Source organism: Triturus cristatus, chromosome 1_1 (assembly GCF_964204655.1).
Source record: "Triturus cristatus chromosome 1_1, aTriCri1.1, whole genome shotgun sequence".
Lineage (NCBI taxonomy): Eukaryota > Metazoa > Chordata > Amphibia > Caudata > Salamandridae > Triturus > Triturus cristatus.
Genome location: NC_140579.1, coordinates 1,008,254,263 through 1,008,326,351, shown reverse-complemented (window position 1 = coordinate 1,008,326,351; position 72,089 = coordinate 1,008,254,263).

The window sequence follows — 72,089 nt, the reverse complement described above, 5'->3', positions numbered from 1 at the left end:
CCAACTTCATTTCGAATTATATGAAGTCTCTGTGGAAGGAGTGTGGGGTAACCTACAAGTTTACCACTCCTTACCACCCTTAAGGTAATGGGCTGGTTGAGAGATTCAACCGGACCCTAAAAGGCATGATCATGGGTCTTGAAGAACCAATGAGGCGTAAATGGGACGTCCTCTTGCCATGCCTGCTGTTTGCTTACCGTGAGGTGCCACAGAAGTCTCTAGGGTTCAGACCCTTTGAGCTTTTGTATGGTCACCCGGTAAGAGGACCTTTGAGTCTGGTCAAAGAAGGCTGGGAGCAATCTCCCAGGAAACCTCCCCAGGATGTATATAGTTACATGCTGGCCTTTAGGAACCAGACTCGGCGCTTCAGAGATCTTGCTCAGGCAAATCTGGAGGCCAGCCAGGAAGAGATGAAGCGGTGGTACGATCAGAATGCCACTCTGGTTGAGCTTCAACCTGGTCAGAAAGTTTGGGTCATGGCCCCTGTGGAACCTTGTGCGCTCAAGGACAGGTGGACCGGACCATTTGAGGTTGTGGAGAAAAAGAGCGATGTCACCTACTTGGTGGACTTGAAGTCTCCCAGGAACCCCTTAAGAGTCCTGCATGTCAACCGGTTAAAGCCCCACTTAGAAAGGTCCGAAGTGGGCATGCTCCTTGCCACAGATGCTGGGATGGAGGAGGAGAGTGAGCCTCTTCCTGACCTCCTGTGTGCAAAAGAAAAAGATGGGTCAGTGGATGGTGTTGTCCTCTCTGACACACTGACCCCTGAGCAGCAGCAAGATTGTCGCCATCTGTTGGTACAATTCCCTGATCTGTTCTCCTTAATCCCTGGTGTCACTCAGTGGTGTGTCCATGATGTGGACACTGGGGACAGCACTCCTGTGAGGCACAATGCCTACAGGGTGACTGAAAAGGTCAGAGCATATATCAAGGAGGAGGTCTCCAAGATGTTTGCCTTAGGGGTGGTTGAGTCCTCTAGCAGTCCTTGGGCCAGCCCAGTGGTCTTGGTCCCAAAGGCTGCAGCGCCTGGTGCTTCACCAGAACTTCGGTTCTGTGTGGATTACCGAGGACTCAATTCGGTCACCAAGACTGACGCGCACCCCATCCCCAGAGCTGATGAGCTCATCGATCGGTTGGGGGCTGCCCGGTACCTTAGTACGTTTGATCTAACGTCTGGGTACTCGCAGATCGCCTTGTCTGATGGGGCAAAAGAGAGGTCTGCATTCTCCACACCAGATGGGCACTACCAGTTCCGTGTGATGCCCTTTGGGATGAAGAATGCCCCTGCCACATTCCAGAGGTTGGTTAACCAGGTACTGGCCGGGCTGGAAGATTTCAGCGCCGCCTACCTGGACGATATAGCAGTGTTCAGCGCCAGCTGGGAGGAACACTTGCGCCACCTCCAGGAAGTGTTGTTGGCCCTGCGCAGAGCAGGCCTCACAATCAAGGCTAGTAAGTGCCAGATTGGGCAGGGTTCAGTGGTGTACTTGGGGCACCAAGTAGGGAGCGGCAAGGTGGCCCCCCTGCAACCCAAGATAGATACCATCCTGGCTTGGGAACCGCCCAAAACCCAGACTCAGGTGAGAGCCTTCTTGGGTCTCACGGGTTACTACAGGAGGTTTGTCAAGGGGTGGCAACATTGTGCACCCCTTGACCTCGCTGACTTCCAGGAAGCAGCCGAGACTTGTGATCTGGACTGACGCCTGTCAGAACGCCTTTGACACCCTGAAAACTGCAATGTGTACAGCACCGGTCCTCCAGGCACCCGACTTTTCAAAAGAATTCATTGTCCAGACAGACGCTTCAGAGCATGGTGTGGGGGCTGTTCTAGCACAGATGAATGAGGAGGGCCGAGACTTACCTGTAGCCTTCATCAGCCGGAGGTTACTTCCCAGGGAACAAAGGTGGAGTGCGATAGAGCGTGAGGCATTTGCTGTGGTCTGGGCGCTGAAGAAGCTAAGACCCTACCTGTTTGGGACTCACTTCCGGGTTCAGACAGACCACAGGCCCCTCAGATGGTTAATGCAGATGAGGGGTGAGAACCCAAAGCTGTTGAGGTGGTCCATTTCCCTACAGGGGATGGACTTTACGGTGGAACACCGCCCTGGTACAGATCACGCCAATGCTGATGGTCTGTCCAGATTTTTCCGCCTTAGTGATGAGGACTCCCTGGGTGAAGGGTAGTTCTCCCCACATTTCAGCTGGAGGGGACACGTGTTAGACCTGGCATCATTGGCATGAGTCTCTCCTCCATTTTTTTCTATTTGCCTCCTCTGTTTACGATGTTTTTGCTGGATTATTGCTTTGGGCACTGTGCCACTGCTGATCAGTGCCACAGTGCAAGTGCTCCCTATGTTAAATTGTTACATTGATTGGTGTTACCATGATTGGCTTGGTTGACTTACTGTTCAGACCCTAGTCTAGTGCACTGCGTGTGCCAAGGGCGTGTAAGTTAACCGCTGCTGGTGGGCTTGCAGCACTGGTTGTGCCACCCACAGAAGCAGTGTGTAAAATGTGTATCAGGCCTGCCACCGCAGTGCCTGCGTGCAGTCCCTGACTGCCATGTCGACTTGGTAAGGAAACCTACTTACCAGTCTCTAAACCTTCCCTTTGCCACATTTCAGACACCTCTATGGTAGGCCCTAGGGCAGGGTGCATTGTTGGTAAAAGGTAGGTCATGCCCGGATGTGTGTGGCATGACCTAATAGTGAATTACAGCCATTTTCGTTTTTCACTATTGAAGGGCTACCTGCCTCCAATAGGCCAGACTGGGCAGACTGATTATTAACTCCATTATAATCTATCTGACTCAGGGAGCATGGTAGCAAGTCGAGTTTAGTATCCCTGAACTCAGAATTTAATAACACACCCTTTAGGATGGATGGTTTTTAAATTCTATGTTTGAAAATAGCACTTTTAGAAAGTGGCTATTTTCTTGTCCAACTATCTACCGGTCTCTGCTGGTTTGGTGTGTGTGTCAGGGGCTGGGTGGCTCCAGAGGTCTGAATGAGTCAGTGTGGGGTGAATGGGGTGTTTACACATAGAGTGAGGGAAGAGTAGCCTGCCCTGCCTGACACAATACTGGCTCCGCCTCCTGCTGGGCGACTGATAGCCCTGCTCCTGCCAGTGACAATACTGGCTCCGCCTCCTGCTGGGCGGCTGAGGACCCTGCCCTGCTCAGTGAATAGGCCAGGTGCCTCTGCCTGGCAACACCCACAACAAACCTGAGATGGTGGGAATCTCCCTGCTTGGACAAAGGGAACAAAGGGAAAAAGGGGTATAAGAGAAGGACCCCTGAACCAAGAACTCAGATCACTTCTGACAAGGAAACCTGTACCAAGGACAAGAAGCCTGCTGATCTAAGGACTTGCCTCCCCTTTCTGCCAGAGTGCTGTTTTGCTGTGGAGGAACCTGAAAGCTGCTTCTTTATTTTTGCCAAGGAACAAGGAGAGAGGAACTTGGTGTGTACTCTCTGAACACTTGCTAGGAAATCTCCAAGGACTGGAAGAGTGCCAGTCTCCTGTTGAAGTCACAGGGCCAAAGGACTTCACCATCTACTGAATTGCTGAATTGCTGGAAAGTGTTGTTTCCAGTACACAAGGGAAAATCTGCAGTCTCGACGCCAGCAGCAACGCCAGTGAGCAGTGGGTATCGGCCCCGGCTCCAAGTGACCCCGTCTCGACGCCGGTATCGACGCCAGTGAGGAGTGAGTATCGGCTCCACCTCCAAGCGACCCCGTCCCGACGCCGCTGCTGATCGCATCGACTCGACGCCCTTCTCGACGCCGTGAGCGCTGCTCCGGCCCGACATCCCTCGACGCCGCTGCGGATTGACCCGACTCCGAGGCACGATCGACGCCGACCTCGACGCCGACATCTCGACGTCGTGGATCATCGTTTTCTTCGTTCCTCAAGGTACTGTACTTGTGGGGTCTGTTGCAACTCCAGGCTCGACGTAGCGCTCCTCGGGGTCGACGCCGAACCTTGGGAATCTTGTAGACTCGACGTCGTGTGACTCCTGTGGGGGTTACATTGTTGCCAAAGAACTGTGCTCAGAAGAATACTTTGCTAAAGAACTATTTGCCGAGAAGAAACCTTACTTGAACTATTATTTTTCCTTCCAAAGAGTATTTATTAAGACTGTGGTATATTTTTGTCGTTATTTGGTCTTGTGCTAAGCCTTATATAAAAATACTATTTTTATAATAACTTCTGTGTCGTGTCCATCTGTAGTGTATTCACTTTATTACTGTATGTGGTCATAAATGCTTAACACACTGCCTCTGAGATAAGCCTGTCTGCTCTGCCAAGCTACCAAGGGGGTAGCAGGGGTTATCTGAGTGTGTAATCCCCTTTCCCTGACTAGAGTTGGTTGCTCCCTATTTGTCGGAAGTGTATACCTCTGCCAACTAGAGACCGCCGGTTCTAACTTTGGTGGTCAGCGGTGAGGATTTGAACTTTGCATTTATGACTCATGTGCAGTGATTAGTGTACGCTACATAGTGAAAGCAGACCATAACGCAGCCACAATCTGTTTTTGGTAGGATATTCTATTTTTGTTCTCCGCTTTCCTGGAGCTTATTTTCTTAAACACTGCCAGTTTTGACCATGGAGAATGCCAGAGCTGCTACACCTGTGGAGATTGTTGTGGGGGAATTTGATAAGGAGAAGATAGATTCCTACAAGCTAAAGGATCTAAGAGGATTTTGCAAGCAGTTTAAAGTTTCTACCACAGGTCTCAAAGTGAGAGGCGACTTCATCAATGCGCTGAAGGCCTGGTTAGAGGCCAGAAATCCCTCTGATCAGGTGGTGGTACCGGAAGAGGAAGAGGAGGAGGAAGAGGAGGTGGAAGAGCCCGTGAATGGGCATGTGGCATCTCCCGGCAGCAGTGTTTCCTCTAAGAGCCATTCTCCTGAAGAGTTGGAAGACAGGGAGAAGGAGAGGGAATACAAGTTAGAGATGGCAAAACTTAAATTAGGAGGGCAGTTGGAATTAGAAAAAGCCAAGAGCCTGAGAGAAGCTGAAATGGAGAGCAAAAGATTAGATTTTGGGAGAGAGAAGTTAGCATTTGAACGTGAGAAGATGTTGAGGGAGATGGAACTTAAAGAAAAGAGTTTAGAGTTGAATCCCTCTGGTGGCAGCGCTCCATCTATGCCTGCAGAAAGTAGGTTTTATTTTCCTAAAGATGTGATCAAAGATTACAGTAAGAATGAAGATATTAGCCAATGGTTTAAAGTGTATGAGTTAGCATTGTTGGCCCACCGGGTCCCTGAGAAAGATTGGGGAACGGGGTTGTGGAGCCGCTTTACAAATGAAGGGAGAGATACCTTGTTGAGCATGCCTGAAGAGGAAAGGGCGTCTTATACTCATATGAAAAATGCTTTAATGCTGAGATATGGCTTAACTCCAGAAAAGTACAGACAAACCTTTAGAGAATGTAAGAAGTTGCCTGGTACTACGTGGGTTGAATATGTGTCTTTTTTTTGCAGAGCCATGGATGGTTGGATAAAGGGTAGCAAGGTTGATAGTTATGATGCTCTTTATGATTTGTTTGCTTGGGAGCACTTGTCTAATAACTGTTTTCCAGAGCTACGCCAGCCCCTTGTTGATAGCAAGATATCTAACCCTAGAAAACTTGCTGAGGAGGCGGACCGCTGGGTCAGTACCAGGGTCCACAAGGGTCCAGTGGGAGACTCAGCCAAAGGTGGGCAGGGTCCCCAGCAGAAGAGTGGGGGGGACAGGGGTAAACAGAGGGAGTTTCAGAAAGGGCCCCAAATTAATCCCCAAGGGAACCAAGGGAAGGTTTCCCAGCCTCCCCCTGTAAAGAAGCCAGAGGCCCCGACAGGTAAACCTGTTCCAAGGGGCCCCATGACCTGCTATGCTTGTAAGCAGGTGGGACACCGTTATTATGATCCCCAGTGTCCCATGAAGGATTCCAATGCACCACCACGTGCACCCCCTCGTCAGGTGACGAATGTAGCCCTGGGAGGGAATGAGATGGGTGCCCCCGGTGGGTGGGGTCCCGCAGAAATGTCCCTGGTCTCTTTAGGAGACGTGGAAATGGTCCCTCCAACCCCTCTGCCTAATAACACTAAAAAATATAGGCAGTGGGTGACCATTAATGGCCATAGGGTGGAAGCTCTCAGAGACACCGGAGCTAGTGTGACAGCTGTCAAGTGTCACTTGGTGTCCAGAGAGCAGGTGGTCCCTCATGCATTCTACCCCGTTGTAGCTGCTGACAACTCACAGAGTCAGTGTGAGGTAGCTCAAGTTCCTTTTGAGTGGGGGGGGGTCTCAGGGACTCTTCAGGTTGCTGTGAGGCCCGCCATGCCTGTTGATTGTCTCCTGGGCAATGATTTGGAGGACTCCCCTTGGGCTAAGGTGGAGAGAAAATCGCATCTGGAAATGTTGGGTCTGCCTGAGTGGGTGTGTGCGACCACCCGGTCCATGTCAGTTAGTAAGGGTGTTGATGGGGCCCTGGAGCCTGAAAGTATGGCCCAGGTCCCAACCGTGAAGAGAAGAGGCAGGGGGCGCGGGAAACCGTCCCCCATCGTTCCCGCGGTCCAGGAGGGAGCAGACCCTGAGGGGATGCCCTGGAACCAACAGGAGAACATGTGGCCGAACTGGGAGACCTGCCCGAGCTGACCCATTGGCAGCAGGATGGTGGTCCCTCCAGGGAGGAATTTTGTGCTGAACAGAAAGTGTGCCCTTCTCTTGTGGGTATGAGGCAGCAGGCCTCAGCCCAAACGACAGGTGATCAGTCAGGATCACATTGGATTTACTGGGAGAACGACCTCCTGTATAGCGAGCCTAAGGCTGCTGAGCCTGGGTCAGCCCGTGTGCTGGTGGTACCCCAGCGCTTCAGAGCCTTCCTACTGGGGTTGGCTCATGACGTTCCGTTAGCTGGACATCTGGGGCAGGACAAGACCTATGACAGGCTTGTCACCCATTTTTATTGGCCCCAGATGAGAAGGGATTCAGATATCCATTGTAGGACCTGTCAAACTTGCCAGGCAAGTGGGAAAAGTGGGCGGAAGCAGAAGGCTCCCCTCCAACCTTTTCCCGTCGTCAGTACCCCCTTTGAGCGAGTGGGAATTGACATTGTGGGGCCACTGGGCCCCAAGACAGCCATGGGCAACAGGTTTATCCTGGTCTTGGTGGACCATGCCACCCGGTACCCGGAAGCCATCCCTCTCCGCACAGTGACGGCCCCCGTGGTGGGACGGGCACTGATGGGTGTTTTCTCCCGCATGGGGTTCCCCAGAGAGGTGGTGTCAGACCGGGGCACCAACTTCATTTCGAATTATATGAAGTCTCTGTGGAAGGAGTGTGGGGTAACCTACAAGTTTACCACTCCTTACCACCCTCAAGGTAATGGGCTGGTTGAGAGATTCAACCGGAACCTAAAAGGCATGATCATGGGTCTTGAAGAACCAATGAGGCGTAAATTGGACGTCCTCTTGCCATGCCTGCTGTGTGCTTACCGTGAGGTGCCACAGAAGTCTCCAGGGTTCAGCCCATTTGAGCTTTTGTATGGTCACCCAGTAAGAGGACCTTTGAGTCTGGTTAAAGAAGGATGGGAGCAATCTCCCAGGAAACCTCCCCAGGATGTACATAGTTACATGCTGGCCTTTAGGAACCAGACTCGGCGCTTCAGAGATCTTGCTCAGGCAAATCTGGAGGCCAGCCAGGAAGAGATGAAGCGGTGGTACGATCAGAATGCCACTCTGGTTGAGCTTCAACCTGGTCAGAAAGTTTGGGTCATGGCCCCTGTGGAACCTTGTGCGCTCAAGGACAGGTGGACTGGACCATTTGAGGTTGTGGAGAAAAAGAGCGATGTCACCTACTTGGTGGACTTGAAGTCTCCCAGGAACCCCTTGCGGGTCCTGCATGTCAACCGGTTAAAGCCCCACATAGAAAGGTCCGAAGTGGGCATGCTCCTTGCCACAGATGCTGGGATGGAGGAGGAGAGTGAGCCTCTTCCTGACCTCCTGTGTGCAAAAGAGAAAGATGGGTCAGTGGATGGTGTTGTCCTCTCTGACACACTGACCCCTGAGCAGCAGCAAGATTGTCGCCATCTGTTGGTACAATTCCCTGATCTGTTTTCCTTAATCCCTGGTGTCACTCAGTGGTGTATCCATGATGTGGACACTGGGGACAGCACTCCTGTGAGGCACAAGGCCTACAGGGTGACTGAAAAAGTCAGAGCATATATCAAGGAGGAGGTCTCCAAGATGTTTGCCTTAGGGGTGGTTGAGTCCTCTAGCAGTCCTTGGGCCAGCCCAGTGGTCTTGGTCCCAAAGGCTGCAGCGCCTGGTGCTTCACCAGAACTTCGGTTCTGTGTGGATTACCGAGGACTCAATTCGGTCACCAAGACTGACGCGCACCCCATCCCCAGAGCTGATGAGCTCATCGATCGGTTGGGGGCTGCCCGGTACCTTAGTACGTTTGATCTAACGTCTGGGTACTGGCAGATCGCCTTGACTGATGGGGCAAAAGAGAGGTCTGCATTCTCCACACCAGATGGGCACTACCAGTTCCGTGTGATGCCCTTTGGGATGAAGAATGCCCCTGCCACATTCCAGAGGTTGGTTAACCAGGTATTGGCCGGGCTGGAAGATTTCAGCGCCGCCTACCTGGACGATATAGCAGTGTTCAGCGCCAGCTGGGAGGAACACTTGCGCCACCTCCAGGAAGTGTTGTTGGCCCTGCGCAGAGCAGGCCTCACAATCAAGGCCAGTAAGTGCCAGATTGGGCAGGGTTCAGTGGTGTACTTGGGGCACCAAGTAGGGAGCGGCAAGGTGGCCCCCCTGCAACCCAAGATAGATACCATCCTGGCTTGGGAACCGCCCAAAACCCAGACTCAGGTGAGAGCCTTCTTGGGTCTCACGGGTTACTACAGGAGGTTTGTCAAGGGGTATGGCAACATTGTGCACCCCTTGACCTCGCTGACTTCCAGGAAGCAGCCGAGACTTGTGATCTGGACTGACGCCTGTCAGAACGCCTTTGACACCCTGAAAACTGCAATGTGTACAGCACCGGTCCTCCAGGCACCCGACTTTTCAAAAGAATTCATTGTCCAGACAGACGCTTCAGAGCATGGTGTGGGGGCTGTTCTAGCACAGATGAATGAGGAGGACCGAGACTTACCTGTAGCCTTCATCAGCCGGAGGTTACTTCCCAGGGAACAAAGGTGGAGTGCGATAGAGCGTGAGGCATTTGCTGTGGTCTGGGCGCTGAAGAAGCTAAGTCCCTACCTGTTTGGGACTCACTTCCGGGTTCAGACAGACCACAGGCCCCTCAGATGGTTAATGCAGATGAGGGGTGAGAACCCAAAGCTGTTGAGGTGGTCCATTTCCCTACAGGGGATGGACTTTACGGTGGAACACCGCCCTGGTACAGATCACGCCAATGCTGATGGTCTGTCCAGATTTTTCCGCCTTAGTGATGAGGGCTCCCTGGGTGAAGGGTAGTTCTCCCCACATTTCAGCTGGAGGGGACACGTGTTAGACCTGGCATCATTGGCATGAGTCTCTCCTCCATTTTTTTCTGTTTGCCTCCTCTGTTTACGATGTTTTTACTGGATTATTGCTTTGGGCACTGTGCCACTGCTGATCAGTGCCACAGTGCAAGTGCTCCCTATATTAAATTGTTACATTGATTGGTGTTACCATGATTGGCTTGATTGACTTACTGTTCAGACCCTAGTCTAGTGCACTGCGTGTGCCAAGGGCATGTAAGTTGACTGCTGCTGGTGGGCTTGCAGCACTGGTTGTGCCACCCGCAGAAGCAGCTTGTAAAATGTGTCTCAGGCCTGCCACTGCAGCGCCTGCGTGCAGTCCCTGACTGCCATGTCGACTTGGCAAGGAACCCTACTTGCCAGTCTCTAAACCTTCACTTTGCCACATTTCAGACACCTCTATGGTAGGCCCTAGGGCTGGGTGCATTGTGGGTAAAAGGTAGGTCATGCCCTGATGTGTGTGGCATGACCTAATAGTGAATTACAGCCATTTTCGTTTTTCACTATTGAAGGGCTACCTGCCTCCAATAGGCCAGACTGGGCAGACTGATTATTCACTCCATTATAATCTATCTGACTCAGGGAGCATGGTAGCAGGTCGAGTTTAGTATCCCTGAACTCAGAATTTAATAACACACCCTTTAGGATGGATGGTTTTTAAATTCTATGTTTGAAAATAGCCCTTTTAGAAAGTGGCTATTTTCTTGTCCAACTATCCACCGGTCTCTGCTGGTTTGGTGTGTGTGTCAGGGGCTGGGTGGCTCCAGAGGTCTGAATGAGTCAGTGTGGGGTGAATGAGGCATTTACACATAGAGTGAGAGAAGAGTAGCCTGCCCTGCCTGACACAATGCTGGCTCCACCTCCTGCTGGGTGACTGATAGCCCTGCTCCTGCCAGTGACAATACTGGCTCCGCCTCCTGCTGGGCGGCTGAGGACTCTGCCCTGCTCCGTGAATAGGCCAGGTGCCTCTGCCTGGCAACACCCACAACAAACCTGAGATGGTGGGAATTTCCCTGCTTGGACAAAGGGAACAAAGGAGAAATGGGGTATAAGAGAAGGACCCCTGAACCAAGAACTCAGATCACTTCTGACAAGGAAACCTGTACCAAGGACAAGAAGCCTGCTGATCTAAGGACTTGCCTCCCCTTTCTGCCAGAGTGCTGTTCTGCTGTGGAGGAACCTGAAAGCTGCTTCTTTATTTTTGCCAAGGAACAAGGAGAGAGGAACTTGGTGTGTACTCTCTAAACGCTTGCTAGGAAATCTCCAAGGGCTGGAAGAGTGCCAGTCTCCTGTTGAAGTCACAGGGCCAAAGGACTTCACCATCTACTGAATTGCTGAATTGCTGGAAAGTGTTGTTTCCAGTACCCAAGGGAAAACCTGCAGTCTCGACGCCGCCGGCGCCGCCGAATCCAGCTCTTTAGAAGAAACAAGGTCCCATTCAAAAATAGATACAATTTTGAATATCACAATTTTCCAATCAAAAATTGGATTTAATGTTTTATTCAGAAGATGAATTAAGATATAATACAGTTGCTAAGAACAAGAATGCACGTGGTGAAATAAGTGAGCAGCCCGTGAGTAGTGAAGGAAATCAGCCGATTTCCTAACCGCAGGCAAGTGACTTAAAAAGTGACTTTTTGTGTATCTGAAATAAAGATTATTTAAAGTCACAATTGAGAAACATCTCATACTCTGAATAGAAAATTCCAGTGTAACATCAAGAGATTAGAGATGTAGGTCGACGACGTTTCGATCCCCAATTTGATGGTGGGATCTCTTCAGGACTAACAAGGTGATGGAATGCCTGGGAAAGTGAGCCTGGGTGGGTAAGGAAGAGGGGGGTGGGGAGAAAAAAGGGAAAGGAGTTAAATTGCGGGAAAGGAAAGGTAAAGGAGTTTTGGGTAATAGCATAGTGTGGTGCATTGAAGCATAAAGTTATGCGGAAGGGGGAGAGCGGTGTATATCTTAAGGATAATAGTAAGAGGGATTGAAGGTGAGGGAATTTACCGGAGTGGGGGTGTGAGTGAAGGAAATAAACGAAGGTAGGAATAACCAGAAGGGGCGTGGGATGAGGTAGTGCCATGAGAAGAAGGGAGGAGGAAAAGATAGAGGAACTTACTGTACAGGGGACGGCTGAAAAGGCAAATAAATGCAGGAGCAGTACTAGGCACGTTGTTCAATTGCAGCAGAGAATGCAAATCATCGCGCACGTTGCTCGATAGCAGTTCTGGAGAGGTGAGGGGTACTCCTGTGTTAGATAGGGAGAAGGGTGGGAGAATAAGGAGTGAGGGAGTGTCACTGTGTCGTTCTGGTGCCAGGGGAGGGGAGGGGAGGGTGATAATTACCTGGAGGGTTAATGCTTCAAGCGCTCCTGGATGAGCCTGTGCGGGGGGGCACAGTCGTAAGAGATCGAGCGGTGGTTGTTCTAATGGCGGGAAAAGGGGAGGGAAACGGTAAGACATTGCCGAGAATGGCGTATAGTAAAACCAGAGCGGTGGCCGGTAGTGAGGTAGGATCGTAATTACCTGGAATTTGAACAAGGTCAGTATGGAATCTTCCTGGTGCAGCAAAACCGGCAATAATTATCCGCGTGTAAGTAAAACTTCGTGCCGGAAGGAATTAGAGGCAGCCCATGATGGCGGATCTAGGGGTGGGAATAATTAGAATGGTTGCTGCTGAGGCGGACAGGAACGAAGGGTGACAGGGAACCAGTAACCGTGAGTGAGGCGATTGTGTTACCTGAATGGAGATCGGCTCAGTCTGCACAATCTTCGTTGCGAGGACGATACTCGAATGGAGGTTCCGGGTCTGCAGCGAGTGACGGACCGGAAGGGGCAGTCATAAGGAAGTCTCCTATGTAGGAGGTGGGGGCGTGTCCTGAATGTGGATAATGTGAAAAGGGAGAAAGGACACGGAAGGGGAGCAGTGTCAGGTGGATACAGAGAGGAATGAGGAGAAAGGTGCAGTGCACCAGGGAGAGGGTCCCGTCGAGCAGTGATAAGATAAATTTAAAAATTAGAGAAATAAGCAGGAAGGACCAGGAGATTGTAGGGAAAGGTAATAAGGGGAGGAAGGACGATGAATCAGTAAATAAGGTATGAGGTGGGTGGAAAGGGGGAAAGAAAAGGCACTGATGGCAAGGGAGTGTAGTGTTGGTGTGGGGGGTAGAATTCAGTGAGTGCGGGAAAAGGGGAGGAAGGGGAAAGGTGGGGGGCCGGGGGGGGGTTAAGGATTAGAATTAGAATTAAGGGGATAAAAGGTTAAAAAAGGGGGGGGTTAGTTGTTGGTTTCGTTGGCTTGGGATTAAAGTCAGTCACAGTAGGTGTACAGATTAATCATACAATGATAATATTACAGAAGATTGGACCAGTCCTCCAGGCGGTTGAGCCCGGTGTGTAAACTGTCAGTACGAATTATCCATTTTAGTTCTTCTTTGTCCAGAATAAAGACATAAAACTCCTCAAAATTTGTTTGACTAGGAATTTTTTCTTATTCGATGGTAACTACTATCAACAAGTGAAGGGTACCAGTATGGGTGCCGTTTTTGCTCCAAATTTTGCTATACTTTATATGGATTGGCTTGAAACACACCGCATACTATCTCCCATGAATCCCTTCAGAAATTCCATTCTAGAATGGAAGCGATACATCGACGATATTTTCCTGATCTGGAACAACAGTGAAGAGAACCTATCTGAATTTAAGGATTGGCTCGACTCACACTGCAATGGCCTCAAATTCACTGTAAATAATAGCAAAAATGAGATTGCCTTTCTTGACCTATCCATTATAGCTTACAATGGCGGTCTTTATACCACACTTTATCGCAAACCCACAGAAAAAAACACCCTACTATCCTACAACAGCCATCATCCCAGAGCCTTACGAGACTCCCTTCCCTACTCACAATTCCTTAGGATACGCCGCAACTGTTATCTTAAGAAAGACTATTTTGCGGAGGCCTCCATCCTTTCCAAAAAATTGACCAACAGAGGCTACCCACGTAAACTTGTGAAAAAAGCCCTCAAAAGGGCATGGTACTGCCCAAGGGAGACCCTACTTAGTCCCAAAGAAAAAAGAAAGGACGATAGGATAGTCTGTGTGACCACTTTTTCACCTATCTCTAACACAGTTAGGAAGAGTATTCTTAAACACTGGCCTACAATTAATGCCGGCAGTTTGAAGTTTGAACGCCCTCTTTTCGCTTTCAAAAAAAGCAAAAAACATAAAAGACCATCTTGTCAGGCCCGCACTCCCCACCAAAACTGAGGACCAATCCCTCAGAGGTGCCTGGGGTCTACCACCACTATTAGGCCATTTTAAGTGCGGGAACTGCAGTGTTTGTAACTTCACTAAAGACACGAAAAAATTTGTGCATGGTAACACTGATGTCACTCTTTCACATTTCTCAAATTGTAACACTGCCAATGTGATATATGCTATTACCTGCCCTTGTGATTTGATTTATGTTGGACAAACAACCCAAAAGATCAGGATCCGGATTTGCCAGCACAGAAGTCGTATACGCTGTAAAACACCGAATGCGCCACTTGTGGACCACTTCATCACCCTGAACCACACGGAGGACGACATCAAATGGCAAGTCATTAACGTAATACATCAACCCATAAGGAACACTAACATTGCTGCTATTCTGGACAAAGAAGAACTAAAATGGATAATTCGTACTGACAGTTTACACACCGGGCTCAACCGCCTGGAGGACTGGTCCAATCTTCTGTAATATTATCATTGTATGATTAATCTGTACACCTACTGTGACTGACTTTAATCCCAAGCCAACGAAACCAACAACTAACCCCCCCCCCCTTTTTTAACCTTTTATCCCCTTAATTCTAATTCTAATCCTTAAACCCCCCCCCCCGGCCCCCCACCTTTCCCCTTCCTCCCCTTTTCCCGCACTCACTGCATTCTACCCCCCACACCAACACTACACTCCCTTGCCATCAGTGCTTTTTCTTTCCCCCTTTCCACCCACCTCATACCTTATTTACTGATTCATCGTCCTTCCTCCCCTTATTACCTTTCCCTACAATCTCCTGGTCCTTCCTGCTTATTTCTCTAATTTTTAAATTTATCTTATCACTGCTCGGCGGGACCCTCTCCCTGGTGCACTGCACCTTTCTCCTCATTCCTCTCTGTATCCACCTGACACTGCTCCCCTTCCGTGTCCTTTCTCCCTTTTCACATTATCCACATTCAGGACACGCCCCCACCTCCTACATAGGAGACTTCCTTATGACTGCCCCTTCCGGTCCGTCACTCGCTGCCGACCCGGAACCTCCATTCGAGTATCGTCCTCGCAACGAAGATTGTGCAGACTGAGCCGATCTCCATTCAGGTAACACAATCGCCTCACTTACGGTTACTGGTTCCCTGTCACCCTTCGTTCCTGTCCGCCTCAGCAGCAACCATTCTAATTATTCCCACCCCTATATCCGCCATCATGGGCTGCCTCTAATTCCTTCCGGCACAAAGTTTTACTTACACGCGGATAATTATTGCCGGTTTTGCCGCACCAGGAAGATTCCATACTGACCTTGTTCAAATTCCAGGTAATTACGATTCTACCTCACTACCGGCCACCGCTCTGGTTTTACTATTCGCCATTCTCGGCAATTTCTTACCGTTTCCCTCCCCTTTTCCCGCCATTAGAACAACCACCGCTCGATCTCTTACGACTGTGCCCCCCCGCACAGGCTCATCCAGGAGCGCTTGAAGAATTAACCCTCCAGGTAATTATCACCCTCCCCTCCCCTCCCCTGGCACCAGAATGACACAGTGACACTCCCTCACTCCTTATTCTCCCACCCTTCTCCCTATCTAACACAGGAGTACCCCTCACCTCTCCAGAACTGCTATCGAGCAACGTGCGCGATGATTTGCATTCTCTGCTGCAATTGAACAACGTGCCTAGTACGGCTCCTGCATTTATTTGCCTTTTCAGCTGTCCCCTGTACAGTAAGTTCCTCTATCTTTTCCTCCTCCCTTCTTCTCATGGCACCACCTCATCCCACGCCCCTTCTGGTTATCCCTACCTTTGTTTATTTCCTTCACTCACACCCCCACTACGGTAAATTCCCTCACCTTCAATCCCTCTTACTATTATCCTTAAGATATACACCGCTCTCCCCCTTCGGCATAACTTTATGCTTCAATGCACCACACTATGCTATTACCCACAACTCCTTTACCTTTCCTTTCCTGCAATTTAACTCCTTTCCCTTTTTTCTCCCCACCCCCTCTTCCTTACCCTCCCAGGCTCACTTTCCCAGGCATTCCATCACCTTGTTAGTCCTGAAGAGATCCCACCATCAAATTGGGGATCGAAACGTCGTCGACCTACATCTCTAATCTCTTGATGTTACACTGGAATTTTCTATTCAGAGTATGAGATGTTTCTCAATTGTGACTTTAAATAATCTTTATTTCAGATACACAAAAAGTCACTTTTTAAGTCACTTGCCTGCGGTTAGGAAATCGGCTGATTTCCTTTATTACTCACGGGCTGCTCACTTATTTCACCACGTGCATTCTTGTTCTTAGCAACTGTATTATATCTTAATTCATCTTCTGAATAAAACATTAAATCCAATTTTTGATTGGAAAATTGTGATATTTAAAATTGTATCTATTTTTGAATGGGACCTTGTTTCTTCTAAATAACCGTGTACCCTTGGTCCCTTCTGATCAATAGGGTTTCCTTGTTTATATTTTTTGCCGAATCCAGCTCGACATCGTGAGTAACGGCTCCAGTGTCCTGAGCCTTCGACGCCGGCCGTCGGGCCCGATCGACGCCAGCAGTAACGCCAGTGAGCAGTGGGTATCGGGCCCAGTTCCAAGTGACCCCGTCTCGACGCCGGTATCGATGCCAGTGAGGAGTGAGTATCGGCTCCACCTCCAAGCGACCCCGTCCCGACGCCGCTGCTGATCGCATCGACTCGACGCCCTTCTCGACGCCGTGAGTGCTGCTCCGGCCCGACATCCCTCGACGCCGCTGCGGATCGACCCGAATCCGAGGCACGATCGACGCCGACCTCGACGCCGACATCTCGACGCCGTGGATCATCGTTTTCTTCATTTCTCAAGGTACTGTACTTGTGGGGTCTGTTGCAACTCCAGGCTCGACGTAGCGCTCCTCGCGGTCGACGCCGAACCTTGGGAATATCGTAGACTCGACGTCGTGTGACTCCTGTGAGAGCCACATTGTTGCCAAAGAACTGTGTTTCAGAAGAAAACTTAATTTTGTTGCTAAAGAACTATTTGCCAAGAAGAAACCTTACGTGAACTATCATTTTTCCTTCCAAAGAGTATTTATTAACCCCTTCGCTGCTAGGCCTTTTCCCCTCCTGTGCTAAGCCTTTTTTGGGCTATTTGGGGTAGTGCGTGCTTAGGCCCCTGTAACTTTTTGACCACATTAGGTATCCATGCCAAATTTGCGTCCTTTTCTTCCAACATCTTGGGGATTCTAAAGGTACCCAGGGTTTGTGGATTCTCCTACAGGGTTCCCAGAAATTAGTCAAAATACAGCAAAATTTTGTTTTTTTTGTGAAAAATTGGAAAAACGGACTGCAAATGAAAGCTTCTGGGTTTTTCTCTGCAAATGGTATCAAAAAAGGGTTTGTGGGGCTGAAATCACCATTTCTCCAGCTTTTAGGGAATGACAGAATTTTGTTAGAAAACTGTAGTATCCTCAGGTCATGTTATTATGTTCCCTTCATTCTGTACCTAGCTGCTCAGCCAGTGTCAGTGTTCCGCGTAGAACGTTAGTGTGGGTGGAATGCTTGGATACTGTGTGGGACTGAGACAGTTGGGAAGATGGGCTGAGCAGCTAGGAGGCTGCTCCTGGTGGGGCTAATGCTGGAGCCTATGTTGGGGCCTATTGTGGAGCCTGTTCTGGATTTACTACTTCTACACCTATGATCTTAATAAACTATTCTACACCTAGATCTCAATAAACATCATCTGCTCCTACCTGGCCACGTCTATAGCGTCTACTTGTACATCCTGCACACGTGGGACCAGCCCACTACAAAAACCAACATTTTGTACACAGTTTTGGCATTTTTCTGGGACATACCCTATTTTTGCTATTTTTTGTGCTTTCAACCTCCTTCCAGTTAACGGTAGAAATGGGTACAAAAACAATAATGGATCCTGGAAAGCTATACATTTTTGAAAAGTAGACAAAATTCTGAATTCAGCAAGGGGTCATTTGTGTAGATCCATCAAGGTTTCTTTATAGAAACTTACAGGTAAATATAGGAAAAATAAAAAATTTGTTGAAAAAAGCAGCATTTTGAGTCAACGTTTTCACCTGTAACTTCTTCGAATTATGACATCTCTTTGAAAGCAATGTACCGTTACATCCGGTGGACCTTCCTGGTTGTGGGGACATATAGGACTTGTGGGTTCACCAAGAGCCCAACGAACCCAGAGTAGAAAACTGCGCAGCATTTTGTAATGTTTTTTTTTTTGTTCCGGGTATATAGCAATTATTGTGGGAAAATGTATACATGGAAAAATCGGTATGAAAGACACCTATGTATTTCTGAAATGGGAACAAATTACAGAGTTTAGAAACAGTGCATATTTGTACATTTTCGAAATTGGGAATACTCATATTTGCATGACAATTATTGGTCATTTTTCAAAATGATTTTTTTTTTACACAATGTCTTTCATTTGGAAGGGAGAAATGCATCAAAAATCAATAGGTAATAACAGTTGCTTTACAAATCTGAACTACCCTAAGTCTCCCGATAAAAATGGTACCTCACTTGTGTGGGTAGGCATAGTGCCCACGACAGGAAGTGGATCAAAACCTAGGGTGAACGCACCACATTTTCACACTGAAAATTTACACTTTATTTGCGAAGAGTCTAGCTGTAGTTTTTGAACCTTAGCCCTGCCGGCACCTAGGGAAACCTAGCAAACCTATACATTTTTTAAAACTAGACACCCAGGGGAATCCAGGATGGGGTGACTTGACTGCCTCCCACCATGGTCTGTTACCCAGAATCCCTTGCAAACGGAAAAAATTGACAAAAAAAACACATTTTCCCCACATTTCTGTGATGGAAAGTTCTGGAATCTGCGTGGATCCACAAATTTCCACCCACCTCGCGTTCCCCAAAGTCCTACGAGAAAAATGGTACCTCACTTGTGCGGGTCGGCCTAGTGCTCGCGACAGGAAACGGCGCAAAACGCAACGTGGTTTTGCAGTGAAAAATGACCCTTTTTTTGGCAAAGTGACTAGCTGTAGATTTTGAACCCTAGCCCTGCCGGCACCTAGGGAAACCTAGCAAACCTATACATTTTTGAAAACTAGACACCCAGGGGAATCCAGGATGGGGTGACTTGACTGCCTCCCACCATGGTCTGTTACCCAGAATCCCTTGCAAACGGAAAAAATTGACAAAAAAAACATATTTTCCCCACATTTCTGTGATGGAAAGTTCTGGAATCTGCGTGGATCCACAAATTTCCACCCACCCCGCGTTCCCCAAAGTCCTACGAGAAAAATGGTACCTCACTTGTGTGGGTCGGCCTAGTGCCCGCGACAGGAAACGGCGCAAAACGCAACGTGGTTTTGCAGTGAAAAATGACCCTTTTTTTGGCAAAGTGACTAGCTGTAGATTTTGAACCCTAGCCCTGCCGGCACCTAGGGAAACCTAGCAAACCTATACATTTTTGAAAACTAGACACCCAAGGGAATCCAGGATGGGGTGACTTGACTGCCTCCCAGCATGGTCTGTTACCCAGAATCCCTTGCAAACGTAAAAACTTGACAAAAAATACACATTTTCCCCACATTTCTGTGATGGAAAGTTCTGGAATCTGCGTGGATCTACAAATTTCCACCCTCCCCACGTTCCCCAAAGTCCTACGAGAAAAATGGTACCTCACTTGTGCGGGTCGGCCTAGTGCCCGCGACAGGAAACGGCGCAAAACGCAACGTGGTTTTGCAGTGAAAAATGACCCTTTTTTTGGCAAAGTGACTAGCTGTAGATTTTGAACCCTAGCCCTGCCGGCACCTAGGGAAACCTAGCAAACCTATACATTTTTGAAAACTAGACACCCAGGGGAATCCAGGATGGGGTGACTTGACTGCCTCCCACCATGGTCTGTTACCCAGAATCCCTTGCAAACGTAAATAATTGACAAAAAAAACACATTTTCCCCACATTTCTGTGATGGAAAGTTCTGGAATCTGCGTGGATCCACAAATTTCCACCCACCCCGCGTTCCCCAAAGTCCTACGAGAAAAATGGTACCTCACTTGTGCGGGTCGGCATAGTGCCCGCGGCAGGAAACGGCGCATAACGCAACGTGGTTTTGCAGTGAAAAATGACCCTTTTTTTGGCAAAGTGACTAGCTGTAGATTTTGAACCCTAGCCCTGCCGGCACCTAGGGAAACCTAGAAAACCTATACATTTTTGAAAACTAGACACCCAGGGGAATCCAGGATGGGGTGACTTGACTGCCTCCCACCATGGTCTGTTACCCAGAATCCCTTGCAAACGTAAACAATTGACAAAAAAAACACATTTTCCCCACATTTCTGTGATGGAAAGTTCTGGAATCTGCGTGGATCCACAAATTTCCACCCACCCCGCGTTCCCCAAAGTCCTACAAGAAAAATGGTACCTCACTTGTGCGGGTCGGCATAGTGCCCGCGGCAGGAAACGGCGCAAAACGCAACGTGGTTTTGCAGTGAAAAATGACCATTTTTTTGGCAAAGTGACTAGCTGTAGATTTTGAACCCTAGCCCTGCCGGCACCTAGGGAAACCTAGCAAACCTATACATTTTTAAAAACTAGACACCCAGGGGAATCCAGGATGGGGTGACTTGACTGCCTCCCACCATGGTCTGTTACCCAGAATCCCTTGCAAACGTAAAAAATTGACAAAAAAAACACATTTTCCCCACATTTCTGTGATGGAAAGTTCTGGAATCTGCGTGGATCCACAAATTTCCACCCACCCCGCGTTCCCCAAAGTCCTACGAGAAAAATGATACCTCACTTGTGCGGGTCAGCCTAGTGCCCGCGACAGGAAACGGCGCAAAACGCAACGTGGTTTTGCAGTGAAAAATGACCCTTTTTTTGGCAAAGTGACTAGCTGTAGATTTTGAACCCTAGCCCTGCCGGCACCTAGGGAAACCTAGCAAACCTATACATTTTTGAAAACTAGACACCCAGGGGAATCCAGGATGGGGTGACTTGACTGCCTCCCACCATGGTCTGTTACCCAGAATCCCTTGCAAACGTAAAAAATTGACAAAAAAAACACATTTTCCCCACATTTCTGTGATGGAAAGTTCTGGAATCTGCGTGGATCCACAAATTTCCACCCACCCCGCGTTCCCCAAAGTCCTACGAGAAAAATGGTACCTCACTTGTGCGGGTCGGCCTAGTGCCCGCGACAGGAAACGGCGCAAAACGCAACGTGGTTTTGCAGTGAAAAATGACCCTTTTTTTGGCAAAGTGACTAGCTGTAGATTTTGAACCCTAGCCCTGCCGGCACCTAGGGAAACCTAGCAAACCTATACATTTTTGAAAACTAGACACCCAGGGGAATCCAGGATAGGGTGACTTGACTGCCTCCCACCATGGTCTGTTACCCAGAATCCCTTGCAAACGTAAAACATTGACAAAAAAAACACATTTTCCCCACATTTCTGTGATGGAAAGTTCTGGAATCTGCGTGGATCCACAAATTTCCACCCACCCCGCGTTCCCCTAAGTCCTACGAGAAAAATGGTACCTCACTTGTGCGGGTCGGCATAGTGCCCGCGACAGGAAATGGCGCAAAACGCAACGTGGTTTTGCAGTGAAAAAGGACCCTTTTTTTTGGCAAAGTGACTAGCTGTAGATTTTGAACCCTAGCCCTGCCGGAACCTAGGGAAACCTAGCAAACCTATACATTTTTGAAAACTAGACACCCAGGGGAATCCAGGATGGGGTGACTTGACTGCCTCCCACCATGGTCTGTTACCCAGAATCCCTTGCAAACGTAAAAAATTGACAAAAAAACCACATTTTCCCCACATTTCTGTGATGGAAAGTTCTGGAATCTGCGTGGATCCACAAATTTCCACCCACCCCGCGTTCCCCATAGTCCTACGAGAAAAATGATACCTCACTTGTGCGGGTCGGCCTAGTGCCCGCGACAGGAAACGGCGCAAAACGCAACGTGGTTTTGCAGTGAAAAATGACCCTTTTTTTGGCAAAGTGACTAGCTGTAGATTTTGAACCCTAGCCCTGCCGGCACCTAGGAAAACCTAGCAAACCTATACATTTTTGAAAACTAGACACCCAGGGGAATCCAGGATGGGGTGACTTGACTGCCTCCCACCATGGTCTGTTACCCAGAATCCCTTGCAAACGTAAAAAATTGACAAAAAAAACACATTTTCCCCACATTTCTGTGATGGAAAGTTCTGGAATCTGCGTGGATCCACAAATTTCCACCCACCCCGCGTTCCCCATAGTCCTACGAGAAAAATGATACCTCACTTGTGCGGGTCGGCCTAGTGCCCGCGACAGGAAACGGCGCAAAACGCAACGTGGTTTTGCAGTGAAAAATGACCCTTTTTTTGGCAAAGTGACTAGCTGTAGATTTTGAACCCTAGCCCTGCCGGCACCTAGGGAAACCTAGCAAACCTATACATTTTTGACAACTAGACACCCAGGGGAATCCAGGATGGGGTGACTTGACTGCCTCCCACCATGGTCTGTTACCCAGAATCCCTTGCAAACGTAAAAAATTGACAAAAAAACACATTTTCCCCACATTTCTGTGATGGAAAGTTCTGGAATCTGCGTGGATCCACAAATTTCCACCCACCCCGCGTTCCCCAAAGTCCTACGAGAAAAATGGTACCTCACTTGTGCGGGTCGGCATAGTGCCCGCGACAGGAAACGGCGCAAAACGCAACGTGGTTTTGCAGTGAAAAATGACCCTTTTTTTGGCAAAGTGACTAGCTGTAGATTTTGAACCCTAGCCCTGCCGGCACCTAGGGAAACCTAGCAAACCTATACATTTTTGAAAACTAGACACCCAGGGGAATCCAGGATGGGGTGACTTGACTGCCTCCCACCAGGGTCTGTTACCCAAAATCCCTTGCAAACGTAAAAAATTGACAAAAAAACACATTTTCCCCACATTTCTGTGATGGAAAGTTCTGGAATCTGCGTGGATCCACAAATTTCCACCCACCCCGCGTTCCCCAAAGTCCTACGAGAAAAATGGTACCTCACTTGTGCGGGTCGGCCTAGTGCCCGCGACAGGAAACGGCGCAAAACGCAACGTGGTTTTGCAGTGAAAAATGACCCTTTTTTTGGCAAAGTGACTAGCTGTAGATTTTGAACCCTAGCCCTGCCGGCACCTAGGGAAACCTAGCAAACCTATACATTTTTGAAAACTAGACACCCAGGGGAATCCAGGATGGGGTGACTTGACTGCCTCCCACCATGGTCTGTTACCCAGAATCCCTTGCAAACGTAAAACATTGACAAAAAAAACACATTTTCCCCACATTTCTGTGATGGAAAGTTCTGGAATCTGCGTGGATCCACAAATTTACACCCACCCCGCGTTCCCCAAAGTCCTACGAGAAAAATGGTACCTCACTTGTGCGGGTCGGCATAGTGCCCGCGACAGGAAATGGCGCAAAACGCAACGTGGTTTTGCAGTGAAAAATGACCCTTTTTTTGGCAAAGTGACTAGCTGTAGATTTTGAACCCTAGCCCTGCCGGCACCTAGGGAAACCTAGCAAACCTATACATTTTTGAAAACTAGACACCCAGGGGAATCCAGGATGGGGTGACTTGACTGCCTCCCACCATGGTCTGTTACCCAGAATCCCTTGCAAACGTAAAAAATTGACAAAAAAAACACATTTTCCCCACATTTCTGTGATGGAAAGTTCTGGAATCTGCGTGGATCCACAAATTTCCACCCACCCCGCGTTCCCCATAGTCCTACGAGAAAAATGATACCTCACTTGTGCGGGTCGGCCTAGTGCCCGCGACAGGAAACGGCGCAAAACGCAACGTGGTTTTGCAGTGAAAAATGACCCTTTTTTTGGCAAAGTGACTAGCTGTAGATTTTGAACCCTAGCCCTGCCGGCACCTAGGGAAACCTAGCAAACCTATACATTTTTGAAAACTAGACACCCAGGGGAATCCAGGATGGGGTGACTTGACTGCCTCCCACCATGGTCTGTTACCCAGAATCCCTTGCAAACGTAAAAAATTGACAAAAAAACACATTTTCCCCACATTTCTGTGATGGAAAGTTCTGGAATCTGCGTGGATCCACAAATTTCCACCCACCCCGCGTTCCCCAAAGTCCTACGAGAAAAATGGTACCTCACTTGTGCGGGTCGGCATAGTGCCCGCGACAGGAAACGGCGCAAAACGCAACGTGGTTTTGCAGTGAAAAATGACCCTTTTTTTGGCAAAGTGACTAGCTGTAGATTTTGAACCCTAGCCCTGCCGGCACCTAGGGAAACCTAGCAAACCTATACATTTTTGAAAACTAGACACCCAAGGGAATCCAGGATGGGGTGACTTGACTGCCTCCCAGCATGGTCTGTTACCCAGAATCCCTTGCAAACGTAAAAAATTGACAAAAAAAACACATTTTCCCCACATTTCTGTGATGGAAAGTTCTGGAATCTGCATGGATCCACAAATTTCCACCCTCCCCACGTTCCCCAAAGTCCTACGAGAAAAATGGTACCTCACTTGTGCGGGTCGGCCTAGTGCCCGCGACAGGAAACGGCGCAAAACGCAACGTGGTTTTGCAGTGAAAAATGACCCTTTTTTTGGCAAAGTGACTAGCTGTAGATTTTGAACCCTAGCCCTGCCGGCACCTAGGGAAACCTAGCAAACCTATACATTTTTGAAAACTAGACACCCAGGGGAATCCAGGATGGGGTGACTTGACTGCCTCCCACCATGGTCTGTTACCCAGAATCCCTTCCAAACGTAAATAATTGACAAAAAAAACACATTTTCCCCACATTTCTGTGATGGAAAGTTCTGGAATCTGCGTGGATCCACAAATTTCCACCCACCCCGCGTTCCCCAAAGTCCTACGATAAAAATGGTACCTCACTTGTGCGGGTCGGCATAGTGCCCGCGGCAGGAAACGGCGCATAACGCAACGTGGTTTTGCAGTGAAAAATGACCCTTTTTTTGGCAAAGTGACTAGCTGTAGATTTTGAACCCTAGCCCTGCCGGCACCTAGGGAAACCTAGCAAACCTATACATTTTTGAAAACTAGACACCCAGGGGAATCCAGGATGGGGTGACTTGACTGCCTCCCACCATGGTCTGTTACCCAGAATCCCAAGCAAACGTAAAAAATTGACAAAAAAAACATATTTTCCCCACATTTCTGTGATGGAAAGTTCTGGAATCTGCGTGGATCCACAAATTTCCACCCACCCCGCGTTCCCCAAAGTCCTATGAGAAAAATGGTACCTCACTTGTGCGGGTCGGCATAGTGCCCGCGGCAGGAAACGGCGCAAAACGCAACGTGGTTTTGCAGTGAAAAATGACCATTTTTTGGCAAAGTGACTAGCTGTAGATTTTGAACCCTAGCCCTGCCGGCACCTAGGGAAACCTAGCAAACCTATACATTTTTGAAAACTAGACACCCAGGGGAATCCAGGATGGGGTGACTTGACTGCCTCCCACCATGGTCTGTTACCCAGAATCCCTTGCAAACGTAAAAAATTGACAAAAAAAACACATTTTCCCCACATTTCTGTGATGGAAAGTTCTGGAATCTGCGTGGATCCACAAATTTCCACCCACCCCGCGTTCCCCAAAGTCCTACGAGAAAAATGATACCTCACTTGTGCGGGTCAGCCTAGTGCCCGCGACAGGAAACGGCGCAAAACGCAACGTGGTTTTGCAGTGAAAAATGACCCTTTTTTTGGCAAAGTGACTAGCTGTAGATTTTGAACCCTAGCCCTGCCGGCACCTAGGGAAACCTAGCAAACCTATACATTTTTGAAAACTAGACACCCAGGGGAATCCAGGATGGGGTGACTTGACTGCCTCCCACCATGGTCTGTTACCCAGAATCCCTTGCAAACGTAAAAAATTGACAAAAAAAACACATTTTCCCCACATTTCTGTGATGGAAAGTTCTGGAATCTGCGTGGATCCACAAATTTCCACCCACCCCGCGTTCCCCAAAGTCCTACGAGAAAAATGGTACCTCACTTGTGCGGGTCGGCCTAGTGCCCGCGACAGGAAACGGCGCAAAACGCAACGTGGTTTTGCAGTGAAAAATGACCCTTTTTTTGGCAAAGTGACTAGCTGTAGATTTTGAACCCTAGCCCTGCCGGCACCTAGGGAAACCTAGCAAACCTATACATTTTTGAAAACTAGACACCCAGGGGAATCCAGGATGGGGTGACTTGACTGCCTCCCACCATGGTCTGTTACCCAGAATCCCTTGCAAACGTAAAAAATTGACAAAGAAAACACATTTTCCCCACATTTCTGTGATGGAAAGTTCTGGAATCTGCGTGGATCCACAAATTTCCACCCACCCCGCGTTCCCCAAAGTCCTATGAGAAAAATGGTACCTCACTTGTGCGGGTCGGCCTAGTGCCCGCGACAGGAAACGGCGCAAAACGCAACGTGGTTTTGCAGTGAAAAATGACCCTTTTTTTGGCAAAGTGACTAGCTGTAGATTTTGAACCCTAGCCCTGCCGGCACCTAGGGAAACCTAGCAAACCTATACATTTTTGAAAACTAGACACCCAGGGGAATCCAGGATGGGGTGACTTGACTGCCTCCCACCATGGTCTGTTACCCAGAATCCCTTGCAAACGTAAAAAATTGACAAAAAAAACACATTTTCCCCACATTTCTGTGATGGAAAGTTCTGGAATATGCGTGGATCCACAAATTTCCACCCACCCCACGTTCCCCAAAGTCCTACGAGAAAAATGGTACCTCACTTGTGCGGGTCGGCATAGTGCCCGCGACAGGAAATGGCGCAAAACACAACGTGGTTTTGCAGTGAAAAAGGACCCTTTTTTTGGCAAAGTGACTAGCTGTAGATTTTGAACCCTAGCCCTGCCGGCACCTAGGGAAACCTAGCAAACCTATACATTTTTGAAAACTAGACACCCAGGGGAATCCAGGATGGGGTGACTTGACTGCCTCCCACCATGGTCTGTTACCCAGAATCCCTTGCAAACGTAAAAAATTGACAAAAAAAACACATTTTCCCCACATTTCTGTGATGGAAAGTTCTGGAATCTGCGTGGATCCACAAATTTCCACCCACCCCGCGTTCCCCATAGTCCTACGAGAAAAATGATACCTCACTTGTGCGGGTCGGCCTAGTGCCCGCGACAGGAAACGGCGCAAAACGCAACGTGGTTTTGCAGTGAAAAATGACCCTTTTTTTGGCAAAGTGACTAGCTGTAGATTTTGAACCCTAGCCCTGCCGGCACCTAGGGAAACCTAGCAAACCTATACATTTTTGAAAACTAGACACCCAGGGGAATCCAGGATGGGGTGACTTGACTGCCTCCCACCATGGTCTGTTACCCAGAATCCCTTGCAAACGTAAAAAATTGACAAAAAAAACACATTTTCCCCACATTTCTGTGATGGAAAGTTCTGGAATCTGCGTGGATCCACAAATTTACACCCACCCCGCGTTCCCCAAAGTCCTACGAGAAAAATGGTACCTCACTTGTGCGGGTCGGCATAGTGCCCGCGACAGGAAATGGCGCAAAACGCAACGTGGTTTTGCAGTGAAAAATGACCCTTTTTTTGGCAAAGTGACTAGCTGTAGATTTTGAACCCTAGCCCTGCCGGCACCTAGGGAAACCTAGCAAACCTATACATTTTTGAAAACTAGACACCCAGGGAAATCCAGGATGGGGTGACTTGACTGCCTCCCACCATGGTCTGTTACCCAGAATCCCTTGCAAACGTAAAACATTGACAAAAAAAACACATTTTCCCCACATTTCTGTGATGGAAAGTTCTGGAATCTGCGTGGATCCACAAATTTCCACCCACCCCGCGTTCCGCATAGTCCTACGAGAAAAATGATACCTCACTTGTGCGGGTCGGCCTAGTGCCCGCGACAGGAAACGGCGCAAAACGCAACGTGGTTTTGCAGTGAAAAATGACCCTTTTTTTGGCAAAGTGACTAGCTGTAGATTTTGAACCCTAGCCCTGCCGGCACCTAGGGAAACCTAGCAAACCTATACATTTTTGAAAACTAGACACCCAGGGGAATCCAGGATGGGGTGACTTGACTGCCTCCCACCATGGTCTGTTACCCAGAATCCCTTGCAAACGTAAAAAATTGACAAAAAAACACATTTTCCCCACATTTCTGTGATGGAAAGTTCTGGAATCTGCGTGGATCCACAAATTTCCACACACCCTGCGTTCCCCAAAGTCCTACGAGAAAAATGGTACCTCACTTGTGCGGGTCGGCATAGTGCCCGCGACAGGAAACGGCGCAAAACGCAACGTGGTTTTGCAGTGAAAAATGACCCTTTTTTTGGCAAAGTGACTAGCTGTAGATTTTGAACCCTAGCCCTGCCGGCACCTAGGGAAACCTAGCAAACCTATACATTTTTGAAAACTAGACACCCAGGGGAATCCAGGATGGGGTGACTTGACTGCCTCCCACCAGGGTCTGTTACCCAAAATCCCTTGCAAACGTAAAAAATTGACAAAAAAAACACATTTTCCCCACATTTCTGTGATGGAAAGTTCTGGAATCTGCGTGGATCCACAAATTTCCACCCACCCCGCGTTCCCCAAAGTCCTACGAGAAAAATGGTACCTCACTTGTGCGGGTCGGCCTAGTGCCCGCGACAGGAAACGGCGCAAAACGCAACGTGGTTTTGCAGTGAAAAATGACCCTTTTTTTGGCAAAGTGACTAGCTGTAGATTTTGAACCCTAGCCCTGCCGGCACCTAGGGAAACCTAGCAAACCTATACATTTTTGAAAACTAGACACCCAGGGGAATCCAGGATGGGGTGACTTGACTGCCTCCCACCATGGTCTGTTACCCAGAATCCCTTGCAAACGTAAAACATTGACAAAAAAAACACATTTTCCCCACATTTCTGTGATGGAAAGTTCTGGAATCTGCGTGGATCCACAAATTTACACCCACCCCGCGTTCCCCAAAGTCCTACGAGAAAAATGGTACCTCACTTGTGCGGGTCGGCATAGTGCCCGCGACAGGAAATGGCGCAAAACGCAACGTGGTTTTGCAGTGAAAAATGACCCTTTTTTTGGCAAAGTGACTAGCTGTAGATTTTGAACCCTAGCCCTGCCGGCACCTAGGGAAACCTAGCAAACCTATACATTTTTGAAAACTAGACACCCAGGGGAATCCAGGATGGGGTGACTTGACTGCCTCCCACCATGGTCTGTTACCCAGAATCCCTTGCAAACGTAAAAAATTGACAAAAAAAACACATTTTCCCCACATTTCTGTGATGGAAAGTTCTGGAATCTGCGTGGATCCACAAATTTCCACCCACCCCGCGTTCCCCATAGTCCTACGAGAAAAATGATACCTCACTTGTGTGGGTCGGCCTAGTGCCCGCGACAGGAAACGGCGCAAAACGCAACGTGGTATTGCAGTGAAAAATGACCCTTTTTTTGGCAAAGTGACTAGCTGTAGATTTTGAACCCTAGCCCTGCCGGCACCTAGGGAAACCTAGCAAACCTATACATTTTTGAAAACTAGACACCCAGGGGAATCCAGGATGGGGTGACTTGACTGCCTCCCACCATGGTCTGTTACCCAGAATCCCTTGCAAACGTAAAAAATTGACAAAAAAACACATTTTCCCCACATTTCTGTGATGGAAAGTTCTGGAATCTGTGTGGATCCACAAATTTCCACCCACCCCGCGTTCCCCAAAGTCCTACGAGAAAAATGGTACCTCACTTGTGCGGGTCGGCATAGTGCCCGCGACAGGAAACGGCGCAAAACGCAACGTGGTTTTGCAGTGAAAAATGACCCTTTTTTTGGCAAAGTGACTAGCTGTAGATTTTGAACCCTAGCCCTGCCGGCACCTAGGGAAACCTAGCAAACCTATACATTTTTGAAAACTAGACACCCAGGGGAATCCAGGATGGGGTGACTTGACTGCCTCCCACCAGGGTCTGTTACCCAAAATCCCTTGCAAACGTAAAAAATTGACAAAAAAAACACATTTTCCCCACATTTCTGTGATGGAAAGTTCTGGAATCTGCGTGGATCCACAAATTTCCACCCACCCCGCGTTCCCCAAAGTCCTACGAGAAAAATTGTACCTCACTTGTGCGGGTCGGCCTAGTGCCCGCGACAGGAAACGGCGCAAAACGCAACGTGGTTTTGCAGTGAAAAATGACCCTTTTTTTGGCAAAGTGACTAGCTGTAGATTTTGAACCCTAGCCCTGCCGGCACCTAGGGAAACCTAGCAAACCTATACATTTTTGAAAACTAGACACCCAGGGGAATCCAGGATGGGGTGACTTGACTGCCTCCCACCATGGTCTGTTACCCAGAATCCCTTGCAAACGTAAAACATTGACAAAAAAAACACATTTTCCCCACATTTCTGTGATGGAAAGTTCTGGAATCTGCGTGGATCCACAAATTTCCACCCACCCCGCGTTCCCCAAAGTCCTACGAGAAAAATGGTACCTCACTTGTGCGGGTCGGCCTAGTGCCCGCGACAGGAAATGGCGCAAAACGCAACGTGGTTTTGCAGTGAAAAATGACCCTTTTTTTGGCAAAGTGACTAGCTGTAGATTTTGAACCCTAGCCCTGCCGGCACCTAGGGAAACCTACCAAACCCATGAATTTCTGAAAACTAGACACCCGGCGGCTTCCAGGGAGGTATGGCTTGCGTGGATCCCCCAACGTTTCCTTACCCAGAATCCCCTGCAAACCTCAATTTTTGCTCAAAAAATCACTTTTTTCACACATTTTGGGGTGGGAAAGTAGTGGCATCACCGGGCTCACACAAATTTACCACCACCCAGCGTTCCCCCAGGTCTCCCGGTAAAAATGGTGCCTCACTTGTGTGGGAGGCCCAAGTACCCGCGGCAGGCAAGGGCCCAAAACGTAGTGAGACGACATCAAAATGGCCTATCGCCAAACCACCTGGTTTTGCAAGGGGGGTCACTTTGGTTTTTGGCCCGGTGCGCGGCGGCCATCTAGGGAAACCTACCAAACCCACGCATTTCTGAAAACTAGACACCCGGTGGCTTCCAGGGAGGTATGGCTTGCATGGATCCCCCAACGTTTCCTTACCCAGAATCCCCTGCAAACCTCAATTTTTGCTCAAAAAATCACTTTTTTCACACATTTTGGGGTGGGAAAGTAGTGGTATCACCGGGCTCACACAAATTTACCACCACCCAGCGTTCCCCCAGGTCTCCCGGTAAAAATGGTGCCTCACTTGTGTGGGAGGCCCAAGTACCCGCGGCAGGCAAGGACAACAAACGTAGTGAGGCGACATCAAAATGGCCTATCGCCAAACCACCTGGTTTTGCAAGGGGGGTCACTTTGGTTTTTGGCCCGGTGCACGGCGGCCATCTAGGGAAACCTACCAAACCCATGCATTTATGAAAACTAGACACCGGGCGGCTTCCAGGGAGGTATGGCTCGCGTGGATCCCCCAACGTTTCCTTACCCAGAATCCCCTGCAAACCTCAATTTTTGCCCAAAAAATCACTTTTTTCACACATTTTGGGGTGGGAAAGTAGTGGCATCACCGGGCTCACACAAATTTACCACCACCCAGCGTTCCCCCAGGTCTCCCGGTAAAAATGGTGCCTCACTTGTGTGGGAGGCCCAAGTACCCGCGGCAGGCAAGGACAACAAACGTAGTGAGGCGACATCAAAATGGCCTATCGCCAAACCACCTGGTTTTGCAAGGGGGGTCACTTTGGTTTTTGGCCCGGTGCGCGGCGGCCATCTAGGGAAATCTACCAAACCCACGCATTTCTGAAAACTAGACACCCGGCGGCTTCCAGGGAGGTATGGCTTGCGTAGATCCCCCAACGTTTCCTTACCCAGAATCCCCTGCAAACCTCAATTTTTGCTCAAAAAATCACTTTTTTCACACATTTTGGGGTGGGAAAGTAGTGGCATCACCGGGCTCACACAAATTTACCACCACCCAGCGTTCCCCCAGGTCTCCCGGTAAAAATGGTGCCTCACTTGTGTGGGAGGCCCAAGTACCCGCGGCAGGCAAGGACAACAAACGTAGTGAGGCGACATCAAAATGGCCTATCGCCAAACCACCTGGTTTTGCAAGGGGGGTCACTTTGGTTTTTGGCCCGGTGCGCGGCGGCCATCTAGGGAAACCTACCAAACCCACACATTTCTGAAAACTAGACACCCGGCGGCTTCCAGGGAGGTATGGCTTGCGTGGATCCCCCAACGTTTCCTTACCCAGAATCCCCTGCAAACCTCAATTTTTGCTCAAAAAATCACTTTTTTCACACATTTTGGGGTGGGAAAGTAGTGGTATCACCGGGCTCACACAAATTTACCACCACCCAGCGTTCCCCCAGGTCTCCCGGTAAAAATGGTGCCTCACTTGTGTGGGAGGCCCAAGTACCCGCGGCAGGCAAGGACAACAAACGTAGTGAGGCGACATCAAAATGGCCTATCGCCAAACCACCTGGTTTTGCAAGGGGGGTCACTTTGGTTTTTGGCCCGGTGCACGGCGGCCATCTAGGGAAACCTACCAAACCCACGCATTTCTGAAAACTAGACACCCGGCGGCTTCCAGGGAGGTATGGCTTGCGTGGATCCCCCAACGTTTCCTTACCCAGAATCCCCTGCAAACCTCAATTTTTGCCCAAAAAATCACTTTTTTCACACATTTTGGGGTGGGAAAGTAGTGGCATCACCGGGCTCACACAAATTTACCACCACCCAGCGTTCCCCCAGGTCTCCCGGTAAAAATGGTGCCTCACTTGTGTGGGAGGCCCAAGTACCCGCGGCAGGCAAGGACAACAAACGTAGTGAGGCGACATCAAAATGGCCTATCGCCAAACCAAATGGTTTTGCAAGGGGGTCACTTTGGTTTTTGGCCCGGTGCGCGGCGGCCATCTAGGGAAACCTACCAAACCCACGCATTTCTGAAAACTAGACACCGGGCGGCTTCCAGGGAGGTATGGCTTGCGTGGATCCCCCAACGTTTCCTTACCCAGAATCCCCTGCAAACCTCAATGTTTGCTCAAAAAATCACTTTTTTCACACATTTTGGGGTGGGAAAGTAGTGGCATCACCGGGCTCACACAAATTTACCACCACCCAGCGTTCCCCCAGGTCTCCCGGTAAAAATGGTGCCTCACTTGTGTGGGAGGCCCAAGTACCCGCGGCAGGCAAGGACAACAAACGTAGTGAGGCGACATCAAAATGGCCTATCGCCAAACCACCTGGTTTTGCAAGGGGGGTCACTTTGGTTTTTGGCCCGGTGCGCGGCGGCCATCTAGGGAAATCTACCAAACCCACGCATTTCTGAAAACTAGACACCCGGCGGCTTCTAGGGAGGTATGGCTTGCGTGGATCCCCCAACGTTTCCTTACCCAGAATCCCCTGCAAACCTCAATTTTTGCTCAAAAAATCACTTTTTTCACACATTTTGGGGTGGGAAAGTAGTGGCATCACCGGGCTCACACAAATTTACCACCACCCAGCGTTCCCCCAAGTCTCCCGGTAAAAATGGTGCCTCACTTGTGTGGGAGGCCCAAGTACCCGCGGCAGGCAAGGACAACAAACGTAGTGAGGCGACATCAAAATGGCCTATCGCCAAACCACCTGGTTTTGCAAGGGGGGTCACTTTGGTTTTTGGCCCGGTGCGCGGCGGCCATCTAGGGAAATCTACCAAACCCATGCATTTCTGAAAACTAGACACCCGGCGGCTTCCAGGGAGGTATGGCTTGCGTGGATCCCCCAACGTTTCCTTACCCAGAATCCCCTGCAAACCTCAATTTTTGCTCAAAAAATCACTTTTTTCACACATTTTGGGGTGGGAAAGTAGTGGCATCACCGGGCTCACACAAATTTACCACCACCCAGCGTTCCCCCAGGTCTCCCGGTAAAAATGGTGCCTCACTTGTGTGGGAGGCCCAAGTACCCGCGGCAGGCAAGGACAACAAACGTAGTGAGGCGACATCAAAATGGCCTATCGCCAAACCACCTGGTTTTGCAAGGGGGGTCACTTTGGTTTTTGGCCCGGTGCGCGGCGGCCATCTAGGGAAACCTACCAAACCCACGCATTTCTGAAAACTAGACACCCGGCGGCTTCCAGGGAGGTATGGCTTGCGTGGATCCCCCAACGTTTCCTTACCCAGAATCCCCTGCAAACCTCAATTTTTGCTCAAAAAATCACTTTTTTCACACATTTTGGGGTGGGAAAGTAGTGGCATCACCGGGCTCACACAAATTTACCACCACCCAGCGTTCCCCCAGGTCTCCCGGTAAAAATGGTGCCTCACTTGTGTGGGAGGCCCAAGTACCCGCGGCAGGCAAGGACAACAAACGTAGTGAGGCGACATCAAAATGGCCTATCGCCAAACCACCTGGTTTTGCAAGGGGGGTCACTTTGGTTTTTGGCCCGGTGCGCGGCGGCCATCGAGGGAAACCTACCAAACCCACGCATTTCTGAAAACTAGACACCCGGCGGCTTCCAGGGAGGTATGGCTTGCGTGGATCCCCCAACGTTTCCTTACCCAGAATCCCCTGCAAACCTCAATTTTTGCCCAAAAAATCACTTTTTTCACTCATTTTGGGGTGGGAAAGTAGTGGCATCACCGGGCTCACACAAATTTACCACCACCCAGCGTTCCCCCAGGTCTCCCGGTAAAAATGGTGCCTCACTTGTGTGGGAGGCCCAAGTACCCGCGGCAGGCAAGGACAACAAACGTAGTGAGGCGACATCAAAATGGCCTATCGCCAAACCACCTGGTTTTGCAAGGGGGGTCACTTTGGTTTTTGGCCCGGTGCGCGGCGGCCATCTAGGGAAACCTACCAAACCCACGCATTTCTGAAAACTAGACACCCGGCGGCTTCCAGGGAGGTATGGCTTGCGTGGATCCCCCAACGTTTCCTTACCCAGAATCCCCTGCAAACCTCAATTTTTGCCCAAAAAATCACTTTTTTCACACATTTTGGGGTGGGAAAGTAGTGGCATCACCGGGCTCACACAAATTTACCACCACCCAGCGTTCCCCCAGGTCTCCCGGTAAAAATGGTGCCTCACTTGTGTGGGAGGCCCAAGTACCCGCGGTAGGCAAGGACAACAAACGTAGTGAGGCGACATCAACATTGCCTATCCCAAATGTCGCCTCACTACGTTTGTTGTCCTTGCCTGCCGCGGGTACTTGGGCCTCCCACACAAGTGAGGCACCATTTTTACCGGGAGACCTTGGGGAACGCTGGGTGGTGGTAAATTTGTGTGAGCCCGGTGATGCCACTACTTTCCCACCCCAAATGTGTGAAAAAAGTGATTTTTTGAGAAAACATTGAGGTTTGCAGGGGATTCTGGGTAAGGAAACGTTGGGGGATCCACACAAGCCATACCTCCCTGGAAGCCGCTGGGTGTCTAGTTTTCAGAAATGCATGGGTTTGCTAGGTTTCCCTAGATTGCCGCCGCGCACCGGGACAAAAACCAAAGTGACCCCCCTTGCAAAACCAGGTGGTTTGGCGATAGGCCATTTTGATGTCGCCTCACTACGTTTGTTGTCCTTGCCTGCCGCGGGTACTTGGGCCTCCCACACAAGTGAGGCACCATTTTTACCGGGAGACCTGGGGGAACGCTGGGTGGTGGTAAATTTGTGTGAGCCCGGTGATGCCACTACTTTCCCACCCCAAAATGTGTGAAAAAAGTGATTTTTTGGGCAAAAATTGAGGTTTACAGGGGATTCTGGGTAAGGAAACGTTGGGGGATCCATGCAAGCCATACCTCCCTGGAAGCCGCCGGGTGTCTAGTTTTCAGAAATGCGTGGGTTTGGTAGGTTTCCCTAGATGGCCGCCGCGCACCGGGCCAAAAACCAAAGTGACCCCCCTTGCAAAACCAGGTGGTTTGGCGATAGGCCATTTTGATGTCGCCTCACTACGTTTTGGGCCCTTGCCTGCCGCGGGTACTTGGGCCTCCCACACAAGTGAGGCACCATTTTTACCGGGAGACCTGGGGGAACGCTGGGTGGTGGTAAATTTGTGTGAGCCCGGTGATGCCACTACTTTCCCACCCCAAAATGTGTGAAAAAAGTGATTTTTTGAGCAAAAATTGAGGTTTGCAGGGAATTCTGGGTAAGGAAACGTTGGGGGATCCACGCAAGCCATACCTCCCTGGAAGCCGCCGGGTGTCTAGTTTTCAGAAATGCATGGGTTTGGAAGGTTTCCCTAGATGGCCGCCGAGCCCTGGGCAAAAAACCAAAGTAACCCCCCTTGCAAAACCAGATTAACTATTGTTACTACAGCGTGAGAATTTAGGAATAATACTGCAAAGAAAATGTGGCAGACAGTTTGAGGTTTACAGGACAATGGGGATAAAAAATATTTTTCAATTCACTAGAGAGACATCACCATGAACTCCCAAGGGTTTTCGACAATATCTACAGTTGGTGGGTTATTCTTACATGGAAAGTGTACCTTGGCAGAGAAACTAAAGACAAAGATTCCTGCACAACCATCTATTCCTCAAACACACACACATACTGGTTGGATTTGGCACGAGGGCGAGTCATGGTTCAGTGTATTAAATTTTATTAACAAGAGATTTCACAAAAATGAAATGCACTGTCAATAATTAAATTCACAAAAAACCAAACCAATGACTCGCAGCTCGTGAGCTGTAAAGCCACGTCAAGGCACCAACCACTTTACAGGCCATTCACACACCTTTCATACGTGATACAAACAAGACCATTCGCACCACCAGGTACAAAAGCAACACAGTACAAAAATCACCAAAAAGGGACAAGGTACACCCTGCTTCAGAAAGACAAATATTACTGCACAGCCATCTAACCCGCAAGCACACACACATACTGGTTGGATTTGGCACGAGGGTGAGTGATGGTTCAGTAGATAAAATTGTATTAGCAAGTGATTTCACAAAACATGAAATGCACTGGTAATAATTGAAAGGGCGAGAAACTGAACCATTGACTCACAGCTCGTGAGCTGTAAAGCCACGACAAGGCACCAACCTCTTTACAGGCCATTCATACACCTTTCATACGTGTGAGACATACAAAACCATTCACACCGCCAGCCGCGGGCCCATCACATAACAAAACTCACACCAGCACACAGCGCCATTCAAGGGACCATCACTTTCACACGCCCACAATCCAGACACAGCAACTACACAGGCTGAAGGATTGCGTGGAGTGGCACTCAGCTAGCATTGTGTGTAGTGACCAGCAGAAAGTCACTACTCACACACAGCCAGCCAAGAACCAGTCGACACACACCGCTAGCCAAACGCCAGTCCACGCACACCGCTAGCCAAGCACCAGTCCAGGCACACCGCCATCCAATCGCCAGTCCAGGCACACCGGCAGCCAATCGCCAATCCACCTACACCGCCAGCCAAGCTCCAGTCCACGGACACCACCAGCCAAGCACCAGTCCGCACACACCACCAGTCCACGCACACCGCCAGCCAAGTACCAGTCCACGCACACCGCCAGCCAAGCACCATTCCACGCACACCGCCAGCCAAGCTCCAGTCCACGCACACCACCAGACAAGCTCCAGTCCACGGACACCACCAGCCAAACACCAGTCCGCACACACCACCAGTCCACACACACCACCAGCCAAGTACCAGTCCACGCACACCGCCAGCCAAGCACCATTCCACGCACACCGCCAGCCAAGCACCATTCCACGCACACCGCCAGCCAAGCACCATTCCACGCACACCACCAGCCACGCACCAGTCCACGCACACCGCCAGTCCATGCACACCGCCAGTCCACGCACACCGTCAGCCAAGCACCATTCCACGCACACCACCAACCAAGTGCCAGTCCACACACACCAACAGCCAAGCGCAAGCCTACACACACCGCCATCACATTTTGGATTTTTTTAGAAAAAAAAAACACAAACAAATTGCAAATAGATACAAATCTTCTAACAGAAAATCAGCAACTAAATACATTGCACTAACACCAACCTTGAAACAGAATCATATTTTCCAAAGAATACAGACCAGGCAGTTCACTTTACCACTCATGAATGTTCCCAGAAATTTTTACGCGTGTGGTACGCTCTGAAACAAGCAGGGAGACACAGTGCAGGATGAGAGGGACAATCGGGGCAGTACATACGACTCTCCTTCCGCAAACCTCTTCGCCAACAGACTCTACATCTCCTACTGGGAAAATCTTTTGCGGGTGTGGGAGGAATGTGATCTGGAAAGTGGCGTTCTTTCAATCTAGCAACATCCTCCACCAGTCCAACTCTAGGAACACTTGCCTGTTCCACTACAACAAGGCTGCCTATTACAGACTCCTGAAACTTAGCAAAAGTCATCTTTGACTCAGGGCAAGAATCCTGGAACACAACAAAAGCATTAAACATTGCCAAGTGGAAAAGATGGATAGCCAACTTCTTGTACCAAATGTAAGCCTTACGAAGAGCAGCGTAAGGTTCCAACCTCTGATCTACTCTGTCAACACCACCCATGTGCCTATTATAGTCAAAAAAAGGCACACAGGTTTGCGCACTTCAGCGACCTGACCCCAAACAGTCACAGGTGCAGTGCTTTCATCATGGATGGAAGTCAGCATGTAGACATCTCTCCTGTCTGTAAACTTCACAGCAAGAAGCTCCTGGCAACGCAACGCACTGCACTGTCCCCGCACAAGCTTTTGACAAACAAGTTCTTTCGGAAAACCTTTACGGTTACAGCGGATTGTGCCACAAGCAAAAGTGTCCACTTTGGCCAATTCCCTGAACAACCGCACACCAGTGTAGAAGTTATCCACATATAAATGGTGGCCTTTGTTAAAAAATCCTCTACCAAGTTCCCAAACAATTTTCTCAGTCACTCCAAAAGTGGACGGACAACCAGGGAGGTTAAACCTAGATTCCTTACCGGTGTACACCCTGAAATTAGAGACATATCCAGTCCTACTGTCACACAGCATATACAGCTTTATTCCATAGCGTGCCCTCTTACTAGGAATGTATTGCCTAAAAACCAAGCGGCCCTTGAACAACACCAAAGACTCATCCACTGCAATTTCTCTACCAGGGGCATAAATCTCAGAAAATCGATCAACAAAGTGATCAAGGACAGGCCTAATCTTAAAAAGACGGTCACAATCAGGGTGATCTCGTGGCAACGCTAAACCATTATCAACAAAATGCATCATCAGAAGCAGAAGCAAATACCTGTCACGAGTCATGACTGCCGGAAAAATAGACGTTGCCATCAAGGGACTGCTAGACCAATATGAAGCCAATGATGGCTTCCTTAGCAAGCCCATCAAAAAAGTTAAACCCAAGAACTTCTTCATCTCTTCAACATTTGTGGGAGTCCACCGGGTAGCTCTAGAGTGTGGCTTAAGACTGGCACTGTTGTCCCTCAAAAACTGTTCGGCATACAAATTAGTCTGCTCAACAATCTCTGCCAAAAACACATCGTCCATAAACAACTGAAAAAAATTTACAGGCAAAAAGTTCTCAGTATTCACTCTAGACCCTGGAACACCAGTAAACTCTGGAAATTCCGGCTGCACCATGCCAGGGGCAACCCAGAGGTCATCACTTTCAACGGGAAGACTTGCAGCCCCAGCCTGCAGCCCAGATGCCTCTTGCCACACTACACCAACGGGAAGCCTTGCAGCCCCAGCCTGCAGCCCAGATGCCTCTTGCCGCACTACACCAACGGGAAGCCTTGCAGCCCCAGCCTGCAGCCCAGATGTCTCTTGCCGCACTACACCAACGGGAAGCCTTGCAGCCGCAGGCTGCAGCCCAGATGCCTCTTGCCGCACTATCGGCACATCAGTCTCCTCCTCTAACATAGGCACTTCATCCACACTAAGAGTATCTTCATCATCCGATGACCCCATACGGAGAGAAAACTCACTGCCAGAATCGTCCCCTGCCTCCTCTCCCTCAGAAGCAGAGTCAGTCTCTGAACCAATATCAGAGGAAGACTCAAACAGCAAACCAACAACCTGCTGAGCAGTCATCCTGCGGCTAGCCATTATACTTACTAAGATAGAAGACTGCACAAACAAGTCAACAACAACCAACAATGTGCAAACCAAGTAAGTAAAGAAATGTGTACCTTTTATCACAAAGATCAATGTACTCAAAAACTATACAATCCAATTACAAGAGACAGCTGCACTCACCAGAAACAAACTCTGCAGTGACACAGCAAAGACCAACGATATCAAACTAGAAAGAAGAAAAAAAAACAAATTACTCACAAGACAACAAAATACACATCGAGCACCAATGCAAAAAGTTTTTGACACTCAAAAACCAAACATACTGCTATTATTACACCATTTGCAAAAAAAAAAACAGGCAGAGAAATCAAACACATTTACATTGTACAAAAAAACAGTCTCTTACCAAACTACACAAACAGCAGAACCACCAGTAACAAAACGTCAACGTGAAAAGAAGAAAAGCCTTCACCTAGAACAAAAAAGTAAACAAAAAAAAAACATTACAATTGGAAATCACAAAAAATATAACAATAAACATTATAACATGCCATGTCACTACCCAAATGGTCAATCGGGTTGTGTGCCAGGTGGGGCAGAAAACAGCAGGAAAAAAAAGGCTACTCAGTCCCGGGGCGGGTGAGCCAAATACATATAACAAATTGCACCCTGGAAGCGAGGGGTCACTTCTATTTCTAATTGAACTAATTCCCTGGTGTCTAGTGGGCTTTTCTGCCCCCAATGGGAGCAGAAACGGCAAAAAAATAAAACCGATCTGCCCCCAGAGGGGGCAGAAATGTCTTCAAAAAATTTAGGGGCCCAAGGAAGCGACCCTTGCCCAAGGGGTCGCTTCCTACAATAATATTTATATCCCTGGTGTCTAGTGGGCTTTTCTGCCCCCCCCCCCTGGGAGCAGAAACGGACAGAAAGACGACCAATCTGTCCCCAGGGGGGGCAGAAAAGTCTTCTAAATAATTAGGCCGCAAAGGAAGCGACCCTTGCCCAAGGGGTCGCTTCCTACATAAAGAAAAAGACATCCCTGGTGTCTAGTGGGCTTTTCTGCCCCCCCTGAGGGCAGAAACGGGCAGAAAGACGACCGATCTGCCCCCAGGGGGGGCAGAAAAGTCTTCTAATTATTTTGCCACCCTAGGAAGCGACCCTTGCCCAAGGGGTCACTTCCTACATAACATAAAAGACATCCCTGGTGTCTAGTGGGCTTTTCTGCCCCCCCTGGGGGCATAAACGGGCAGAAAGAAGACCGATATGCCCCCAGGGGGGGCAGAAAAGTCTTCGAATTATTTTGCCCCCCAAGGAAGCGACCCTTGCCCAAGGGGTCGCTTCCTACATAACGAAATAGACATCCCTGGTGTCTAGTGGGCTTTTCTGCCCCCCCTGGGGGCAGAAACGGGCTGAAAGAACACCGATCTGCCCCCAGGGGGGGCAGAAAAGTCTTCGAATTATTTGGCCCCCCAAGGAAGCGACCCTTGCCTAAGGGGTCGCTTCCTACATAACATAAACGACATCCCAGGTGTCTAGTGGGCTTTTCTGCCCCCCCTGGGGGCAGAAACGGGCAGAAAGCGGACCGATCTGCCCCCAGGGGGGGCAGAAAAGACTTCGAAAAAATTTGCACCCCAAGGAAGCGACCCTTGCCTAAGGGGTCGCTTCCCAAATTCAAAGAAACAAATCCCTGGTGTCTAGTGGGGCATCCCTACTCCACGATCGCGACGCTGTGCACAGGAATGCCCTGTATTGAGACATCGGGGAGAGGAAATACTCTTTCCTCTCCCCCGATGCCTCAATACAAAAGAAATCACCCCCGCGGCCCCCACCGGACAAGGGAACCTACCTGCTGCTGCCTTGGACGCGCTGGAAGAAATGGATTCCAGCGCGTCCAACGCTTCCTGATGACGCCGGCGCGCGCTGTGCGCGCTGACGTCATCAGAAAGCGTGGGGGGGCTCGGGTGGGGGCACGATCGATGCACAAGGGGGGAGCGCCAGCGCTTCCCCCAGGGGCTGTCCTCATGACGGAACGGTTCCGTCATGAGCACAGCCCAACCGATGCTCATGACGGAACCGTTCCGTCATGAGCATCGAAGGGGTTAAGACTGTGGTATATTTTTTTCGTTATTTGGTCTTGTGCTAAGCCTTATATAAAAATCCTATTTTTATAATAACTTCTGTGTTGTGTCCATCTGTAGTGTATTCACTTTGTTACTGTATGTGGTCATAAATGCTTAACACACTGCCTCTGAGATAAGCCTGTCTGCTCTGCCAAGCTACCAAGGGGGTAGTAGGGGTTATCTGAGTGTGTAATCCCCTTGCCCTGACTAGTTGGTGGGTCCCTATTTGTCAGAAGTGTATACCTCTGCCAACTAGAGACCGCCGGTTCTAACATTTCCCAAGGTGCCCGCAGAGCTAGCGTTCAAAAACTAGAGCTAGGCACTTTAGCAAAAAAGGGTCATTTTTCAATGCGAAATTGAGGTGTGACCACATTGCATTTTGCGCTGCATCCTGTCGCAGTCACTAGGCCGACCCGCACAAGTGAGGTACCATTTTTCTTGTAAGACTTTGGGGAACGCGAGGTGGGTGGAAATTTGTGGATCGACGGAGATTCCGGAACTTTCCACCACAGAAATGTGGAAAAAATATGGGTTTTTTTGTCAATTTTTTAGGTTTGCAAGGGATTCTGGGTAACAGACCCTGGTGGGAGGCAGTCAAGTCACCCCATCCTGGATTCCCCTGAATGTCTAGTTTTCAAAAATGTATAGGTTTGCTAGGTTTCCCATGGTGCCCGCAGAGCTAGGGTTCAAAAACTAGAGCTTTGCACTTTGCCAAAAAAGGGTCATTTTTCACTGCGATATTGAGGTGTGACCACGTTGCGTTTTGCACCGTTTTCTGTCGCGGGCACTAGGTTGACCCGCACAAGTGAGGTACCATTTTTCTCATAAGACTTTGGGGAACGCGGGGTGGGTGGAAATTTGTGGATCCACGCAGATTCCGGAACTTTCCACCACAGAAATGTGGAGAAAATAGGCTTTTTTTAACAAAATTTTAGGTTTGCAAGGGATTCTGGGTAACAGACCCTGGTGGGAGGCAATTAAGTCACCCCATCCTGGATTCCCCTGGGTGTCTAGTTTTCAAAAATGTATAGGTTTGCTAGGTTTCCCAAGCTGGGACAAATTTTTAGGTTTGCAAGGGATTCTGGGTAACAGACCGTGGTGGGAGGCAGTCAAGTCCCTTCATCCTGGATTCCCCTTTGTGTCTAGTTTTCAAAAATGTGTAGGTTTGCTAGGTTTCCCAAGCTGCCCGCAGAGCTATGGTTAAAAAACTAGAGCTAGACACTTTGCCAAAAAAGGGTCATTTTTCAATGCGAAATTGAGGTGTGACCACATTGCATTTTGCGCTGTTTCCTGTCGCAGTCACTAGGCCGACCCGCACAAGTGAGGTACCATTTTTCTCGTAAGACTTTGGGGAACGCGGGGTGGGTGGAAATTTGTGGATCCATGCAGATTCCATAACTTTCCACCACAGAAATGTGGAGAAAATGTCGTTTTTTTGACAATTTTTTAAGTTTGCAAGGGATTCTGGGTAACAGACCCTGGTGGGAGGCAGTTAAGTCACCACATCCTGGATTCCCCTGGGTGTCTAGTTTTCAAAAATGTGTAGGTTTGCTAGGTTTCCCAAGGTGCCCGCAGAGCTAGGGTTAAAAAACTAGAGCTAGACACTTTGCCAAAAAAGGGTCATTTTTCACTGCGATATTGAGGTGTGACCACGCTGCGTTTTGCACCATTTCCTGTCACGGGCACTAGGCCTACCCGCACAAGTGAGGTACCATTTTTCTCGTAAGACTTTGTGGAACGCGGGGTGGGTGGAAATTTGTGGATCCACGCAGATTCCGGAACTTTCCACCACAGAAATGTGGAGAAAATATGTTTTTTGGGACACATTTTTAGGTTTGCAAGGTATTTTGGGTAACAGACCCTGGTGAGAGGCAGTCAAGTCTCCTCATCCTGGATTCCACTTTGTGTCTAGTTTTCAAAAACATATAGGTTTGCTAGGTTTCCCAAGGTGCCCGCAGAGCTAGGGTTCAAAAACTAGAGCTAGGCACTTTAGCAAAAAAGGGTCATTTTTCAATGCGAAATTGAGGTGTGACCACATTGCATTTTGCGCTGTATCCTGTCGCAGGCACTAGGCCGACCCGCACAAGTGAGGTACCATTTTTCTCGTAAGACTTTGGGGAACGCGAGGTGGGTGGAAATTTGTGGATCCACAGAGATTCCGGAACTTTCCACCACAGAAATGTGGAAAAAATATGTTTTTTTTTGTCAATTTTTTAGGTTTGCAAGGGATTCTGGGTAACAGACCCTGGTGGGAGGCAGTTAAGTCACCACATCCTGGATTCCCCTGGGTGTCTAGTTTTCAAAAATGTATAGGTTTGCTAGGTTTCCCAAGGTGCCCGCAGAGCTAGGGTTAAAAAACTAGAGCTAGACACTTTGCCAAAAAAGGGTCATTTTTCACTGCGATATTGAGGTGTGACCACGCTGCGTTTTGCACCATTTCCTGTCACGGGCACTAGGCCTACCCGCACAAGTGAGGTACCATTTTTCTCGTAAGACTTTGTGGAACGCGGGGTGGGTGGAAATTTGTGGATCCACGCAGATTCCGGAACTTTCCACCACAGAAATGTGGAGAAAATATGTTTTTTGGGACACATTTTTAGGTTTGCAAGGTATTTTGGGTAACAGACCCTGGTGAGAGGCAGTCAAGTCTCCTCATCCTGGATTCCACTTTGTGTCTAGTTTTCAAAAACATATAGGTTTGCTGGTTTCCCAAGGTGCCCGCAGAGCTAGGGTTCAAAAACTAGAGCTAGGCACTTTAGCAAAAAAGGGTCATTTTTCAATGCGAAATTGAGGTGTGACCACATTGCATTTTGCGCTGTATCCTGTCGCAGGCACTAGGCCGACCCGCACAAGTGAGGTACCATTTTTCTCGTAAGACTTTGGGGAACGCGGGGTGGGTGGAAATTGGTGGATCCATGCAGATTCTGTAACTTTCCACCACAGAAATGTGGGGAAAATGTAGTTTTTTTGACAATTTTGTAGGTTTGCAAGGGATTCTGGGTAACAGACCCTGGTGAGAGGCAGTCACGTCACCACATCCTGGATTCCCCTGTGTGTCTAGTTTTCAAAAATGTATAGGGTTGCTAGGTTTCCAAAGGTGCCCGCAGAGCTAGGGTTAAAAAACTAGAGCTAGACACTTTGCCAAAAAAGGGTCATTTTTCACTGCGATATTGAGGTGTGACCACGCTGCGTTTTGCGCCATTTCCTGTCGCGGGCACTAGGCCTACCCGCACAAGTGAGGTACCAGTTTACTCGTAATACTTTGTGGAACGTGGGGTGGGTGGAAATTTGTGGATCCACGCAGATTCCGGAACTTTCCACCACAGAAATGTGGAGAAAATATGTTTTTGGGGACAATTTTTTAGGTTTGCAAGGTATTTTGGGTAACAGACCCTGGTGAGAGGCAGTCAAGTCCCCTCATCCTGGATTCCACTTTGTGTCTAGTTTTCAAAAACGTATAGGTTTGCTAGGTTTCCCAAGGTGCCCGCAGAGCTAGGGTTCAAAAACTAGAGCTAGGCACTTTAGCAAAAAAGGGTAATTTTTCAATGCGAAATTGAGGTGTGACCACATTGCATTTTGCGCTGCATCCTGTCGCAGGCACTAGGCCGACCCACACAAGTGAGGTACCATTTTTCTCGTAAGACTTTGGGGAACGCGAGGTGGGTGGAAATTTGTGGATCCATGCAGATTCCGTAACTTTCCACCACAGAAATGTGGGGAAAATGTAGTTTTTTTGGCAATTTTGTAGGTTTGCAAGGGATTCTGGGTAACAGACCCTGGTGAGAGGCAGTCAAGTCACCACATCCTGGATTCCCCTGTGTGTCTAGTTTTCAAAAATGTATAGGGTTGCTAGTTTTCCAAAGGTGCCCGCAGAGCTAGGGTTAAAAAACTAGAGCTAGACACTTTGCCAAAAAAGGGTAATTTTTCACTGCGATATTGAGGTGTGACCACGCTGCGTTTTGCGCCATTTCCTGTCGCGGGCACTAGGCCTACCCGCACAAGTGAGGTACCAGTTTACTCATAAGACTTTGTGGAACGCGGGGTGGGTGGAAATTTGTGGATCCACGCAGATTCCGGAACTTTACACCACAGAAATGTGGAGAAAATATGTTTTTTGGGACAATTTTTTAGGTTTGCAAGGTATTTTGGGTAACAGAACCTGGTGAGAGGCAGTCAAGTCCCCTCATCCTGGATTCCACTTTGTGTCTAGTTTTCAAAAACGTATAGGTTTGCTAGGTTTCCCAAGGTGCCCGCAGAGCTAGGGTTCAAAAACTAGAGCTAGGCACTTTAGCAAAAAAGGGTCATTTTTCAATGCGAAATTGAGGTGTGACCACATTGCATTTTGCGCTGCATCCTGTCGCAGGCACTAGGCCGACCCGCACAAGTGAGGTATGATTTTTCTCGTAAGACTTTGGGGAACGCGAGGTGGATGGAAATTTGTGGATCCCCGGAGATTCCGGAACTTTCCACCACAGAAATGTGGAAAAAATATGGGTTTTTTTATCAATTTTTTAGGTTTGCAAGGGATTCTGGGTAACAGACCCTGGTGGGAGGCAGTCAAGTCACCCCATCCTGGATTCCCCTGGATGTCTAGTTTTGAAAAATGTATAGGTTTGCTAGGTTTCCCAAGGTGCCCGCAGAGCTAGGGTTCAAAAACTAGAGCTTTGCACTTTGACAAAAAAGGGTCATTTTTCACTGCGATATTGAGGTGTGACCACGTTGCGTTTTGCACCGTTTCCTGTCGCGGGCACTAGGTGACCCGCACAAGTGAGGTACCATTTTTCTCATAAGACTTTGGGGAACGCGGGGTGGGTGGAAATTTGTGGATCCATGCAGATTCCGGAACTTTCCACCACAGAAATGTGGTGAAAATATGCTTTTTTTTACAATATTTTAGGTTTGCAAGGGATTCTGGGTAACAGACCCTGGTGTGAGGCAGTTAAGTCACCCCATCCTGGATTCCCCTGGGTGTCTAGTTTTCAAAAATGTATAGGTTTGCTAGGTTTCCCAAGGTGCCCGCAGATCTAGGGTTAAAAAACTAGAGCTAGGTACTTTGCCAAAAAAGGGTCATTTTTCACTGCGATATTGAGGTGTGAACACGCTGCATTTTGCGCCATTTCCTGTCGCGGGCACTAGGCCTACCCGCACAAGTGAGGTACCATTTTTCTCGTAAAACTTTGTGGAACGCGGGGTGGGTGGAAATTTGTGGATCCACGCAGATTCCGGAATTTTCCACCACAGAAATGTGGAGAAAATATGTTTTTGGGACAAATTTTTAGGTTTGCAAGGGATTTTGGGTAACAGACCCTGGTGGGAGGCAGTCAAGTCCCCTCATTCTGGATTCCCCTTTGTGTCTAGTTTTCAAAAACGTATAGGTTTGCTAGGTTTCCCAAGGTGCCTGCAGAGCTAGGGTTCAAAAACTAGAGCTAGGCACCTTACCAAAAAAGGGTCATTTTTCAATGCGAAATTGAGGTGTGACAACATTGAATTTTGCGCTGTTTCCTGTCGCAGGCACTAGGCCGACCCGCACAAGTGAGGTACCATTGTTCTCGAAAGACTTTGGGGAACGCGAGGTGGATGGAAATGTGTGGATCCATGGAGATTCTGAAACTTTCCACCACAGAAATGTAGAAAAAATATGTTTTTTTGTCAATTTTTTAGGTTTGCAAGGGATTCTGGGTAACAGACCCTGGTGGGAGGCAGTCAAGCCACACCATCTTGGATTCCCCTGGTTGTCCAATTTTCAAAAAATTTATAGGTTTGCTAGGTTTCCCAAGGTGCCTGCAGAGCTAGGGTTCAAAAACTAAAGCTAGGTACTTTACCAAAAAAGGGTAATTTTTCAATGCGAAATTGAGGTGTGATAACATTGCATTTTGCACTGTTTCCTGTCGCAGGCACTAGGCCGACCCACACAAGTGAGGTACCATTTTTCTCGTAAGACTTTGGGGAACGCGGGGTGGGTGGAAATTTGTGGATCCAATGAGATTCCATAACTTTCCACCACAGAAATGTGGGGAAAATGTAGTTTTTTTGACAATTTTTTAAGTTTGCAAGGGATTCTGGGTAACAGACCCTGGTGAGAGGCAGTCAAGTCACCACATCCTGGATTCCCCTGTGTGTCTAGTTTTCAAAAATGTATAGGGTTGCTAGGTTTCCAAAGGTGCCCGCAGAGCTAGGGTTAGAAAACTAGAGCTAGACACTTTGCCAAAAAAGGGTCACTTTTCACTGCGACATTGAGGTGTGACCACGCTGCATTTTGCGCCATTTCCTGTCGCGGGCACTAGGCCTACCCGCACAAGTGAGGTACCATTTTTCTTGTAAGACTTTGGGGAACGCGGGGTGGGTGGAAATTTGAGGATCCATGCAGATTCTGTAACTTTGCACCACAGAAATGTGGGGAAAATGTAGTTTTTTTGACAATTTTTTAAGTTTGCAAGGGATTCTGGGTAACAGACCCTGGTGAGAGGCAGTCAAGTCACCACATCCTGGATTCCCCTGTGTGTCTAGTCTTCAAAAATATATAGGGTTGCTAGGTTTCCAAAGGTGCCCGCAGAGCTATGGTTCAAAAACTAGAGCTAGACACTTTGCCAAAAAAGGGTCATTTTTCAATGCGAAATTGAGGTGTGACCACATTGCATTTTGCGCTGCATCCTGTCGCAGGCTCTAGGCCGACCCGCACAAGTGAGGTACCATTTTTCTCGTAAGACTTTGGGGAACACGAGGTGGGTGGAAATTTGTGGATCCACGGAGATTCCGGAACTTTCCACCACAGAAATGTAGAAAAAATATGGGTTTTTTTGTCAATTTTTTAGGTTAGCAAGGGATTCTGGGTAACAGACCCTGGTGGGAGGCAGTCAAGTCACCCCATCCTGGATTCCCCTGAATGTCTAGTTTTAAAAAACTGTATAGGTTTGCTAGGTTTCCCAAGGTGCCCGCAGAGCTAGGGTTCAAAAACTAGAGCTTTGCACTTTGCCAAAAAAGGGTCATTTTTCACTGCGATATTGAGGTGTGACCACGTTGCGTTTTGCACCGTTTTCTGTCGCGGGCACTAGGTCGACCCACACAAGTGAGGTACCATTTTTCTCATAAGACTTTGGGGAACGCGGGGTGGGTGGAAATTTGTGGATCCACGCAGATTCCGGAACTTTCCACCACAGAAATGTGGAGAAAATAGGCTTTTTTTTTACAAAATTTTAGGTTTGCAAGGGATTCTGGGTAACAGACCCTGGTGGGAGGCAGTTAAGTCACCCCATCCTGGATTCCCCTGGGTGTCTAGTTTTCAAAAATGTATAGGTTTGCTAGGTTTCCCAAGGTGCCCGCAGAGCTAGGGTTAAAAAACCTAGAGCTAGGCACTTTGCCAAAAAAGGGTCATTTTTCACTGCGATATTGAGGTGTGAACACGCTGCGTTTTGCGCCATTTTCTGTCGCGGGCACTAGGCCTACCCGCACAAGTGAGGTACCATTTTTCTCGTAAAACTTTGTGGAACGCGGGGTGGGTGGAAATTTGTGGATCCACGCAGATTCCGGAATTTTCCACCACAGAAATGTGGAGAAAATATGTTTTTTGGGACAAATTTTTAGGTTTGCAAGGGATTTTGGGTAACAGACCCTGGTGGGAGGCAGTCAAGTCCCCTCATCCTGTATTCCATTTTGTGTCTAGTTTTCAAAAACGTATAGGTTTGCTAGGTTTCCCAAGGTGCCTGCAGAGCTAGGGTTCAAAAACTAGAGCTAGGCACTTTACCAAAAATGGTCATTTTTGAATGCGAAATTGAGGTGTGACAACATTGCATTTTGCGCTGTTTCCTGTCGCAGGCACTAGGCCGACCCGCACAAGTGAGGTACCATTTTTCTCGTAAGACTTTGGGGAACGCGGGGTGGGTGGAAATTTGTGGATCCATGCAGATTCCATAACTTTCCACCACAGAAATGTGGAGAAAATGTAGTTTTTTTGACAATTTTTTAAGTTTGCAAGGGATTCTGGGTAACAGACCCTGGTGGGAGGCAGTTAAGTCACCACATCCTGGATTCCCCTGGGTGTCAAGTTTTCAAAAACGTATAGGTTTGCTAGGTTTCCCAAGGTGCCCGCAGAGCTAGGGTTCAAAAACTAGAGCTAGGCACTTTAGCAAAAAAGGGTCATTTTTCAATGCGAAATTGAGGTGTGACCACATTGCATTTTGCGCTGCATCCTGTCGCAGGCACTAGGCCGACCCGCACAAGTGAGGTATGATTTTTCTCGTAAGACTTTGGGGAACGCGAGGTGGGTGGAAATTTGTGGATCCCCGGAGATTCCGGAACTTTCCACCACAGAAATGTGGAAAAAATATGGGTTTTTTTATCAATTTTTTAGGTTTGCAAGGGATTCTGGGTAACAGACCCTGGTGGGAGGCAGTCAAGTCACCCCATCCTGGATTCCCCTGGATGTCTAGTTTTGAAAAATGTATAGGTTTGCTAGGTTTCCCAAGGTGCCCGCAGAGCTAGGGTTCAAAAACTAGAGCTTTGCACTTTGACAAAAAAGGGTCATTTTTCACTGCGATATTGAGGTGTGACCACGTTGCGTTTTGCACCGTTTCCTGTCGCGGGCACTAGGTGACCCGCACAAGTGAGGTACCATTTTTCTCATAAGACTTTGGGGAACGCGGGGTGGGTGGAAATTTGTGGATCCATGCAGATTCCGGAACTTTCCACCACAGAAATGTGGTGAAAATATGCTTTTTTTTACAATATTTTAGGTTTGCAAGGGATTCTGGGTAACAGACCCTGGTGTGAGGCAGTTAAGTCACCCCATCCTGGATTCCCCTGGGTGTCTAGTTTTCAAAAATGTATAGGTTTGCTAGGTTTCCCAAGGTGCCCGCAGATCTAGGGTTAAAAAACTAGAGCTAGGTACTTTGCCAAAAAAGGGTCATTTTTCACTGCGATATTGAGGTGTGAACACGCTGCATTTTGCGCCATTTCCTGTCGCGGGCACTAGGCCTACCCGCACAAGTGAGGTACCATTTTTCTCGTAAAACTTTGTGGAACGCGGGGTGGGTGGAAATTTGTGGATCCACGCAGATTCCGGAATTTTCCACCACAGAAATGTGGAGAAAATATGTTTTTGGGACAAATTTTTAGGTTTGCAAGGGATTTTGGGTAACAGACCCTGGTGGGAGGCAGTCAAGTCCCCTCATTCTGGATTCCCCTTTGTGTCTAGTTTTCAAAAACGTATAGGTTTGCTAGGTTTCCCAAGGTGCCTGCAGAGCTAGGGTTCAAAAACTAGAGCTAGGCACCTTACCAAAAAAGGGTCATTTTTCAATGCGAAATTGAGGTGTGACAACATTGAATTTTGCGCTGTTTCCTGTCGCAGGCACTAGGCCGACCCGCACAAGTGAGGTACCATTGTTCTCGAAAGACTTTGGGGAACGCGAGGTGGATGGAAATGTGTGGATCCATGGAGATTCTGAAACTTTCCACCACAGAAATGTAGAAAAAATATGTTTTTTTGTCAATTTTTTAGGTTTGCAAGGGATTCTGGGTAACAGACCCTGGTGGGAGGCAGTCAAGCCACACCATCTTGGATTCCCCTGGTTGTCCAATTTTCAAAAAAAAATAGGTTTGCTAGGTTTCCCAAGGTGCCTGCAGAGCTAGGGTTCAAAAACTAAAGCTAGGTACTTTACCAAAAAAGGGTAATTTTTCAATGCGAAATTGAGGTGTGATAACATTGCATTTTGCACTGTTTCCTGTCGCAGGCACTAGGCCGACCCACACAAGTGAGGTACCATTTTTCTCGTAAGACTTTGGGGAACGCGGGGTGGGTGGAAATTTGTGGATCCAATGAGATTCCATAACTTTCCACCACAGAAATGTGGGGAAAATGTAGTTTTTTTGACAATTTTTTAAGTTTGCAAGGGATTCTGGGTAACAGACCCTGGTGAGAGGCAGTCAAGTCACCACATCCTGGATTCCCCTGTGTGTCTAGTTTTCAAAAATGTATAGGGTTGCTAGGTTTCCAAAGGTGCCCGCAGAGCTAGGGTTAGAAAACTAGAGCTAGACACTTTGCCAAAAAAGGGTCACTTTTCACTGCGACATTGAGGTGTGACCACGCTGCATTTTGCGCCATTTCCTGTCGCGGGCACTAGGCCTACCCGCACAAGTGAGGTACCATTTTTCTTGTAAGACTTTGGGGAACGCGGGGTGGGTGGAAATTTGAGGATCCATGCAGATTCTGTAACTTTGCACCACAGAAATGTGGGGAAAATGTAGTTTTTTTGACAATTTTTTAAGTTTGCAAGGGATTCTGGGTAACAGACCCTGGTGAGAGGCAGTCAAGTCACCACATCCTGGATTCCCCTGTGTGTCTAGTCTTCAAAAATATATAGGGTTGCTAGGTTTCCAAAGGTGCCCGCAGAGCTATGGTTCAAAAACTAGAGCTAGACACTTTGCCAAAAAAGGGTCATTTTTCAATGCGAAATTGAGGTGTGACCACATTGCATTTTGCGCTGCATCCTGTCGCAGGCTCTAGGCCGACCCGCACAAGTGAGGTACCATTTTTCTCGTAAGACTTTGGGGAACACGAGGTGGGTGGAAATTTGTGGATCCACGGAGATTCCGGAACTTTCCACCACAGAAATGTAGAAAAAATATGGGTTTTTTTGTCAATTTTTTAGGTTAGCAAGGGATTCTGGGTAACAGACCCTGGTGGGAGGCAGTCAAGTCACCCCATCCTGGATTCCCCTGAATGTCTAGTTTTAAAAAACTGTATAGGTTTGCTAGGTTTCCCAAGGTGCCCGCAGAGCTAGGGTTCAAAAACTAGAGCTTTGCACTTTGCCAAAAAAGGGTCATTTTTCACTGCGATATTGAGGTGTGACCACGTTGCGTTTTGCACCGTTTTCTGTCGCGGGCACTAGGTCGACCCACACAAGTGAGGTACCATTTTTCTCATAAGACTTTGGGGAACGCGGGGTGGGTGGAAATTTGTGGATCCACGCAGATTCCGGAACTTTCCACCACAGAAATGTGGAGAAAATAGGCTTTTTTTTTACAAAATTTTAGGTTTGCAAGGGATTCTGGGTAACAGACCCTGGTGGGAGGCAGTTAAGTCACCCCATCCTGGATTCCCCTGGGTGTCTAGTTTTCAAAAATGTATAGGTTTGCTAGGTTTCCCAAGGTGCCCGCAGAGCTAGGGTTAAAAAACCTAGAGCTAGGCACTTTGCCAAAAAAGGGTCATTTTTCACTGCGATATTGAGGTGTGAACACGCTGCGTTTTGCGCCATTTTCTGTCGCGGGCACTAGGCCTACCCGCACAAGTGAGGTACCATTTTTCTCGTAAAACTTTGTGGAACGCGGGGTGGGTGGAAATTTGTGGATCCACGCAGATTCCGGAATTTTCCACCACAGAAATGTGGAGAAAATATGTTTTTTGGGACAAATTTTTAGGTTTGCAAGGGATTTTGGGTAACAGACCCTGGTGGGAGGCAGTCAAGTCCCCTCATCCTGTATTCCATTTTGTGTCTAGTTTTCAAAAACGTATAGGTTTGCTAGGTTTCCCAAGGTGCCTGCAGAGCTAGGGTTCAAAAACTAGAGCTAGGCACTTTACCAAAAATGGTCATTTTTGAATGCGAAATTGAGGTGTGACAACATTGCATTTTGCGCTGTTTCCTGTCGCAGGCACTAGGCCGACCCGCACAAGTGAGGTACCATTTTTCTCGTAAGACTTTGGGGAACGCGGGGTGGGTGGAAATTTGTGGATCCATGCAGATTCCATAACTTTCCACCACAGAAATGTGGAGAAAATGTAGTTTTTTTGACAATTTTTTAAGTTTGCAAGGGATTCTGGGTAACAGACCCTGGTGGGAGGCAGTTAAGTCACCACATCCTGGATTCCCCTGGGTGTCAAGTTTTCAAAAACGTATAGGTTTGCTAGGTTTCCCAAGGTGCCCGCAGAGCTAGGGTTCAAAAACTAGAGCTAGGCACTTTAGCAAAAAAGGGTCATTTTTCAATGCGAAATTGAGGTGTGACCACATTGCATTTTGCGCTGCATCCTGTCGCAGGCACTAGGCCGACCCGCACAAGTGAGGTATGATTTTTCTCGTAAGACTTTGGGGAACGCGAGGTGGGTGGAAATTTGTGGATCCCCGGAGATTCCGGAACTTTCCACCACAGAAATGTGGAAAAAATATGGGTTTTTTTATCAATTTTTTAGGTTTGCAAGGGATTCTGGGTAACAGACCCTGGTGGGAGGCAGTCAAGTCACCCCATCCTGGATTCCCCTGGATGTCTAGTTTTGAAAAATGTATAGGTTTGCTAGGTTTCCCAAGGTGCCCGCAGAGCTAGGGTTCAAAAACTAGAGCTTTGCACTTTGACAAAAAAGGGTCATTTTTCACTGCGATATTGAGGTGTGACCACGTTGCGTTTTGCACCGTTTCCTGTCGCGGGCACTAGGTGACCCGCACAAGTGAGGTACCATTTTTCTCATAAGACTTTGGGGAACGCGGGGTGGGTGGAAATTTGTGGATCCATGCAGATTCCGGAACTTTCCACCACAGAAATGTGGTGAAAATATGCTTTTTTTTACAATATTTTAGGTTTGCAAGGGATTCTGGGTAACAGACCCTGGTGTGAGGCAGTTAAGTCACCCCATCCTGGATTCCCCTGGGTGTCTAGTTTTCAAAAATGTATAGGTTTGCTAGGTTTCCCAAGGTGCCCGCAGATCTAGGGTTAAAAAACTAGAGCTAGGTACTTTGCCAAAAAAGGGTCATTTTTCACTGCGATATTGAGGTGTGAACACGCTGCATTTTGCGCCATTTCCTGTCGCGGGCACTAGGCCTACCCGCACAAGTGAGGTACCATTTTTCTCGTAAAACTTTGTGGAACGCGGGGTGGGTGGAAATTTGTGGATCCACGCAGATTCCGGAATTTTCCACCACAGAAATGTGGAGAAAATATGTTTTTGGGACAAATTTTTAGGTTTGCAAGGGATTTTGGGTAACAGACCCTGGTGGGAGGCAGTCAAGTCCCCTCATTCTGGATTCCCCTTTGTGTCTAGTTTTCAAAAACGTATAGGTTTGCTAGGTTTCCCAAGGTGCCTGCAGAGCTAGGGTTCAAAAACTAGAGCTAGGCACCTTACCAAAAAAGGGTCATTTTTCAATGCGAAATTGAGGTGTGACAACATTGAATTTTGCGCTGTTTCCTGTCGCAGGCACTAGGCCGACCCGCACAAGTGAGGTACCATTGTTCTCGAAAGACTTTGGGGAACGCGAGGTGGATGGAAATGTGTGGATCCATGGAGATTCTGAAACTTTCCACCACAGAAATGTAGAAAAAATATGTTTTTTTGTCAATTTTTTAGGTTTGCAAGGGATTCTGGGTAACAGACCCTGGTGGGAGGCAGTCAAGCCACACCATCTTGGATTCCCCTGGTTGTCCAATTTTCAAAAAGTTTATAGGTTTGCTAGGTTTCCCAAGGTGCCTGCAGAGCTAGGGTTCAAAAACTAAAGCTAGGTACTTTACCAAAAAAGGGTAATTTTTCAATGCGAAATTGAGGTGTGATAACATTGCATTTTGCACTGTTTCCTGTCGCAGGCACTAGGCCGACCCACACAAGTGAGGTACCATTTTTCTCGTAAGACTTTGGGGAACGCGGGGTGGGTGGAAATTTGTGGATCCAATGAGATTCCATAACTTTCCACCACAGAAATGTGGGGAAAATGTAGTTTTTTTGACAATTTTTTAAGTTTGCAAGGGATTCTGGGTAACAGACCCTGGTGAGAGGCAGTCAAGTCACCACATCCTGGATTCCCCTGTGTGTCTAGTTTTCAAAAATGTATAGGGTTGCTAGGTTTCCAAAGGTGCCCGCAGAGCTAGGGTTAGAAAACTAGAGCTAGACACTTTGCCAAAAAAGGGTCACTTTTCACTGCGACATTGAGGTGTGACCACGCTGCATTTTGCGCCATTTCCTGTCGCGGGCACTAGGCCTACCCGCACAAGTGAGGTACCATTTTTCTTGTAAGACTTTGGGGAACGCGGGGTGGGTGGAAATTTGAGGATCCATGCAGATTCTGTAACTTTGCACCACAGAAATGTGGGGAAAATGTAGTTTTTTTGACAATTTTTTAAGTTTGCAAGGGATTCTGGGTAACAGACCCTGGTGAGAGGCAGTCAAGTCACCACATCCTGGATTCCCCTGTGTGTCTAGTCTTCAAAAATATATAGGGTTGCTAGGTTTCCAAAGGTGCCCGCAGAGCTATGGTTCAAAAACTAGAGCTAGACACTTTGCCAAAAAAGGGTCATTTTTCAATGCGAAATTGAGGTGTGACCACATTGCATTTTGCGCTGCATCCTGTCGCAGGCTCTAGGCCGACCCGCACAAGTGAGGTACCATTTTTCTCGTAAGACTTTGGGGAACACGAGGTGGGTGGAAATTTGTGGATCCACGGAGATTCCGGAACTTTCCACCACAGAAATGTAGAAAAAATATGGGTTTTTTTGTCAATTTTTTAGGTTAGCAAGGGATTCTGGGTAACAGACCCTGGTGGGAGGCAGTCAAGTCACCCCATCCTGGATTCCCCTGAATGTCTAGTTTTAAAAAACTGTATAGGTTTGCTAGGTTTCCCAAGGTGCCCGCAGAGCTAGGGTTCAAAAACTAGAGCTTTGCACTTTGCCAAAAAAGGGTCATTTTTCACTGCGATATTGAGGTGTGACCACGTTGCGTTTTGCACCGTTTTCTGTCGCGGGCACTAGGTCGACCCACACAAGTGAGGTACCATTTTTCTCATAAGACTTTGGGGAACGCGGGGTGGGTGGAAATTTGTGGATGCACGCAGATTCCGGAACTTTCCACCACAGAAATGTGGAGAAAATAGGCTTTTTTTTTACAAAATTTTAGGTTTGCAAGGGATTCTGGGTAACAGACCCTGGTGGGAGGCAGTTAAGTCACCCCATCCTGGATTCCCCTGGGTGTCTAGTTTTCAAAAATGTATAGGTTTGCTAGGTTTCCCAAGGTGCCCGCAGAGCTAGGGTTAAAAAACCTAGAGCTAGGCACTTTGCCAAAAAAGGGTCATTTTTCACTGCGATATTGAGGTGTGAACACGCTGCGTTTTGCGCCATTTTCTGTCGCGGGCACTAGGCCTACCCGCACAAGTGAGGTACCATTTTTCTCGTAAAACTTTGTGGAACGCGGGGTGGGTGGAAATTTGTGGATCCACGCAGATTCCGGAATTTTCCACCACAGAAATGTGGAGAAAATATGTTTTTTGGGACAAATTTTTAGGTTTGCAAGGGATTTTGGGTAACAGACCCTGGTGGGAGGCAGTCAAGTCCCCTCATCCTGTATTCCATTTTGTGTCTAGTTTTCAAAAACGTATAGGTTTGCTAGGTTTCCCAAGGTGCCTGCAGAGCTAGGGTTCAAAAACTAGAGCTAGGCACTTTACCAAAAATGGTCATTTTTGAATGCGAAATTGAGGTGTGACAACATTGCATTTTGCGCTGTTTCCTGTCGCAGGCACTAGGCCGACCCGCACAAGTGAGGTACCATTTTTCTCGTAAGACTTTGGGGAACGCGGGGTGGGTGGAAATTTGTGGATCCATGCAGATTCCATAACTTTCCACCACAGAAATGTGGAGAAAATGTAGTTTTTTTGACAATTTTTTAAGTTTGCAAGGGATTCTGGGTAACAGACCCTGGTGGGAGGCAGTTAAGTCACCACATCCTGGATTCCCCTGGGTGTCAAGTTTTCAAAAACGTATAGGTTTGCTAGGTTTCCCAAGGTGCCCGCAGAGCTAGGGTTCAAAAACTAGAGCTAGGCACTTTAGCAAAAAAGGGTCATTTTTCAATGCGAAATTGAGGTGTGACCACATTGCATTTTGCGCTGCATCCTGTCGCAGGCACTAGGCCGACCCGCACAAGTGAGGTATGATTTTTCTCGTAAGACTTTGGGGAACGCGAGGTGGGTGGAAATTTGTGGATCCCCGGAGATTCCGGAACTTTCCACCACAGAAATGTGGAAAAAATATGGGTTTTTTTATCAATTTTTTAGGTTTGCAAGGGATTCTGGGTAACAGACCCTGGTGGGAGGCAGTCAAGTCACCCCATCCTGGATTCCCCTGGATGTCTAGTTTTGAAAAATGTATAGGTTTGCTAGGTTTCCCAAGGTGCCCGCAGAGCTAGGGTTCAAAAACTAGAGCTTTGCACTTTGACAAAAAAGGGTCATTTTTCACTGCGATATTGAGGTGTGACCACGTTGCGTTTTGCACCGTTTCCTGTCGCGGGCACTAGGTGACCCGCACAAGTGAGGTACCATTTTTCTCATAAGACTTTGGGGAACGCGGGGTGGGTGGAAATTTGTGGATCCATGCAGATTCCGGAACTTTCCACCACAGAAATGTGGTGAAAATATGCTTTTTTTTACAATATTTTAGGTTTGCAAGGGATTCTGGGTAACAGACCCTGGTGTGAGGCAGTTAAGTCACCCCATCCTGGATTCCCCTGGGTGTCTAGTTTTCAAAAATGTATAGGTTTGCTAGGTTTCCCAAGGTGCCCGCAGATCTAGGGTTAAAAAACTAGAGCTAGGTACTTTGCCAAAAAAGGGTCATTTTTCACTGCGATATTGAGGTGTGAACACGCTGCATTTTGCGCCATTTCCTGTCGCGGGCACTAGGCCTACCCGCACAAGTGAGGTACCATTTTTCTCGTAAAACTTTGTGGAACGCGGGGTGGGTGGAAATTTGTGGATCCACGCAGATTCCGGAATTTTCCACCACAGAAATGTGGAGAAAATATGTTTTTGGGACAAATTTTTAGGTTTGCAAGGGATTTTGGGTAACAGACCCTGGTGGGAGGCAGTCAAGTCCCCTCATTCTGGATTCCCCTTTGTGTCTAGTTTTCAAAAACGTATAGGTTTGCTAGGTTTCCCAAGGTGCCTGCAGAGCTAGGGTTCAAAAACTAGAGCTAGGCACCTTACCAAAAAAGGGTCATTTTTCAATGCGAAATTGAGGTGTGACAACATTGAATTTTGCGCTGTTTCCTGTCGCAGGCACTAGGCCGACCCGCACAAGTGAGGTACCATTGTTCTCGAAAGACTTTGGGGAACGCGAGGTGGATGGAAATGTGTGGATCCATGGAGATTCTGAAACTTTCCACCACAGAAATGTAGAAAAAATATGTTTTTTTGTCAATTTTTTAGGTTTGCAAGGGATTCTGGGTAACAGACCCTGGTGGGAGGCAGTCAAGCCACACCATCTTGGATTCCCCTGGTTGTCCAATTTTCAAAAAGTTTATAGGTTTGCTAGGTTTCCCAAGGTGCCTGCAGAGCTAGGGTTCAAAAACTAAAGCTAGGTACTTTACCAAAAAAGGGTAATTTTTCAATGCGAAATTGAGGTGTGATAACATTGCATTTTGCACTGTTTCCTGTCGCAGGCACTAGGCCGACCCACACAAGTGAGGTACCATTTTTCTCGTAAGACTTTGGGGAACGCGGGGTGGGTGGAAATTTGTGGATCCAATGAGATTCCATAACTTTCCACCACAGAAATGTGGGGAAAATGTAGTTTTTTTGACAATTTTTTAAGTTTGCAAGGGATTCTGGGTAACAGACCCTGGTGAGAGGCAGTCAAGTCACCACATCCTGGATTCCCCTGTGTGTCTAGTTTTCAAAAATGTATAGGGTTGCTAGGTTTCCAAAGGTGCCCGCAGAGCTAGGGTTAGAAAACTAGAGCTAGACACTTTGCCAAAAAAGGGTCACTTTTCACTGCGACATTGAGGTGTGACCACGCTGCATTTTGCGCCATTTCCTGTCGCGGGCACTAGGCCTACCCGCACAAGTGAGGTACCATTTTTCTTGTAAGACTTTGGGGAACGCGGGGTGGGTGGAAATTTGAGGATCCATGCAGATTCTGTAACTTTGCACCACAGAAATGTGGGGAAAATGTAGTTTTTTTGACAATTTTTTAAGTTTGCAAGGGATTCTGGGTAACAGACCCTGGTGAGAGGCAGTCAAGTCACCACATCCTGGATTCCCCTGTGTGTCTAGTCTTCAAAAATATATAGGGTTGCTAGGTTTCCAAAGGTGCCCGCAGAGCTATGGTTCAAAAACTAGAGCTAGACACTTTGCCAAAAAAGGGTCATTTTTCAATGCGAAATTGAGGTGTGACCACATTGCATTTTGCGCTGCATCCTGTCGCAGGCTCTAGGCCGACCCGCACAAGTGAGGTACCATTTTTCTCGTAAGACTTTGGGGAACACGAGGTGGGTGGAAATTTGTGGATCCACGGAGATTCCGGAACTTTCCACCACAGAAATGTAGAAAAAATATGGGTTTTTTTGTCAATTTTTTAGGTTAGCAAGGGATTCTGGGTAACAGACCCTGGTGGGAGGCAGTCAAGTCACCCCATCCTGGATTCCCCTGAATGTCTAGTTTTAAAAAACTGTATAGGTTTGCTAGGTTTCCCAAGGTGCCCGCAGAGCTAGGGTTCAAAAACTAGAGCTTTGCACTTTGCCAAAAAAGGGTCATTTTTCACTGCGATATTGAGGTGTGACCACGTTGCGTTTTGCACCGTTTTCTGTCGCGGGCACTAGGTCGACCCACACAAGTGAGGTACCATTTTTCTCATAAGACTTTGGGGAACGCGGGGTGGGTGGAAATTTGTGGATGCACGCAGATTCCGGAACTTTCCACCACAGAAATGTGGAGAAAATAGGCTTTTTTTTTACAAAATTTTAGGTTTGCAAGGGATTCTGGGTAACAGACCCTGGTGGGAGGCAGTTAAGTCACCCCATCCTGGATTCCCCTGGGTGTCTAGTTTTCAAAAATGTATAGGTTTGCTAGGTTTCCCAAGGTGCCCGCAGAGCTAGGGTTAAAAAACCTAGAGCTAGGCACTTTGCCAAAAAAGGGTCATTTTTCACTGCGATATTGAGGTGTGAACACGCTGCGTTTTGCGCCATTTTCTGTCGCGGACACTAGGCCTACCCGCACAAGTGAGGTACCATTTTTCTCGTAAAACTTTGTGGAACGCGGGGTGGGTGGAAATTTGTGGATCCACGCAGATTCCGGAATTTTCCACCACAGAAATGTGGAGAAAATATGTTTTTTGGGACAAATTTTTAGGTTTGCAAGGGATTTTGGGTAACAGACCCTGGTGGGAGGCAGTCAAGTCCCCTCATCCTGTATTCCATTTTGTGTCTAGTTTTCAAAAACGTATAGGTTTGCTAGGTTTCCCAAGGTGCCTGCAGAGCTAGGGTTCAAAAACTAGAGCTAGGCACTTTACCAAAAATGGTCATTTTTGAATGCGAAATTGAGGTGTGACAACATTGCATTTTGCGCTGTTTCCTGTCGCAGGCACTAGGCCGACCCGCACAAGTGAGGTACCATTTTTCTCGTAAGACTTTGGGGAACGCGAGGTGGGTGGAAATTTGTGGATCCATGCAGATTCCATAACTTTCCACCACAGAAATGTGGAGAAAATGTAGTTTTTTTGACAATGTTTTAAGTTTGCAAGGGATTCTGGGTAACAGACCCTGGTGGGAGGCAGTTAAGTCACCACATCCTGGATTCCCCTGGGTGTCTAGTTTTCAAAAATGTATAGGTTTGCTAGGTTTCCCAAGGTGCCCGCAGAGCTAGGGTTAAAAAGCTAGAGCTAGACACTTTGCCAAAAAAGGGTCATTTTTCACTGCGATATTGAGGTGTGACCACGCTGCGTTTTGCGCCATTTCCTGTCACGGACACTAGGCCTACCCGCACAAGTGAGGTACCATTTTTCTCGTAAGACTTTGTGGAACGCGGGGTGGGTGGAAATTTGTGGATCCACGCAGATTCCGGAACTTTCCACCACAGAAATGTGGAGAAAATATGTTTTTTGGGACAAATTTTTAGGTTTGGAAGGTATTTTGGGTAACAGACCCTGGTGAGAGGCAGTCAAGTCTCCTCATCCTGGATTCCACTTTGTGTCTAGTTTTCAAAAACATATAGGTTTGCTAGGTTTCCCAAGGTGCCCGCAGAGCTAGGGTTCAAAAACTAGAGCTAGGCACTTTAGCAAAAAAGGGTCATTTTTCAATGCGAAATTGAGGTGTGACCACATTGCATTTTGCGCTGTATCCTGTCGCAGGCACTAGGCCGACCCGCACAAGTGAGGTACCATTTTTCTCGTAAGACTTTGGGGAACGCGAGGTGGGTGGAAATTTGTGGATCCACAGAGATTCCGGAACTTTCCACCACAGAAATTTGGAAAAAATATGTTTTTTTTTGTCAATTTTTTAGGTTTGCAAGGGATTCTGGGTAACAGACCCTGGGGGGAGTCAGTCAAGTACCCCATCCTGGATTCCCCTGGGTGTCTAGTTTTCAAAAATGTAAAGGTTTGCTAGGTTTCCCAAGGTGCCCGCAGAGCTAGGGTTAAAAAACTAGAGCTAGACACTTTGCCAAAAAAGGGTCATTTTTCACTGCGATATTGAGGTGTGACCATGCTGCGTTTTGCGCCATTTCCTGTCGCAGGCACTAGGCCTACCCGCACAAGTGAGGTACCATTTTTCTCGTAAGACTTTGTGGAACGCGGGGTGGGTGGAAATTTGTGGATCCACGCAGATTCCGGAACTTTCCACCACAGAAATGTGGAGAAAATATGTTTTTTGGGACAATTTTTTAGGTTTGCAAGGTATTTTGGGTAACAGACCCTGGTGAGAGGCAGTCAAGTCCCCTCATCCTGGATTCCACTTTGTGTCTAGTTTTCAAAAACATATAGGTTTGCTAGGCTTCCCAAGGTGCCCGCAGAACTAGGGTTCAAAAACTAGAGCTAGGCACTTTAGCAAAAAAGGGTCATTTTTCAATGCGAAATTGAGGTGTGACAACATTGAATTTTGCGCTGTTTCCTGTCGCAGGCACTAGGCCGACCCGCACAAGTGAGGTACCATTGTTCTCGAAAGACTTTGGGGAACGCGAGGTGGATGGAAATGTGTGGATCCATGGAGATTCTGAAACTTTCCACCACAGAAATGTAGAAAAAATATGGTTTTTTTTGTCAATTTTGTAGGTTTGCAAGGGATTCTGGGTAATAGACCCTGGTGGGAGGCAGTCAAGCCACACCATCTTGGATTCCCCTGGTTGTCTAATTTTCAAAAATTTTATAGGTTTGCTAGGTTTCCCAAGGTGCCTGCAGAGCTAGGGTTCAAAAACTAGAGCTAGGTACTTTACCAAAAAAAGCTAATTTTTCAATGCGAAATTGAGGTGTGATAACTTTGCATTTTGCGCTGTTTCCTGTCGCAGGCACTAGGCCGACCCGCACAAGTGAGGTACCATTTTTCTCGTAAGACTTTGGGGAACGTGGGGTGGGTGGAAATTTGTGGATCCATGCAGATTCCGTAACTTTCCACCACAGAAATGTGGGGAAAATGTAGTTTTTTTGACAATTTTGTAGGTTTGCAAGGGATTCTGGGTAACAGACCCTGGTGAGAGGCAGTCAAGTCACCACATCCTAGATTCCCCTGTGTGTCTAGTTTTCAAAAATGTATAGGGTTGCTAGGTTTCCAAAGGTGCCAGCAGAGCTAGGGTTAAAAAACTAGAGCTAGACACTTTGCCAAAAAAGGGTCATTTTTCACTGCGATATTGAGGTGTGACCACGCTGCGTTTTGCGCCATTTCCTGTCGCGGACACTAGGCCTACCCGCACAAGTGAGGTACCAGTTTACTCGTAAGACTTTGTGGAACGCGGGGTGGGTGGAAATTTGTGGATCCACGCAGATTCCGGAACTTTCCACCACAGAAATGTGGAGAAAATATGTTTTTTGGGACAATTTTTTAGGTTTGCAAGGTATTTTGGGTAACAGACCCTGGTGAGAGGCAGTCAAGTCCCCTCATCCTGGATTCCACTTTGTGTCTAGTTTTCAAAAACGTATAGGTTTGCTAGGTTTCCCGCGGTGCCCGCAGAGCTAGGGTTCAAAAACGAGAGCCAGGCACTTTAGCAAAAAAGGGTCATTTTTCAATGCGAAATTGAGGTGTGACCACATTGCATTTTGCGCTGCATCCTGTCGCAGGCACTAGGCCGACCCGCACAAGTGAGGTACCATTTTTCTCGTAAGACTTTGGGGAACACGAGGTGGGTGGAAATTTGTGGATCCCCGGAGATTCCGGAACTTTCCACCACAGAAATGTGGAAAAAATATGGGTTTTTTTGTCAATTTTTTAGGTTTGCAAGGGATTCTGGGTAACAGACCCTGGTGGAGGCAGTCAAGTCACCCCATCCTGGATTCCACAGGATGTCTAGTTTTCAAAAATATAGGGTTGCTAGGTTTCCCAAGGTGCCCGCAGAGCTAGGGTTCAAAAACTAGAGCTTTCCACTTTGCCAAAAAAGGGTCATTTTTCACTGCGATATTGAGGTGTGACCACGTTGCGTTTTGCACCGTTTCCTGTCGCGGGCACTAGGTGACCCGCACAAGTGAGGTACCATTTTTCTCATAAGACTTTGGGGAACGCGGGCTGGGTGGAAATTTGTGGATCCATGCAGATTCCGGAACTTTCCACCACAGAAATGTGGTGAAAATATGCTTTTTTTTACAATATTTTAGGTTTGCTAGGGATTCTGGGTAACAGACCCTGGAGTGAGGCAGTTAAGTCATCCCATCCTGGATTCCCCTGTGTGTCTAGTTTTCAAAAATGTATAGGTTTGCTAGGTTTCCCAAGGTGCCCGCAGAGCTAGGGTTAAAAAACTAGAGCTAGGCACTTTGCCAAAAAAGGGTCATTTTTCACTGCGATATTGAGGTGTGAACACGCTGCGTTTTGCGCCATTTTCTGTCGCGGGCACTAGTCCTACCCGCACAAGTGAGGTACCATTTTTCTTGTAAAACTTTGTGGAACGCGGGGTGGGTGGAAATTTGTGGATCCACGCAGATTCCGGAATTTCCCACCACAGAAATATGGAGAAAATATGTTTTTTGGGACAAATTTTTAGGTTTGCAAGGGATTTTGGGTAACAGACCCTGGTGGGAGGCAGTCAAGTCCCCTCATCCTGGATTCCCCTTTGTGTCTAGTTTTCAAAAACGTATAGGTTTGCTAGGTTTCCCAAGGTGCCTGCAGAGCTAGGGTTGAAAAACTAGAGCTAGGCACTTTAGCAAAAAAGGGTCATTTTTCAATGCGAAATTGAGGTGTGACCACATTGCATTTTGCGCTGTATCCTGTCGCAGGCACTAGGCCGACCCGCACAAGTGAGGTACCGTTTTTCTCGTAAGACTTTGGGGAACGCGAGGTAGGTGGAAATTTGTGGATCCACGGAGATTCCGGAACTTTCCACCACAGAAATGTGGAGAAAATATGTTTTTTTTTTCAATTTTTTAGGTTTGCAAGGGATTCTGGGCAACAGACCCTGGTGGGAGGCAGTCAAGTCACCCCATCCTGGATTCCCCTGGATGTCTAGTTTTTAAAAATGTATAGGTTTGCTAGGTTTCCCAAGGTGCCCGCAGAGCTAGGGATCAAAAACTAGAGCTTTGCATTTTGCCAAAAAAGGGTCATTTTTCACTGCGATATTGAGGTGTGACCACGTTGCGTTTTGCACCATTTCCTGTCGCGGGCACTAGGTGACCCGCACAAGTGAGGTACCATTTTTCTCATAAGACTTTGGGAAACGCGGGGTGGGTGGAAATTTGTGGATCCATGCAGATTCCGGAACTTTCCACCACAGAAATGTGGTGAAAATATGCTTTTTTTTACAATATTTTAGGTTTGCAAGGGATTCTGGGTAACAGACCCTGGTGTGAGGCAGTTAAGTCACCCCATCCTGGATTCCCCTGGGTGTCTAGTTTTCAAAAATGTATAGGTTTGCTAGGTTTCCGAAGGTGCCCGCAGAGCTAGGGTTAAAAAACCTAGAGCTAGGCACTTTGCCAAAAAAGGGTCATTTTTCACTGCGATATTGAGATGTGAACACGCTGCGTTTTGCGCCATTTTCTGTCGCGGGCACTAGTCCTACCCGCACAAGTGAGGTACCATTTTTCTCGTAAAACTTTGTGGAACGCGGGGTGGGTGGAAATTTGTGGATCCACGCAGATTCCGGAATTTCCCACCACAGAAATGTGGAGAAAATATGTTTTTTGGGACAAATTTTTAGGTTTGCAAGGGATTTTGGGTAACAGACCCTGGTGGGAGGCAGTCAAGTCCCCTCATCCTGGATTTCCCTTTGTGTCTAGTTTTCAAAAACGTATAGGTTTGCTAGGTTTCCCAAGGTGCCTGCAGAGCTAGGGTTCAAAAACTAGAGCTAGGCACTTTACCAAAAAAGGGTCATTTTTCAATGCGAAATTGAGGTGTGACAACATTGCATTTTACGCTGTTTCCTGTCGCAGGCACTAGGCCGACCCGCACAAGTGAGGTACCATTTTTCTCGAAAGACTTTGGAGAACACGAGGTGGGTGGAAATTTGTGAATCCACGGAGATTCCGGAACTTTCCACCACAGAAATGATGAAAAAATATGTTTTTTTTTGTCAATTTTTTAGATTTGCAAGGAATTCTGGGTAACAGACCCTGGTGGGAGGCAGTCAAGCCACACCATCTTGGATTCCCCTGGTTGTCTAATTTTCGAAAATGTTATAGGTTTGCTAGGTTTCCCAAGGTGCCTACAGAGCTAGGGTTCAAAAACTAGAGCTAGGCACTTTACCAAAAAAGGGTCATTTTTCAATGCAAAATTGAGGTGTGACCACGCTGTGTTTTGCGCCATTTCCTGTCGCGGGCAGTAGGCCTACCCGCACAAGTGAGGTACCATTTTTCTCGTAAGACTTTGTGGAACGCGGGGTGGGTGGAAATTTGTGGATCCACGCAGATTCCGGAACTTTCCACCACAGAAATATGGAGAAAATATGTTTTTTGGGACAAATTTTTAGGTTTGCAAGGTATTTTGGGTAACAGACACTGGTGAGAGGCAGTCAAGTCTCCTCATCCTGGATTCCACTTTGTGTCTAGTTTTCAAAAATGTATAGGTTTGCTAGGTTTCCCAAGGTGCCCGCAGAGTTAGGGTTCAAAAACTAGAGCTAGGCACTTTAGCAAAAAAGGGTAATTTTTCAATGCGAAATTGAGGTGTGATAACATTGCATTTTGCGCTGATTCCTGTCGCAGGCACTAGGCCGACCCGCACAAGTGAGGTACCATTGTTCTCGTAAGACTTTGGGGAACGCGGGGTGGGTGGAAATTTGTGGATCCATGCAGATTCCGTAACTTTCCACCACAGAAATGTGGGGAAAATGTAGTTTTTTGGACAATTTTTTCAGTTTGCAAGGGATTCTGGGTAACAGACCCTGGTGAGAGGCAGTCAAGTCACCACATCCTGGATTCCCCTGTGTTTGGTTTTCAAAAATGTATAGGGTTGCTAGGTTTCCCAAGGTGCCCGCAGAGCTAGGGATCAAAAACTAGAGCTTTGCACTTTGACAAAAAAGGGTCATTTTTCACTGCGATATTGAGGTGTGACCACGTTGCGTTTTGCACCGTTTCCTGTTGCGGGCACTAGGTGACCCGCACAAGTGAGGTACCATTTTTCTCGTAAGACTTTGGGGAACGCGGGGTGGGTGGAAATTTGTGGATCCACGCAGATTCCCGAACGTTCCACCACAGAAATGTGGAGAAAATATGCTTTTTTTTACAATATTTTAGGTTTGCAAGGGATTCTGGGTAACAGACCCTGGTGTGAGGCAGTTAAGTCACCCCATCCTGGATTCCCCTGTGTGTCTAGTTTTCAAAAATGTATAGGTTTGCTAGGTTTCCCAAGGCGCCCGCAGAGCTAGGGTTCAAAAACTAGAGCTAGGCACTTTAGCAAAAAAGGGTCATTTTTCAATGCGAAATTGAGGTGTGACCACATTGCATTTTGCGCTGTATCCTGTCGCAGGCACTAGGCCGACCCGCACAAGTGAGGTACCATTTTTCTCGTAAGACTTTGGGGAACGCGAGGTGGATGGAAATTTGTGGATCCACGGAGATTCCGGAACTTTCCACCACAGAAATGTGGAAAAAATATGTTTTTTTTGTCAATTTTTTAGGTTTGTAAGGGATTCTGGGTAACAGACCCTGGTAGGAGGTAGTCAAGTCACCCCATCCTGGAGTCCCCTGGATGTCTAGTTTTCAAAAATGTATAGGTTTGCTAGGTTTCCCAAGGTGCCCGCTTAGCTAGGGTTCAAAAACTAGAGCTTTGCACTTTGCCAAAAAAGGGTCATTTTTCACTGCGATATTGAGGTGTGACCACGTTGCATTTTGGACCGTTTCCTGTCGCGGGCACTAGGTCGACCCGCACAAGTGAGGTACCATTTTTCTCATAAGACTTTGGGGAACGCGGGGTGGGTGGAAATTTGTAGATCCACGCAGATTCCGGAACTTTCCAGCACAGAAATGTGGAGAAAATATGATTATTTTTAACAATATTTTCGGTTTGCAATGGATTCTGGGTAACAGACCCTGGTGTGAGGCAGTTAAGTCACCCCATCCTGGATTCCCCTGGGTGTCTAGTTTTTAAAAATGTATAGGTTTGCTAGGTTTCCCAAGGTGCCCGCAGATCTAGGGTTAAAAAACTAGAGCTAGGTACTTTGCCAAAAAAGGGTCATTTTTCACTGCGATATTGAGGTGTGAACACGCTGCGTTTTGTGCCATTTCCTGTCGCGGGCACTAGGCCTACCCGCACAAGTGAGGTACCATTTTTCTCGTAAAACTTTGTGGAACGTGGGGTGGGTGGAAATTTGTGGATCCACGCAGATTCCGGAATTTTCCACCACAGAAATGTGGAGAAAATATGTTTTTGGGACAAATTTTTAGGTTTGCAAGGGATTTTGGGTAACAGACCCTGGTGGGAGGCAGTCAAGTCCCCTCATTCTGGATTCCCCTTTGTGTCTAGTTTTCAAAAACGTATAGGTTTGCTAGGTTTCCCAAGGTTCCTGCAGAGCTAGGGTTCAAAAACTAGAGCTAGGCACCTTACCAAAAAAGGGTCATTTTTCAATGCGAAATTGAGGTGTGACAACATTGAATTTTGCGCTGTTTCCTGTCGCAGGCACTAGGCCGACCCGCACAAGTGAGGTACCATTGTTCTCGAAAGACTTTGGGGAACGCGAGGTGGATGGAAATGTGTGGATCCATGGAGATTCTGAAACTTTCCACCACAGAAATGTAGAAAAAATATGGTTTTTTTTGTCAATTTTTTAGGTTTGCAAGGGATTCTGGGTAATAGACCCTGGTGGGAGGCAGTCAAGCCACACCATCTTGGATTCCCCTGGTTGTCTAATTTTCAAAAATTTTATAGGTTTGCTAGGTTTCCCAAGGTGCCTGCAGAGCTAGGGTTCAAAAACTAGAGCTAGGTACTTTACCAAAAAAAGCTAATTTTTCAATGCGAAATTGAGGTGTGATAACATTGCATTTTGCGCTGTTTCCTGTCGCAGGCACTAGGCCGACCCGCACAAGTGAGGTACCATTTTTCTCGTAAGACTTTGGGGAACGCGGGGTGGGTGGAAATTTGTGGATCCATGCAGATTCCGTAACTTTCCACCACGGAAATGTGGGGAAAATGTAGTTTTTTTGACAATTTTGTAGGTTTGCAAGGGATTCTGGGTAACAGACCCTGGTGAGAGGCAGTCAAGTCACCACATCCTGGATTCCCCTGTGTGTCTAGTTTTCAAAAATGTATAGGGTTGCTAGGTTTCCAAAGGTGCCCGCAGAGCTAGGGTTAAAAAACTAGAGCTAGACACTTTGCCAAAAAAGGGTCATTTTTCACTGCGATATTGAGGTGTGACCACGCTGTGTTTTGCGCCATTTCCTGTCGCGGGCACTAGGCCTACCCGCACAAGTGAGGTACCAGTTTACTCGTAAGACTTTGTGGAATGCGGGGTGGGTGGAAATTTGTGGATCCACGCAGATTCCGGAACTTTCCACCACAGAAATGTGGAGAAAATATGTTTTTTGGGACAATTTTTTAGGTTTGCAAGGTATTTTGGGTAACAGAACCTGGTGAGAGGCAGTCAAGTCCCCTCATCCTGGATTCCACTTTGTGTCTAGTTTTCAAAAACGTATAGGTTTGCTAGGTTTCCCAAGGTGCCCGCAGAGCTAGGGTTCAAAGACTAGAGCTAGGCACTTTAGCAAAAAAGGGTCATTTTTCAATGCGAAATTGAGGTGTGACCACATTGCATTTTGCGCTGCATCCTGTCGCAGGCACTAGGCCGACCTGCACAAGTGAGGTACCATTTTTCTCGTAAGACTTTGGGGAACGCGAGGTGGGTGGAAATTTGTGGATCCCCGGAGATTCCGGAACTTTCCACCACAGAAATGTGGAAAAAATATGGGTTTTTTTGTCAATTTTTTAGGTTTGCAAGGGATTCTGGGTAACAGACCCTGGTGGGAGGCAGTCAAGCCACACCATCTTGGATTCCCCTGGTTGTCTAATTTTCGAAAATTTTATAGGTTTGCTAGGTTTCCCAAGGTGCATGCAGAGCTAGGGTTCAAAAACTAGAGCTAGGCACTTTACCAAAAAAGGGTCATTTTTCAATGCAAAATTGAGGTGTGACCACGCTGTGTTTTGCGCCATTTCCTGTCGCGGGCAGTAGGCCTACCCGCACAAGTGAGGTACCATTTTTCTCGTAAGACGTTGTGGAACGCGGGGTGGGTGGAAATTTGTGGATCCACGCAGATTCTGGAACTTTCCACCACAGAAATGTGGAGAAAATATGTTTTTTGGGACAAATTTTTAGGTTTGCAAGGTATTTTGGGTGACAGACACTGGTGAGAGGCAGTCAAGTCTCCTCATCCTGGATTCCACTTTGTGTCTAGTTTTCAAAAATGTATAGGTTTGCTAGGTTTCCCAAGGTGCCCGCAGAGTTAGGGTTCAAAAACTAGAGCTAGGCACTTTAGCAAAAAAGGGTAATTTTTCAATGCGAAATTGAGGAGTGATAACATTGCATTTTGCGCTGATTCCTGTCGCAGGCACTAGGCCGACCCGCACAAGTGAGGTACCATTTTTCTCGTAAGACTTTGGGGAACGCGGGGTGGGTGGAAATTTGTGGATCCATGCAGATTCCGTAACTTTCCACCACAGAAATGTGGGGAAAATGTAGTTTTTTGGACAATTTTTTCAGTTTGCAAGGGATTCTGGGTAACAGACCCTGGTGAGAGGCAGTCAAGTCACCACATCCTGGATTCCCCTGTGTTTGGTTTTCAAAAATGTATAGGGTTGCTAGGTTTCCAAAGGTGCCCGCAGAGCTAGGGTTAAAAAACTAGAGCTAGACACTTTGCCAAAAAAGGGTCATTTTTCACTGCAATATTGAGGTGTGACCACGCTGCGTTTTGCGCCATTTCCTGTCGAGGGCACTAGGCCTACCCGCACAAGTGAGGTACCATTTTTCTCGTAAGACTTTGTGGAACGCGGGGTGGGTGGAAATTTGTGGATCCACGCAGATTCCGGAACTTTCCACCACAGAAATGTGGAGAAAATATGTTTTTTGGGACAATTTTTTAGGTTTGCAAGGTATTTTGGGTAACAGACCCTGGTGAGAGGCAGTCAAGTCCCCTCATCCTGGATTCCACTTTGTGTCTAGTTTTCAAAAACGTATAGGTTTGCTAGGTTTCCCAAGGTGCCCGCAGAGCTAGGGTTCAAAAACTAGAGCTAGGCACTTTAGCAAAAAAGGGTCATTTTTCAATGCGAAATTGAGGTGTGAACACGCTTGGTTTGGCGCCATTTCCTGTCGCGGGCACTAGGCCTACCCGCACAAGTGAGGTACCATTTTTCTCGTAAAACTTTGTGGAACGCGGGGTGGGTGGAAATTTGTGGATCCACGCAGATTCCGGAATTTTCCACCACAGAAATGTGGAGAAAATATGTTTTTGGGACAAATTATTAGGTTTGCAATGGATTTTGGGTAACAGACCCTGGTGGGAGGCAGTCAAGTCCCCTCATTCTGGATTCCCCTTTGTGTCTAGTTTTCAAAATTTTATAGGTTTGCTAGGTTTCCCAAGGTGCCTGCAGAGCTAGGGTTCAAAAACTAGAGCTAGGCACCTTACCAAAAAAGGGTCATTTTTCAATGCGAAATTGAGGTGTGACAACATTGAATTTTGCGTTGTTTCCTGTCGCAGGCACTAGGCCGACCCGCACAAGTGAGGTACCATTGTTCTCGAAAGACTTTGGGGAACGCGAGGTGGATGGAAATGTGTGGATCCATGGAGATTCTGGAACTTTCTACCACAGAAATGTAGAAAAAATATGTTTTTTTTTGTCAATTTTTTAGGTTTGCAAGGGAT